Source organism: Vombatus ursinus, unplaced genomic scaffold (assembly GCF_900497805.2).
Source record: "Vombatus ursinus unplaced genomic scaffold, bare-nosed wombat genome assembly UNPS02014830.1, whole genome shotgun sequence".
NCBI lineage: Eukaryota > Metazoa > Chordata > Mammalia > Diprotodontia > Vombatidae > Vombatus > Vombatus ursinus.
Window position 1 is genome coordinate 43,425,769 of NW_020954608.1, and position 72,089 is coordinate 43,497,857.

Genomic DNA, 72,089 nt, shown 5'->3' on the forward strand with positions numbered 1-72,089 from the left:
TATCTAAATCCAGTTACATAAGTGTGTATGTATTACATGTGCATATATCTACCATGTAATAATATGTATAATTATATATGATAATATATTGTATGTGTATAATACATGATTATATGTGTATTCACGCTTGTGGAATATAGATTGCTAGATAGATAGATGCATATATAAGGAAACACTAGAAACTACAATGACCTCTTAATAGTCATTTTTATTCAAACAATTTTTGGTGTCTATATGAAAATATTCTCTGCTGTAATGTACCTATAGACCATGCCAATGCATGGTTGGGTCAAGATATAAATAGCTATATACTCATTACAAATTACAAAAATTTGAGGATTTTAATGAGAAAAAATGTTAAAAAGAAATAATTTCTTGTTAGACTTTCATAAGTTTGGACTCAATTATCTTTATTTCAAAATAAAGGCAGTTCTATTTTGAAACCTTATCTTGGTCCAATTTTGAGAAATATGCTTTAGTTTCAAATCATCATAATCCTTTAGCTGAGAAAGGAAGGCATTCTATTACAAAATTCCTCATTATAACTCAGTCTTATCTATAAAAATAGCCCTACACCACAGACCCTGAGCATCATAATGAAGTTTCAATATACTTACCCCGGGACTGTTTCATAAACTGTCAATATAAAAAAAGGGTATCTATGAGTCATCACTTAACTTAAGGCTCAGTACAAACTGAAAATGAATATGTAATGGGTACTGGTCTGGACTATACCAGTTACAAATGAATTTTTAAATTCTATGATGCTCACCTATGTTCTCTTTAAATGACTTCATAGGCTGAATTGTTCAATCGATTCATAATGATCCCTCTCTTCTCATAAATTTAAAAAAACAACAACTGCTAATACTCATGGCCATATTGTGTTCAAATCAACTTTTTTTTTTAAAGATAGGTACAGAAGATGACAAAACAAAGTAATAGAAAAATGAATGTATGAAGAATGACAGGGTGGGTCAGTCCTGTAAAAATAATCATAGGAATATTAAAACACAGAAAGAGCTGAACAGGTAATGAAAGAAAAGGACTACAAAAGGTTGGGGTTTTTAAAAGCCATCCTGACAAAAAGAGGAGGATTAAATAAGAACAATACCCCCATCTGGGTTGGATGAGACAATGATAATACACAAGGATAATAGACAGAGCAGCTCAACTGCATTTTGCTTCTGCTTTCTCTGTCAAAAAGAAAGATCTTTGGTGCAGGGTAAAGAAGCTCCTCCCTTCATTTAAGGAGGGCACCAACACAAGCCATCTCTTACTTTCTACCTAGCTGCACTTATTTGGAATTCTCCATAAAATCTCCCCACTCCTGGCAGGGTACCTTTTCCAACTCCACCCCTTTCAGCTTCCTCTTGTGTGTTGCCTTGCCCCCATAAGATTGTAATCATCCTTGAGGGCAGGGACTGTCTTCCTTAATTTTTTGTTTTTTGTTTTTGTATTTGTATTCCCAGAGCTTAGTACAGTGTCTGACATATTGTAAACACTTAATAAATGCTTATTGACTGACTATTGACTTGATTTCTGTGCCCAGAGCAAGAAATGAAAGGGGCATAAGGGAAAGAAATTCACATAGCCACAGGCAGATGGTAAGATGGCCTGGGGAGAGCTGACTACCAAAATATCAACTGTGATCTAAAGAAGACTAGTCTATATTCACTCCATCATTCATAAAGAAAACTGGAACCTAAGTGGGAGTTCCAAAGATGAGTGAATTCCTCAGGGACTACTGGGGGTCATGGATTCTAGAGGATAAGGGTCCAGGAGTTCAGGTTCAATGGAGAAGATGCTGATGTAGGTGAAATAAAGTGTAATCAGAGGGGCAGACAGTAAGCAATTTAGTCTTGGTAGATGACTATATAACTGGATGGGATGTGAACAAAAAGTATGGTCTGGGAGTGACTAGACCGGTTGATAAGGGGAATTCTAAAAGTAAGTTTACCAAGATTTTAGCAAAATCTTGGACAACTTGTTAAAATCATATAAGATTCCTTAAAAAGAGATGTAACCACAGAGGTAACTTAGACAACTGTCTAATGATACACCCTAGCAAATGATCTACCTTACCTATGATATACCTTAAGCAAAGCATGACAGAGAATGTATACTTATCAAAAGTTTTGCCAGTGCCGTGGAGAAGATTAAACATAGAGCCCAAATGGAAGAGGGATTCCCTATACATGGAGAAGGCCTCTAGAAAGAAGTTCTATTTGCAGATGATAATGGGTTGATTGTTTCAAGTCCTGTAATATTACAAAACCTTCAGAATGAGAGCCTTTATCACATCAAAAAGTTTTGTTCTAACTATCCACACAGGTGAAAATGAGTGAATAGTGCTTGTTTTCCAGACTTATATGCAAGTGAATAAATAGTTCATACAGCAAGTTCAACAGTATGTGTTTCTTGGATATAAAACTGTTAAGTAGCACAGGGCTACTGGGGCTTTGTCCTAGGCTGCCAAAAATTCAAGTAGAGATGGATTTCCTCAATGCAACAGTAAGCTCTGTGGTTCAAGGTCCTTTAGAAGACTGTGAGATGTGGAGCAAGTCAGTACTCTTGCCCGAAGAAACCACACCATTTCCTCCTTCCACCCTCTGAGGATTCTTATCACACTGCTCTCAGAGGTTCACCTTTCCCTACCTGCTATACTTGTATGACTGCATTCTATTGGGGTAGGCTGCCCTTATGCCACCTGGGCTGGGATCCTACCCAACATGATGCATCCAGGATTAGTGGTGATAGTGGCAAATACTGGTTTTGGGTTGTTCTGAGGTCTTTCATGCCACCCTCTCTGACTCAAATTTGCCCCAGAATTCCTTCTTACAGTAATGCTTGGACAGACACCACAGATGGACAAACAACTAGGCTCTGAGTTGAAGAGGAAGTTAGTGGCCTGGACTGCATTTTTGGTTTTAATGATCCCAAGTTTTTCCCTGAAAAGGACCATCTTTTTAACACCAATATTTTCCCAGTGATGCTATCTGGTAACAAAGCTGCAAATAGCAGTCTCTGAAGAATTTAATTGCAAGATCACTCAAAATATAATGAGATTCATTGTGAGCATGAGAATGTTGCCTCTTAGTTGCTTTGGTGTTTCAAACCTGAATGACTCTGAGGATGGTTTCCATCAACAGAAATTTTTGAGGGTTATTTAAGTTTTTTTCTTTTTAGGCAATTGCGGTTAAGTGACTTGCCCAGGGTCACACAGCTAATAAGTGTCAACTGTTTGGTCTGAGGCCAGATTTGAACTAAGGTCCTCCTGACTTCAGGGCCAGTGCTTTATCCACTGTGCCACCTAGCTGCCCTGAGGGTTAATTTTTGAGAGAAAGGTAAGTTCATGTTTGGGTACAGTATCACAGAATTTAGAGCAGGAAGAGACCTTAGAAATAATTTTCTAGACCAGTGGTGTCAAATTCAAATAGAAATGAGGGCCACCAATCTATCCACATACTGGGGTCCACATATTGACAGTTTTAAAATGCACTGTTATCTACATTTTATAGTATTTTTACAATTTTTTGTCCCAGTTAATTTTAATCTGGTTCAGGTCACACTCGGGAATGTTATGGGTTGCCTGTACACTGCTCAGGGAGTATTTGACACCTCTAATCTAGACTAACTCCCTCTAAACAGAATTTGAGTGACTTGCACAGGTAGGAGATTTGAACTCAAATCTTCAAATTCCAAATCTAATGCTATTTGTGTTACACATTGCTGTTGAATTTGAGGGGCAACAAAGACATCCTGATGTTACTATCCAGTAGGCAGTTGGGCACAGAAGTAGGGAGAGAGATTTATGGGTAGAAATATTGGTTTTGGTGACATCTACATGGTAGTGATAACTGAATCCATAGGAGTGGGTAAGATCACCAAGAGAGAAAGTGTATAGATCTTCTCTTCCTAGTGATATTATAGGCTACAATTTTGCTATATACTTCATTTGTATCCCTTAGTAACTATGATGTATACTATAAATAGAAGGTCCTTAATAAGTGCAGTAAGTCAATCCCCTATCAATGCCTCTCTATATCTGTCTTCTTAATCTGTGTTCTCCACTCAAAACTTTGGAGCCCTCTTTGATTTCTTGCATCTCCCTTGTGGCTTTTACCCAATCAGTCATCAACGTACCCAATACATTATCTATCATATAGCTTATCGCATCAATTCATATATATATACAAATCAAATCATGTTCCATGAACTATTAAAATCATAGACAATAAATGTCCAATATAACATGGTTAGTCCACCAATATCAATATTAGAAAGGAATTCCACTGAAACGTATATAGAATTCAGGATAAATATGGGACTGAAGACTCATTGCTAAAAGAAGTGCTTTAAAGGGATGCTTCTTTTTTTTTAAATATTAAAAAGATAATTTATTCAGTTCACACACTCTTTTAGAATTATATCAAGAACACCAAATGTTACCAAAATAATTCACCTATATTTCTCACCTTGCTGACATAATTTTAGAAGCTATTTCTCAAATGTTGAGATAGTGAGTCAAGAAATGGCCATTCAAATATGAAGACAAGCATAAGGAGCTTTCATTTCTAAGTTTCACAATGACTAGGGAGCATTTTAAATCTCTCACATTGGAATAGTCCATCTGTCTTACTCCTTTCGTTTTCCCTCATTAAACAAGCAAACAAAAAACACAGGCACTCTATAAGACACCTACTAAATGTCAGCTACTAAAGAGGTCTAGGATCTAATTTGCAAATGAGGAAATTACTTAAATAATCTTATTTTTTGCAACTAGGGGTTATTTTATATTTTTTATTTTTTTTACTATTAGTCAATAAACAAAGGCAGTTTGGAATGAAAGTAAATCTCTAAATATAATTATTTTATCTTAGGTACCAAATGTTATTTCTACTGTATAACAAAAATCATGGCAAAACTAAGAGATTTTGTGACTTAAAAAAACCAGAGAACAAGGGCAATTTTGTTGATACTCAATATAATGTCTTATTCTAGATATTTATAGAGATTTTAAGTATAAAAATACTCTTTACAACAGAAGCATATAAATGGACAAGAAAAAATGTTTCCTACTTCTCTCATATCTAATCTAAATGTTCAAACCTCTGAGATGTTATGTTCAGGACTCAATTACATAAAAGAGAGATTTAAGTGTACAGGTGTAACTGTAGCAAAATATGGTATGTAAAATTAGGATGAAAACCACCTTAGAGATAAGTCTAAGTTGACTCACCAGTCCATTTTCCTCTCCCCATCCCAATTACATATCCAGTTCTAAGTAAACTTAAATAAAATGTAAGCTTTTACACCAATCAAGTCTTCGAGTAAGGTCTTTGAGATTAGGGAGAGTCTTATTTCTATCTTCTAGTGAGTAGCACAATGTAACACACACAAGAAGTATTTTAGAAAGTATTTGTTGAATGAGTAAACGAATAAATAAAATCAACACTTTGTTAAATTTTTCACAGGATCATAGGTTCACAAAATTAGATTTGAAAGGCACCTTAATGGCCACCTAGCTATTAGCCATCCCTCCTCCTCTCGTTTTACAGATGAGGAAACTAAGAAGTAGAGAGATTAAATGATTTCTTAGGATCATACAACTATTAAATAGCCTGAGATAAGATTGTAATGTAGATCTTCCTGAATCAAGTCCACTACACTACACTAGTAGTGTCAAACTCAAATAGAAATGGATCACTGCAGGTCACATATTGACTTAGAAAACCACAAATTCACATCATCTACGTTGTATTGTATTTTCATTTTGTAAAACATGTTCCAGCTAGATTTTAATCTAGTTTGCACTGCATTTGGGAGTTGTGCCACTGGCTTTCATCCAGCTGGCCGTGAGTCTGATATCTCTTGCTTCACATACATCATGTTGCCTCCTAATTGTAACTGACTCTAAAATGTATGGTCAAGTGGCAATCCAAAATGCATTTCAGGAATAAGGCAATGCTTCTGTTACCCTTTCTCTCCTACAATAACGACATAGTTCTAGTAAAGTTTGTGCAATATAGTTTTATTAATTGACAGTGCAAATTTTACCAGACACACAGTCCCATAATAAATAAAACTCAAGGATCACTTGAAGCACATGAACATGCAGTCTTGTTTGGTACAATGCAAAGCTTTAACCTTCTGACAATATCGCTAATTGTGTTTAACAAAAATCTGGGAAAGACTGGAAGCTACCTTAGAGATGAATTCAAATAAATGGTAACACAGATCATTCCACTTCTACAACAGATTTTGGGCTAATGATTTCTGAAATTTTCATTTTAAAGCTATTTAACTATACCACAGAGCAAATCATATTTCTGAAACATTACAACATGAAAGTAAAACCAATAAAATAAAAACAAATTGTTCGAAGAGGGCTATAGTTTCCTCTCCTTTTTTATCATCATCATCATCATCAACATTAACATCATCATCACATTATGTTCTATTTTTGGCATGAATTCACTTTTTCCATCAGTAGGAAAATGTGTTCTGCAAACTCTCGGATGGCACCTCGGCCTCCATTGCATTTGCAAATATACCCAGAAGCCTTTTGGGCAATGGAGCAAGCATCAGCAGGAACCCCACTCATGCCAGCTTTTTTCAAGCATTCTTCATCAGAAACTTCATTTCCTAAAAAAAAATATATATATATACGCATTAAAGCAAATACTTATTAAAACACAAAAGCATTCTTTTTGGATTTAAATTTTGACTTCCAATTTAACTGATCCTTAAGTTGCTATCATTACCTATGAGGAAACATGCTAAGAGAGGTTAAGTCACTTGCCCTGGGCTGCACAGCTATTAAGTGTCTCAAGAGGAGTTTAAACACAGGTCTTTCTGACTCGAAGTCTACTGGTCTATTCATTGTGCTATACTGCATAGACAATAGGTCCACAAAATCTTGAGATTTTAGAAATGACTGAGGAGGTATTAAAATACAGTATAGGGAAAAGACTGCTGAATTTGAAGTAGTGGGTTTGTGTTCAAATTCTGCTTTTGCCACTTACCCTGTGATATTGGGTAAATCATTTCATGCCTCTGGGCCTCAGTTTCTGCACCCATAAAATGAAAGTGGTTTTTGCTCTGGGAGCACATCTACTCAAATTTAAAATTGGAATGATAAAGAGAAAGATTAGTATGGTTCATGTGTAAGGCTGGCTCAAAAATTCATGAAATCTTCCAGATTGTTGTTTTAATGAGGAGATTGTATACCAGATGACCTCCTAGGTCTGTTCCTGAGCTAAATCGCTATGATCCTTTGATCCATCTCCAACAGATGTTACCTGATGCAGAGACACTTGCCTCAGTGAGTGAGGTCAGCTGGGTGGTAGGGACTGACAAATGGGAGTTACCTGAATTTAAGCTTTCATTTCTCAATGGATAATGGAGCCTGTAGTGATAGTATGCAGAAGATATTTCAAAAGCAATTTTAATAACTTAAGATACAGTGTAACTGCAACAAGCTATGGAGGTACACACATATCTGGAGGAACAGGCCCACATTATTTTAGAAATACACGTGATAAACACCCATATGAATATAACATGGGCCAGGGAATCTTAACCTTTTTTTTGTGTTAGGCAATCCTGGTGAAACCTATGGAATTCTTAGAATAATGATTTTATTTGTATTTCTCTAATCAATAGTGATTTAGAGCATTTTTTCATATGACTATAGATGGCTTTAATTTCTTCATCTGAGAATTGCCTGTTCATATCCTTTGACCATTTATCAACTGGGGAATGACTTGTATTCTTATAAATTTGATCTAATTCTCTATATATTTTAGAAATTAATCCCTTATTAGAGACACTGGTTATAAAAATTCTTTCCCAATCTTTTACCACATCACACCTATCAGACTGGCCAACATGACAAAATAGGAAAATGATAAATGTTGGAGAAGATATGGGAAAATTGGAACACTAATGCATTGTTGGTAGAATTGTGAAATGATCCAACCATTTTAGAGAGCAATTTGGAACTATGCCCAAAAGGCTATAAAAATCTGCATACCCTTTGACCCAGCAATAGCACTTCTAGGGCTGTATCCCAAAGAGATCATACAAATGGGAAAGGCCTCACACGTACAAAAATATTTATAGCAGCTCTTTCTGTGGTGGCAAAGAATTGGAAATTGAGGGAATGCTCATCAATTGGGGAATGGCTGAACAAGTTATGGTATATGAATGTGATGGAATATTATTGTGCTATAAGAAATGATGAGCAGGAAGACTTCCGAAAAACCTGGAAAGACTTGTACGGACTGATCCTGAGTGAAGTGAGCAGAAGCAGGAGAACGTTGTACACAGTAATAGCCACATTGTACGATGTCTAACGTTGATAGACTTAGCCCTTCTAAGCAATGCAAGAATCTAAGACACCTCCAAAGTTCTCATGATGGAAAATGCTATCCACATCCAAAGAAAGAACCATGGAGTTTGAATATAGATCGAAGCATACTATTTGCTATTTTTTTCTTCCGTTTTGGTTCCTTTTTTCTGTGGTTCCTCCTACTGATTCTAATTCTTCCTTATAACATGACTAATGTGAAAATATGTTTAATAGTAATGTATATGTAGAGCCTATATCGAATTGTGAGCTGTCTTGGGGAGGGAGGGGGGAAAGGAGAGAGAAAAATTTTAAACTCAAAAGTTTATGGAAGGGATTGTTGACAAATCAAAATAAATTAATATAAAAAGGAATAATGTTTTTAAAAGCATAAAGTAAGGGGCAGCTAGGTGGAGCAGTGGATAGAGCTCTGGCCCTGGAGTCAGAAAGACCTGAGTTCAAATCTGGCCTCAGACACTTTAACACTTAACTAGCTGTGTCATCCTGGGCAAATCACTTTACCCTGATTGCCTCATCAAAAAAAGAAAAAAAAATGGAGGAATATAAAGGAAGCCAATTATATTGAAATACAGTTATCAAAATACCAAAGAGAAAGTTCACATATCTGATATTAAGAATTCCTGGACAGGAAACAAATTGAGCTCTAAATTTTCCCCAACATAATTCAATCAAATTAGTTTACAGGAAACTGTATTGAGTAAGGATGTAGGGTTCTGGTTTCCAAATGCCACAATTATCATACATAAATTTTATGTGTAGATCAGTTTTCAAAGAATTAGAATAAAATGCAGCCTGCACATTATTACTCAAGGCAAAATAAACTTTTAATCATTTAATTTAGTAATTGACTTTTTCTTCAGTGCTTGTGCAGAGGTCATTTGAAAGCCTTACTGTGCCTGCCTCACAGCTCAATTGTTATTACAGTGTAGGGATTGTAAAGCACTAATGATCAAGTTCCAGTTACTACAGTGCTAGATGAGAATTTACTCTAACCTGTTTTAATCTTTTCCACTCTGAGAATTCTCCACATTTCTAACAACTATATGAAATGTCTAAGCAGTCCTTCAAAGCCTGCCTCAATCTGGCTCCCACTTAGAGAAAACAAGAAGCTACTGCTTGGAGCACACTCTTCTTCCCTCTTCATACCATGCATCAATCTCTCCTCCTTTACTCCAGCTTCTGTTAATAAAGTGATCTTTCTTCTTCCTAAGGTCAAGGCCAACCCTTCTGCATGTGCCCTCGGTCTCAAGACTGTCATCTTCTCTGCCTGCCTGCCCCCTCAATCACCTTCTCTACCAATTTGTTCCTCCCCACTCCCTTCAGCACGTCCAAGTATTCTTCTCTAATCTAGAAAAACATTCATTAAGAATAGTCTAGATCCTTTCAAGCTGTCATCCTACATTGCTCCTCCCTTTCTCAGCCAAACACCAAAAAAACCATCTATGCTCACTGTCTCCACTTCCCCTTCCCTTACGCATTTTTCAAGTCTTCGAAATCTGGCATGAGATTTTGTTGCTTGTCTGAAACTACTCACTCCAACGTTACCAATGACTTCTTACTTGCCAAGTCTAATGGTAGTTTTTCAATCCTCATTCTTTTTGACCTCTCTGAAGCATCTGACAATGTGAACCACTCTCTCCTGCCGGTCAGTAAGTTAGGCAATGAGCATTTAATTCCGGAATAACCATTTCAGTGAGTGGGACATGTGAAAGGATTGCTTTGCTGAATTGAAAGTCCAGTCGATTATGTAACATAAATCTGAAGTGGATCAAATCAGCATCATCTTGTGATTCCCATCAGTTCTATTCAGCTCTATGTGAATAGCACTGAAGGAGACAGAGAGTGGGACACTGGGGTTTGGAAGGCGTGATTGGTAATAGGACAAAGAGTAAGGGATTCAAAAAGAAAATGTAAAGTTGAACCAATTTACAAAAGGTTCAAGATAAAGAGGAGAAGAGAGTATATCCACTGAAGGGGTGATGGAATGGGAAGGAACTGAAGGATGGAAGGATTAGTGGTCACAGTAAAGACAAACAGGGACAACAGCCATAAGGCATAAGGAAATATGGAATGGTAAAAGATTATGATCAGATAAACTTCAGAGTTCATGAACACGGAAGCAGAATACTTGTAGTTGTTAGTAAGATCAAAAGTATGACTATCTCTGCATGGAGCTGAGCTGGAGTGGAGAAACAAATCATTAAAGCTCAGTTATTGAGGAACTGGGAAGTTCTGATAGCTGAGCAAGCATCAAAATGCAAACTGAAGTTCCCTACTGCATATGAGGGCAGCAGGAGTTGGCATGGAGCCAGTCCAGGCCCTGAACTCACTGAGGAATGAAGGAGAACTTACTGAACGTCAACAGTAAATGGTCACAAGGATCTAGATTGGATGATAGATTTGGACAATGTGAACCTCAAAGGAGGAGAGGCTACTGAGTGATGGTGGTTGAAGGAAAGTCTGGAAGTGGCACTATGAAACAAGGAGCATTCTGACTCCCCTGCCATGAGCAGTCACGAGGTATGAGTGATGTATTCTTTTCTCCATTTCCTTATCTATAAAATGTACAAAATACCCATAGATTCACATGTGAAAGATGAAATCCTAACTCCATTTTATTATGAACGAATAACAAGGTACCCACCTAGATATGCCACTTCTTTCCAACATAAACCCATTTCTTTTCTCCATTCATCTACAACTGCTAGCTTATTGGATATTCCAATTTCCATCCTCAAATCCAGTTTTAAAGAAGACAGTGTCTGTTTTGAACAGGGCCTTTCAGAGATTAGCCTCACCTATGAAAAAGATGAAAACATTATAGCATTACAAGTTTAAAAAAAAAAACCAACAGAAAAATTCTTTAAAAATAATAGCTCCAGAATATAATACAAGTCAACAAAATGAAGTTATTTGACATCCTGAGATATTATTTTAAGGAAAAAGAAATAATTTTATATTTAAAATGTGATTACTGTAACGTTTTTCTGTGGTGCTTCCACAGAGTAAAAGACTTCAGGGTAAAAATGACATATAAATTATCCCATTCTGATAAATAAGGCAGCTCTAGCATCCAGAACATGGGAGGCGATAGCTCCACTGTGCTTTGTCCTGAGGAGACTCCATTTGGAGAACTTAATTCCTGTTGCCATATTTTAGGAAGGCCACTAACAACTTGAAAAGTATATAGAGGAGGGTGACCAGGATAGTGAGGGGCCTTGAAACAATGGAATGGATAACAAAAGGAATTGTGAAAGTTATCCTAGAGAAGATTTAGGTAAAACATGGTAACTATCTTCCTGTGTATAAATAATTTTCATATGTTAGAAGACTTAGATTTTGGTTGGCCCTAAAGGACAGATGAGTAGAAGCTGCAAAGAGGCAGATTTAGGCTCAATATAAGGAAAAATTCCCTAATCATTGGGGCTATCAAAAATGGAACGGGCTGCCTTTGAGAGCCTACTAGTCAGGAATTTTGTAGAGGGTATTTCTTTACAGGTAAGAGTTAGACAAGATGGCTTTTGTAGTCTCTTCCATATTTTGAGATTCTATTACAAAAATTTTAATCTCAGGATTCTCTCCCTCAATTTTCTGTAAAACTAAATAAAAATAAATGTATGTATACGTAATAAATATAATATAATTCAGTGGGTAAATACCTCAATATTACTTTTCTTTAATAAACTGATCCCAATTGAATCTCTAACATCATAAGATATTATTTCTTCTTGGTTTCCTGATACATAAATGTGACCATTGGTGAGACATCCATCAATATTGCAAACTAGGAGCTTTATTTCCTTAAGCTTCTCTTTGCCAAAATAGCCATATCTGAAAGAAATCAAATCCAAATTTGACAAGGTCCTTTTGAATCCAAATATAATACTCTCACGTTTAAAAGCACCTTACATAGATCAACTCATTTGAGCCTCACAATAACAACCTTGAGGGAGGTATTATAGCTAATATTATCCCCAGATGAGAAAACTGAGGTTCAATGTATGCCTTTCCCTTGGTCAAGCAGCTAATGCTAAGCAAGGATTCCAATACATGTCTTCATGACTCCGAATCCAGCACTTACTAACTCTTACAAACAGCCTCATCCTAACTAGTTGTCACCTGTAAATTTAATAAGCATGTTACCTACTTAGTTTTTCAAGTCACTGGTTGTATTAAAGACTATCATATATAGACACACACATAAATGTATAAATTCTCATATGCTATTGTGGACAAGATCAAGGTAGGCTAAAATGGTGTTACTTTATGGAACGTTACTAACTATAATGAATAGCCTACATTCTACAAGTCATTCAGAAATTGCCATCTGGACACTGTGTTGTAATGTTTTAACAATCATAGAATTTGGTTTATTTGTTAAACATAAATATATTCAGCTCTAATTAAATGCTCTTACCTCAATACTCTTTGTTCTGCAATAGGCCAATCAATATCAACATCAATATCTACACTGTGTTCAGCTCGCATTTCATAGTAGGCCATCTTCCCACCCTATAAAAAAAAATAACATCAAAAGTATTCTGTCTCAGCAACAAATACAGTTGTTCCTGTCCCAGCAAAAAGTTTTTTTTTAATTAATATTATTTATTTTTTCCAATGCCTCCCTTTGAAAAATTTCAAAAAGAAACCCAAAAAACCCACTTTATAATGTATTTGCATACTATAATAAAATAAATACTCACATTGGCCAGGGCCAAAAATGAATGTCTCATTTTACATTTTAAGGCCATCACCTTTCTGGCAGGAGGTGGGTAGCTATATCTCATTTTCAGTCAGTCAGTCAATAAACATTTATTAAGTACTTGCCATGTGCCAGGCACTGTGCTAAGCACAGGGAATAGAAAGAAAGGCAAAACACAGTCCCTGCTTTTAAGGAGCTCACAGATTAATGGGGAAGATAGCATGCAAACAACTATGTACAAACAAGCTATATACATGATAAACTGGAGATAATCAACAAAAGGAAGGCACTAGAATTAAGGGAGAAATGGGAAAGAATTCTCAAAAATCCAATGAGATTTTAGCTGGAACTTGGAGGGAGCCAGGGAAGTCAGGAGGCAGTGATGAGGGGGCAGAGCATTCCAGGCAGGAGAGACAGCCAGCAAAAATGAATGAAGTCTGGAGACAGAATGTCTTGTTTGAGAAACAGCAAGAAAGCCAATGTTACTGGAGTACATGAAGGCTGGGAGTGGGGAAAGGCTTAAGAAGAATGGAAAGGTGGGGCAGATTATGAAGGGTTTTGGATGCCAAATAGAGGACTTTCTATCTGATACAAAAGGTGACAGGATGCCACAGGACTTTATTGAATAAAGGAGGGTTACATGATCATACCTTAGCTTTGGAAAGATGACTCTGACAGCTGAATAGAGCATGGATGGGAGTGAGGAGAGATTTGTGCCAGGGAGACCAACCAGCAGGCTATTCTAACTGTCCAGGTGTGAGATGATGAGGGCCTGCACCAGGGTGGTGGCAGTGTCAGAGGAGAGAAGGTGGCACATTTGAAAGATATTACAAGGATAAAATTGACAGGCCTTGGAACAGATTGGCTATGGGGGATGAGAGAGAATGAGGAGTCAAGGATAATACCTAGTTTGTAAGCCTGCATGACTGAGAGGATGGTGGTACTCTCAACACTAATAGAGAAGTTAAGAATAGAGGAGAGTTTGGGCGAAAAGATACCATTACATTGATCAGAGTTCTAAAGTTTTGCAAAGTTCTTCACTATAATGTGTCAATGTTTTCCTAACTCTGCTCACTTTACTCTGCATCAATTCATAGAAGTCTTCCTAGTTTCCTTTGAAGCTGTCCATTTCACCATTTGAAATAGTAATATTCTGCTATATGCCTATACCAGAATTTGTTTAGTCATTCTCCGATAAGTTAGCACCCCCAAAGTTTTCTGTTTACTGTTATAAATATTTTTATACCTAGCAGTGGTACAACTGGGTCAAAAAGTACGCATAATTTAGTGACTTTCTAGAAAATGGTTTATTACAATGCATGCAACTTTTTTACAAGTTACTTTTAAAAAGAATTTCTAGAGAACTACAAAAATGCAAGACATTACTAACATAAACCAATGAATTTTTAAACCAAATAATTTGGAGGGCCTTTTTCTTCCTTTATCAAAAAAAAAAAAACATACTAAGAAGCTTAGAATATTTCCAAATATTGTTGATGACAAAATTCTCATTTTTTTCCTTTAAAGTGAAATTCTGCTTTAATATTTAAATAATTATAAATAATATTCTCTCCCCCTAATATTATGGCCAAAAGGACAGGTAGATAAATACTATCAAGAAGCAATCTCTAAGGCAGCCTAGGGAGAGAAAAAGACACCCAGAACCCTACAGATCTCTCTTTTTCCTACTACTCTCCAACTCAGGGGCAGTTTAAGAGTCCCTATGATTTTTGTCCCAGTTATGACACAAGAGAAAATGGAGGACAAGAAAACTTAGAGTACTATTGAACCTTATCTATTTTATTTGTGAAAATTCATACAGAACAAATAGAAGAATTAATATTTAGCCCTAATTTAAAACTCCCAGTCAAGGAAGCACCTTTGTGTGTGTGTGGGGGTGGGGGAGTGTGGGGGTTTTATTATCATTAAAACTTGTTGATGTCAATGGGAAGGGATTATGATTTCCTACCTTAGCAATTATGTGAATGACAAGGATTATTTTCTACAAAGATGGACTTCTACTTTCACAATTAATAGTCAGTCTGTAAGTCCTTGTGTCTCATTCCTACTGGGCAGAGAAATATTGTTTTCTTCCATATCTCAGAATATGGTTTATGGACCATGTCTCAGATGGGAGCTTGTAAGAAGAGTCTGTACCTGATCAGTATGATTTTTCCTAAATATCTGATCTTTTGTATAAAATTTGTAGACCGGTAAGAAGATGAAAAACTTGTTTTCTTCCCAAACATAGTGTTTTAGATAAACTAATGGTGATATGATGGAACTCTGTGGTTTTCAAGTTTTCTTTTCAGGATAGCTTTCATAACAAAGGGGCAATTACTAAATAGTAATGCTAAAAGTGAACAGTAACTAAAAAATGGTGCAAAAATGTTAGTATTTTTAATAGAACAATATGAATGTTGCAACAATCATTTTATATTTGAGGATATATCTGTCTGAAAATCATTATATGCAGAATATCTTTACATATAGCACACCATACATATACTAAAGTATAGTATGCATAGAGAATATGTATTCTAGTAATCAGCACCAGAGGATGAACATGAAGGGCAATGCCTCATACAAAGCAGTTTATCAGTGATGGTCTGGCCCCCTAACATTGACATTTGATATAATTTAGCAACTCTGCTTCTCTTGTCATTTTTCAGGAATTAAGACACAAACATAACTAAAACAGGGTGTACTTCTTTAGAGGGTCTTTGTCAAATGACTATACAGACCTGTAAGTAGCCCATTTCTATCAAATGTCTTTTAGCAAAATAAAAGGAGCCATTTTCATATAATTCTCCATCCCAGTCTTGCCGACGAGGGCGTTTGGCTGGATTCAAATTCAGAGGCTCTGTCACATCACTTACTGCAAGTAAAAGACTACAATCAATTCAAAATGGCTGCATATCTACTAACAACACATCCCAATATCCCCATCTTTGCTAGCAAGAATGATTCTATTGGAATAATTCTGGACAAGATACCTTTTGTAAAAACATGAACAATCATAAAAAAAGTAATATAATAAAATCTCAAATTAACTAAATTGCTTAAGGGAATGGATGTTATGGTTAAATTTGTTGTTGTTATTGCCAAATGAGAATTGGCCATAAAAATCTAGAAAATCTTCCTATAACATATTAGTACATTGTTGAAGGACCTTCTAGTTCCCAGTAATTGCTGGATGATCCATATTGCAGAGCAAGAAACCCCTAGCTCAAGTTCACATCCCTGGAAGAGTCTAGACTGTGGTATCAAACTCAAAGTTTAGTTTGTAGTTGAATTTAATTTTTAATCAGATGGTGATAGTAAGAGAAAATATTTGTAAAGTACTATGCAAACCTTAAAAGTACAATATAAATGTTAAATTGTGAGAAAAGTACTTCTGCAGCTATCTGATTCAATTCTATAGTAATTACTAAACTCCAATACTCAAAAGTTACTAAACTCAATAGAAATGGAGACCACTAATCTGTACATAAGGATGCCTGTGGGTCACATGTTGATTTGGTAATGTTAGCTATGCTTTACTGTATTTTTTATTTATTTTGTTCACTATTTCTCAATTACATTTTAATCTGATTTGGAGTGTTGTAAGATGCTGGCTGCATGTTTGACATCTCTGGTCTACAGGGCCCCTGTAATAACCCTGGGTTATAACCTCAGGTATGCCAAAGACAATATGCTCCAGGTAGGGCACATGCTACAACTATGAGATGCCTCTCCTGCCCAGTTTCCCCAGCATACTCTAATTATTCATATACTAGAATAATTTAGTATGTTAAAAGTAGATGAAAATATTATATTTCATTCGATGTTTGTGTGCACCACAGTATCACAGGATACATTTGGATGGAGAGTTTCTTTTAACAAAGCATTACTGAATGGTATGTATACAAATAAATAAAATTAATCCGATGGTGATGTTATAAGATATCATTTGTAAAGTGCTCTGCAAACCTTAAAAATGCTCTATAAATAGTAGCTATTATGATTATTCAGTAATTGTTGGGAAAACAGTTCTGCAGCTATCTGATTCAACCCTACAGAGAATACTAAAATTTTAAAAAATTGATTTAAAAAATACCACATCCTCTGAAACGTTTCATTGCTCTTAAACCGTAAGCGTTCAACTACTTCAACTTCCCCAGATTGGTCAATGTCAGTATTACATAGTATAAAAACAGTATCATATTCTGCATACTTTTAATCTAATGATTAGTTCTTCTTTTTATTAGTTAGGTTCCTCCTACCAAATACTCAGGTTTAAATAAGAGTATGTCTACTTTGCCTGCTTCTTTGCAGAGGCAGAGGTCTATGGGTATGTAAAATTGCATACAGTGTTACATGTTTTCTGATTAGCTTTGCTGAACTTTTTTTCCCTTTTGTTTTTACTCTGTAATAAGGGATTACTCTTTGGGAAGGGATGCAGAGAGGAATAAATTGAGAAATGTGACATAAAAACAGGCATTATCAATAAAATTTCATTAAAAAATATACATTTTTAAAGAGTGTGGGGGGCAGATAGGTAGCACAGTGGACAGAGCACTGGCCCTGGATTCAGGAGGACCTGAGTTCAAAACCAGCCTCAGACACATAACACTTACTAGCTGTGTGACCCCAGGCAAGTCACTTGACCCCCACTGCCCCACCAAAAAAAAAAGAAAGAAAGAAAAAAAAAAGAGTATGTCTGATCTGGAGAGGTCTTCTAAAGGAGAAACGACTGTAGAGATAATTTTGCCATTTATTATTAGAAAAGGGCTCTCTGAGTTTAGCAGTCTCACCAGCAGAAAAGAACCTATAAATGTAGCACTTCATGTACCAAAATAATTTTAGTAGTTTGAACTGGTCAAGATGGAAGAAAAAGCACAAGAGAGTAAAAAAATTCCTCAGTGCCCAAGGCTCCTGATCCTTCCAGCTCAGTCTGTCTGTATTAATTCTGACATCTTACAGAAAGATTAGTCAATCTTAAAAGTTTAAATAAATATTGTCTGTCCCCCCGCCCCCTGTCCCCCATCCATTACCCTCTGCCCAAAAATTCCTACTTCACTTTAAAATACCTTTCTGGATTTGTCATACAGAAATATATTCAATCCCTCTTTAAACCTACTTATATTTTACCATCTTTTTGGTACAATCTAACATTTTAACACGTTAAGTCTTACTTCCTAAAACTCATCTTTCAAGTTTTAAGGGGAGGACAATTCTAGGCTTTGGTAAATATCCCCATAGCGTGTCCTTCATTATTTTATTAGCTTTCATTTTACTGAAACGTTATTCTCAGTCTTTTTCTAGACTGAAGAGTCCAAACATTTGATTTATTTTTATCTAATTTGCCAAGAACTAGAATACTAAGGTCTGGAATATTTCAAATATTTACCTAGTGTTATCTGACCTAATGCTTCTGACTTACGTGTTTTTGAAAATAATTTTAAGTATTTCCTTAGTCAGATTAGTACAAAAGCTAAATCAAAGGCTCTTGGTCCAGACGTATAGCCTATGATCATGGACCACTGGAATGCAAGGGATCCATTTTATTAAGTAATTCCATGTAATAAATAAACATAATTTTCACTGAATAAATAACGTACGTATTACTGTTCTGATGCCTCTCTATATACATGCTTTAAAAATCAAAATATGAATTTTTAAAAAACTATTAATGAATTCACTGCAGCTTTTCTATTTTGTAGTCAATGGATATTAATCATACAATTAATATCATATGGAATCAAAATTTTTTTACATTAAAAATGAGTGCTTTTACTTGAAAAGGTTCAGAACTGCTAGTCTAAATATATTATTTGGTACTATCACCTCACTGTTAATAATAAGATCAGAGTTTTATAAATAGAAATCATACTCCATAAACTACTATACCATTTCTACCTTGTTATTGTTTCCATAATTCACATTAAGTATTATATATTCACTTTCACTTCACATAACACAGCTAGGGAAGAAAACATTTGAACCTTGCTGTAATCATTTAAGACTAGAAAGAATGAAAATGTAAGGTTACCTCCTTTCTGAATTTCACTCCACCGAAATTGATGTCGCCTCACAACAGAGAAAACTGAATCATATCCATCTTCTCGGATCATTTCTGCCACTTTCTGAAGGTCAGAAGGATGTAAACATGGAGAAGTAGCCTGAATATTTCCTACAATATCAACCTCTTAAGAAGACAAAAAATGAAGAAAACATGTGTCATAATGATTTCAGCAAAAGAAAACTGAGTGCCAATGAAGAGATTTCTCTAACATATTTAATTCATTTAAAGTAAATCAGGTTATCAAATAATTAAATACAGCAAAATCCCATCCCAACAACAATGAAATGAACTTGCTTTTTGAAAAATAAACAAGTAATTAAATACATACCATTATGATAACTTAGAAACTCTGATATGGCATCTAAAGAAGTGGAACTGTCTTTTGAAACTTCTGAACTTCTTCGATGAACTTGTGCTCCACATTGCTTGGCAACTTTCTCAATTTCATCATGATCCGTAGAAACCCATATGCTATATATACATAAAAAACACAACCCCCCCAAATCATTAGAGAACTTAGCTATCAAAGTAAATAGCTTCAAAAGTTTGTAAAGTTACTATAAGATTAGTGAAATTGATGAAAGGTAAAAATAAACACTATAATTTGGAATTTAGTTTTATAATGCTAAATAATAGCAATTCAACAAAGAACATTCAAATTATGAAATAATGAAATAAATATTGCACAACAGGAATTTATTGAAGAATAGATGCAGAGAAAAAAGTGTTTTCTGTTATTTGCAGTGGGAACTTGTAATACCATGGCTCTGAAAGAATATTGTGTGCCCTATTAACATCTTAAAATTAGATGTGAAACTACTTAAGCTAATCTGAAAGCATCACTGAACATGGCTAGCTAGTTAGTTGATATGGCCAAACTGACTGTCAAAACACATTCATATTTAAGACTGCCCCAAAAGGTCACATAAGGAAGCCTCATTTTTTTTTATAATTATTTATTTTTAGTTTTCAACATTCACTTCCAAAAGCTTTTGAACTTTAAATTTTCTCCATCTCCCTCCCTTCCCTCTTCCCCAAGACAGTGTGCAATCTGATACAGACTCTACATATACATTCTTATTAAACATATTTTCACATTAGTCACGTTGTAAAGAAGAATTAGAACAAAGGGGAAGAACCACGAGAAAGAAGAAACAAAACAAAAAAAAAAAAAGAGAGCAAATAGTATGCTTCAATCTGCATTCAAACTCCATAGTTCTTTCTCTGGATGTGGATAGCATTTTCCATCATGAGTCTTTTGGAGTTGTCTTAAATCCTTGTATTGTTGAGAATAGCTAAGTCTATCAAAGTCAGTCATCACACACTGTGGCTGTTACTGTGTACAGTGTTCTCCTGGTTCTGCTCACTTAACTCCCTTAACTTCTCCTCCAAGAATCTGGATGCTGTACCACTTGGTGCATATATGTTTAGTAATGATATTACTTTAGTGTCTAAGGTGCCTTTTAGCAGGACATAGTTTCCTTCCTTATCTCTTTCAATTAGATTTTTGCTTTTCCTTTGTCTGAGATCAGGATTGCTACCTTTGCTTTTTTTATGCTTCACTTGAAGCACAATATATCCTACTCCAGCCTTTTACCTTTACCCTGTATGTATCCCTCCGTTTCAAATGTGTTTCTTGTAAACAACATACTGTAGGATTATGGTTTTTAATCCATTCTGCTATCCACTTCTGGTTTATGGGAGAGTTCATTCCATTTACATTCACAGTTATGATTACTGTGTTTTTCTCTCCATCCTATTTCCCCGTTTATGCTTCTTCTGTCTCCTTTCCCTTCTCAAAAGTCTTCCTTCTTCAGTCTTCCCTCCTTCTATCAGCGCTCTCCCTTTTCTTTCCCTTTTCCCTTACTACTTCTTCCCCTCCCTTCTAATCACCCCCTCCCTTTTCTGTCTCCTTTCCTCTTGTACTGTCTATACGGCAAGTTAGATTTCTATACCCAAGTATGTTACTCCCTCCTTGAGCCAAATCCTGTGAGAGTAAGGTTCAAATAATGCTTATCTCCCTCCGTTCTTTCCTTCTACTGTAATGTTTTTGTGCCTCTTCATGTGTTGTAATTTACCCTTTTCTGCATCCTCCTTTCCTCTTGTCCCATTACAATCCCTTTTCACCCCTTAATTAGGTTTTTTATCATCACATCAAAGTCAATTTATACCTACACCCTCTGATTATGTATATCCCTTTTAAATGTCTGTAATAAAGATACACTTCTCAAGAGTTACAAGTATCATCTTCCCACTTAGGGACATAAAGAGTTTGCCTCTCTGTGATTACTTCCATATGCTCCCCCAATGGGGGAGACATGAAAACAAATAGATACAAAGCCAGCTATATACCAGATAGATACAAAATGATTAAAAGGGAAAGCAGTAGAATTAAGAGGGGCAAGATAAGGCTTCCTGTAGGATGGATTTTGGTTGGGACTTAAAAGAAGCCAGGGAGGTCATTAGTTATGGTGTAGGAGAGACAGGATTTCCAGTCAGAGAAAATGCCCTGAGCCAAGAGATAGTGTCTTGTTTGTGTAACAGCCAGAAAGAAGGCCAATGTGACTGCATCAAAGAATACATGGTGGGGAGTAAGATGTATGAAGCCTGGAAAGGTAGGAGGGAGCAAAGTTATGAAGGTTATTGCATTTTTTTATTTGTTCCTAGAGACAATAGGGAGCCACTGGAGCGTGGCTGAGTGAGGGAGCATACTGAGTGTGTATGTAGGGGGTAGGGAGGGAGAGGGATAACATGATTGGACCTGCCTTTTAGGAAAATCACTTTAGCGGCTGTACTGACAAACAGCTGATTCAGGAATGACTCTCACATCAATAACTAGCTGCTTTCTGCCAATGGAACAATAGTAAAACTAAAACTAGCAATTTACTCCTAATTGTTTTTCCACTGTTTATTGAATTTGGCAGTAGCTTCACTGACTTTAAACTCTCATTTTTTATTCCACTAAGGGCTCAGTTCTACAACTGTGGTCAAGAGGCAAACAAAGAGCAGTCAGGAGACCTGATGTTCCAGCCTTGGCTATGCCACTCATTTTCTGTGTGAACTTCAGATAACTCACTTACCTCTCAGTACCTGGATTTCTTCATTTGTAAACCAAGGGTGTTTATGGAATGCTAGCTTTAGAGCTGGGACTGACCTTAAAAGTTATCTAGTCCAGCCTCCTCACCTTATGAATGAGGAAGTTAGGGAACAAAGAGGTTAGTGACCTGCCCAAGGCATGAACCCATGATCTAGAAGGTTCCTTCCAGGCCAAATAGTCCATAATTCTAAGTCACCTGACACAATTTCTATCTCCTTTGTGGATTTCTTCAGTTCTTTATTAGAAATGTAGACTGTCACCTATAAAATAGTTGGTCTTTATTTTACCAAAAGTCTTTAAAATGTGATATTCTGATCTAATTTTTCCAAATCCCAGGAAGGGACTGGTAGAAGGCTACATACTATGCCTTATGGAGTGAGTACAGTAAAATCTCTTTATTACTGTAATATTGCCTTAAGAGACATACCAGTTTTATGAAACCAGTAAACACTGATTGAGTATTTGACTGGGTGTGAGCACTATGCAAGACAAAAAATAACAGTCTCTGCCAAGAACTTATCACCTAGTTGTAGGCAATGAAATGAAAATGACTGGTACAGTCATTAATGAATTTTCTAAGTTGTTTATGCTTTTAAATGCATTTTGCCATAGCTTATAGATTAATACAGGAAAAGAGAAAAACTAGTCTGCTTTCTTTCCCATCCTTTATTTATATTTCCATTAAAATTTCTAGACTCCCTTTTTTGTTTTCGCGGAAAAACTGCTTAAAAGGAGTCTGGTCCCAACCCAGGCCATAAAAATCGTATTTTATTGCATTATGGTTCATAAGATCATAGAACTAAAATTGGATGACTTTAGAAATAATACTGTCCAATCCTTTCATTTTACAAATGAGGAAGTTAAGGCCCAAAGAGGTAAAATAACTTGTTCAAGGTCATCCAAAAAGTAAGTGGCAGATTCAGAACTAAAATCCAATCCCACTGGCTCTAACTCTTCCCATTGATGTCTCTATAGTGCCATAGTAGGACAGTCTTATTATTGATGAGTAATAATGAACTTTTGTCTTTTAAACATATTTGAATTTAGTCTAATATCTGCTTTAAGAATTAGACATTTTTGAGACTTTAAAAATTTAAAACATTTTAGAAATGGTCAAACGGTAGCTGTCATTGGATAAACAAGGAAAACATCTTAAGGTAATAAAAAGGCATATTAAGTCTGGGATATTAAGGTGAAAAATAAGAATAATAATGAACTCCTTAATGCTCCAGGCAATTCTTTAAGACTTTAAATTTACAGAAGCAACTAGATGGGCACCATGGATAGAGCATTGGCCCTGGATTCAGAAGGACCTGAGTTCAAATCTGCTCTTAGACACTTGACTCTTCCAGCTGTATGACCCTGGGCAAGTCACTTAACCCCATTACCTAGCCAAAAAACAAAACAAAGCAAACAAAAAAAACACAACTTTAAATTTACAGCAGGTGTCAATCAACACTGGCAAACTCTCCACCAATGAAGTCACAGATCCAGCTTTCCCCAAAGGAATATATGCCATATTAATAATTAGTTAAATTAATTAAATAATTAGTTAAAAATTAATTAAAATTTTTTTAAAAAAGGAGAAATGTAAAAGTAGCCCAACCATTTTATTTAATATTAGGAAGACTGCATAGATGATTTTTAAGGTTCTTCCTAATTGTAAAATTGCGAGTCTAGGTACAACGGAAATTTGACATCTAAGAATACCTGAATATTCTGTGACTGGTACTTTGCCAAATCACAGGCTCACAGAACGTCAGAGCAAGAAGGGCCATCAGAGGCCATCTAGTCCCTGTGTATCTCCAAAAGAATCCCCTCTACAATATAGTTAACATGTCCTCATCTAGCTTTTGCCTGAAGATCTCTAGGGAAGGTGAGCTCAACCACTCAGCTTATGGATCATTCTGATTGTCAGGAAGGTTCTGATGAACTTAAATTTGTCCCTGTGCAACTTCTAGTCACTGTTCCTAGTTCTATGTTTTGGGGCCAAATAAAACAAGTCTAATCCCTGCCTCATGTGACAGCCCTTCACATACTTGAAGACAAGTATCCTATCTCTTTCCCTCCATATCCAATTCTTCTCTTCTACTGAACATACACCTCCATTTCTTTCAGTTAATTCTCCTATGGTCCATAGTCTCCTCCAACTATTTAGTGATCCAGTGACATTGGCCTCACTACTCCTTGAACACAATACTCTGTCTCTAGACTTTGTGTCTCTATATCAACTGACCCTCATGCCTGGAGTGCTTTCTCTCCTCACTTCTTTCAAGATTTCTGCTCACATCTCACCTTCTCTAAAAGGTGTTTCTCAGCCTCTCTCCACCCTCCACAATTATTTGTGTCTTTACTCTAAGATTAGCCCCAAGTTGGTGTCTTTGCTTTTTTTTTTAAAAATTTTTTATCAATTTATTTTTAGTTTTCAACAATTACTTCCACAAGCTTTTGAGTTTTAAATTTTTCTCCCACTCTCTCCCTACCTCCTTCTTCAAGATGGCATGCAATCAGATATAGGCTCTACATATATATTCCTATTAAACATATTTTCACATTAGTCAAGTTGTAAGGAAGAATCAGAACCAATATGAGGAACCACAAGAAAAAGGAAAAAAAAAAGCAAATAGTATGCTTCAATCTGCATTCAAACTCCATAGTTCTTTCTCTGGATGTGGATAGCATTTTCCATCATGAGTCTTTTGGAGATGTCTTAGATCCTTGCATTGCTGAGAAGAGACTAAGTCTATCAAAGTTAGTCATTGTACAACGTAGCTGTTACTGTGTACACTGTTCTCCTGCTTCTGCTCACTTCACTCAGCATCAGTCCATACAAGTCTTTCCAGGTTTTTCGAAGTCTTCCTGCTCATCATTTCTTATAGCATAATAGCATTCCATTACATTCATATACCACAACTTGTTCAGCCATTCCCCAATTGATGAGCATTCCCTCAATTTCCAATTTTTTGCCACCACAGAAAGAGCTGCTATAAATATTTTTGTACGTGTGGGTCCTTTCCCATTTGTATGATCCCTTTGGGATATAACCCTAGAAGTGCTATTGCTGGGTCAAAGGGTATGTACATTTTTATAGCCCTTTGGGCATAGTTCCAAATTGGTCTCCAAAATGGCTGGATCATTTCACAACTCCACCAACAATGCATTAGTGTTCCAATTTTCCCACATCTTTTCCAATATTTATCATTTTCCCGTTTTGTCATGTTGGCTAATCTGATAGGTATGATGTGGTATCTCAGAGTTGTTTTGATTTGCATTTCTCTAATCAATAGTGATTTAGAGCATTTTTTCATATGACTATAGATAGCTTTCTTCATCTGAAAACTGCCTGTTCATATCCTTTGACCATTTATCAATTGGGGAATGACTTGTATTCTTATAAATTTGACTTAGTTCTCTATATATTTTAGAAATGAGGCCCCTATCAGGCCCCTATTACACTGGTTGTAAAAATTCTTTCCCACTTTTCTGCTTCCCTCCTAATCTTGGTTGCATTGGCTTTGTTTGTGCAAAAAACTTTTCAATTTAATGTAATCAAAATTAACCATTTTGCATTTCATTATGTTCTCTATCTCTTATTTGGTCATAAATTCTTCTGTTCTACATAAATCTGGCAGGCAAACTATTTTGTGAGAACAAGGGTTCTCCACAAATCTGAGAGGTAAACTATAAGCTTACTTATAGATCAGCCTTTCTATCTAAATTGTGAACCCATTTCGACTTTATTTTGCTATATGGTATAAGATTTTGTTCTATGCCTAGTTTCTGCCATACTCTTTTCCAGTTTTCCCAGCAGTTTTTGTTAAGTAGTGAGTTCTTATCCCAGAAGCTGGGGTCTTCGGGTTTATCAAATAGTAAATTACTATAGTCACTGACTACTGTGTCTTGCATACCTAACCTATTCCACTGATCTACCACTCTATTTCTTAGTTTTGATGATTGCTGCTTTATAATACAATTTAAGATCTGGAACAGCTAGGCCACCTTCCCTATTTGTTCTTCCAAATGAATCTTATTATTTTTTCTAGCTCTATAAAATAATTTTCAGTAGTTTGATTGAACCTTGCTTGCTGGCACTGAATAAGGAAATTAGCTTAGGTAAAATTGTCATTTTTATTATATTAGCTTGGCCTACCCATGAGCAACTGATATTTTTCCAATTATTTTGATCTGACTTTGTGTGAAAAGTGTTTTGTAATTGTGTTCATATAGTTCCTGAGTTTGTTTCGGCAAGTAGACTCCTAAATATTTTATGATGTAATGTCTACATTGGTGTCTTTGCTTTTGATCCTTCCCCTCTCTAATCCATCCTCTATGCAGCTGCCAAAATGATTTTTCTAAATCAGAGATTTCACCATGCTACTCCCTGGCTCAAGAATCTTGCTGCCTTTCCATTGCTTCTAGGATTAAATATAAACCCCTCATCAGGCATTTAAAGCTCCTTACAGTCTGGCTCCTCCCTATTTTACCACATTTATTTTATATTGCTGCCCCTTACGCATTCTATAGTTTAGCCAAACTGGTCTACATATTGTGCCCCAAATATGACAGCTCATCTTCTATCTCTGTGCTTTTGTACAAATTGTCCCTCATGCCTGGAATGCTCTACCTCCTACCTCCTAGAATCCTTAGCTCAAATGCCATCTCCCACAAGAGAACTTTTGTGATTCCTCCAGTTATCAGTGATTTCTCCTATCTCCTATAATATCTTTGAATCCCTCTTCATTTCTGTGTCTTAGCTCCTTAGCTTCTTTAAGGGCCCAAGAGAGGTGCCACATCTGTGGGAGGCCTCTCCTGATTTCCTGAGTGGTTAATCCTTTTTTTCCTCCTTAATGATCAAGCACTGACTTCTCTGCATAAATGTATTCCTCCAGTAGAATGAAAGTACCTACATAGCAGGGATTGATTTTTGTTTTGTGTTTGTAGGGACTAGCATAATGCCTTGCATGCAGTAGGAATTTAACAAGTGTGTGCTGAATTGCATTTTACTTTATCCCATAAACATGTATCTGATGATAACTGACAACATAAGTCAAAATGAAATCAATTATAAAATAGAAATGTTATTCAGAACTCAAAGTCATCAACACAGCTTTAACAATGAACACAAATTATAAAAGCAAGGTTCTGAGTACAGGCCCAGAGTTGACACTATGTGTGTCAACTAAGGATTGGCCCAGCTAAAATTAGAGGGTCATCACCATTTTGGCCACTAGTTGATTAATTTTTCAGCCACAGCAACTTTCAAAGACAGTCAAGATTCTGTAATAGGTGGAGGGAGAGTACACTCTGACAACATCACAAAGCCTTGAAGTACATGTTGACATGTAGACAATACTAATGTTGGGAAGACTAATTGGTAGATCAATTAAATTTTTTTTTTTACCCAGACCTGGGATTTCATCAGTACTGGGAATGCTGATTCCTTGGTCCTTTCTAAAACTTCCATCTACCAATGTAAATCTGTGACTCAGAAAGATGCCAAGGGCATTGAAAAGTGACTTGCCTAGGATCACATAGCCGATATGTGTTAGATTTCCTGACTCTGAGGCTCTCCCTCAATCTATTGCATGCTTTCTCTAGGGAATTAGTCTTTTATTTTTCTTCATTTTTCTGCTCCAATCATTTGTTTATTAGAAATTAATTCTTCTGCCTTCTTCATAGTCATTAGTGCTGACTGGTAAATAATAACATGCTTGAATTTCTCCAACTATGTCAGGCTCATTTAACTCATCTAAAGGAGATAGGCAACGATAACATTTTCATGGATTGCTGCCTGTAAACAAAGGCTTTAGGCAACAAGTGGTTATCAAATACAAATATAAACAATGCTCTGTTAACATCACAGTTCTAGGAAGGGATTTGGCAGTGTAACTGATGTCCTTCCTAGTCAGTAAATCTTGAGATGAGGAGCCAAGAGATGAAGGGATAAAGATGAAACACCCTTATGTACTTCCAATCTAGTCAGGTCATCTTTCTTCTGGCTGGAATTTTTAAAGCCTGCTCCTTAACACCTTCTGAGGACTAGTGGCAAAAACACAACTTTTGGATTCCCAAGTTTTATGGCAGATCTGAGAGTTCTTTGGGGAGTGCTGTTCCTTAATAAGGGAGAGGTTTATTTTGAATTGAGGGGGTTCAACCCTATTAACAATAGTCAGTCCATTCACATGACTTGTTGCTGCCCCCTTTTCTAAGAACTACTGGTCTGGGCTACAACTGAATACTGCAGGGATGAATCTTAATGTCCTCTCCCCACCCTCCAGTATTTAGAAAGTAATGTGACATCCATTGATAATGATAATATTGCCAAGGATAGTGAAGAAGCAAAGCCCTTAACAACAGAGGGATGACTTTGAGATTGATTTTTCAAAGAAACCTACCAGAACTTAAAGACCTATAATTTCATCAGGGTATATGAAAACTCCTTGAAGATTATCTCGGGCAACTCACCTGTAACTTATGAGTTTTAGAGAGCTGCCAATCAGCACTGAGAGATTAAATGATTTGCTTAGGGTTGCACATCTAGGATGTGTCAGAGGTTGGATTTGAGCCCTACTAAGGTTAAGAAACTATTATATTTAGTACATTCTGTTTTGAGCCAGGGATGTACATATAGCATTTCAGAAAGATTTATGTTAGAAATAGCGAAAAAAAAAAAAAAAGCTTTAGGACTTCAAGGAGTAAGCTTCAATAATCTGAAAAATTAACTTTCATAAAAAAACCCATTCCATTAAAATGCAGAACAAATTAGGTATTATCAGAGTTACATTCTTCTATTGTTTCAATGTCAACTCTACTACATATCAGGTCTGTGGCCTTGGGAAAAATCATTTGCCTGGAATTCAATTTCCTCATCTGCAAAATGAGGCAGTAAGATTATATGTTCTTTTAGGTTTTTTCTAGCTCTAATATTATTCATCAGAATGGTGAAGGGCCTTGCAATCATTCCATATAAGGATAAAACGAGGAATAATTAGCCTGAAAAAGAGGAAATTGAAGAGAAAAATAGGGGAAAGGTGCCCTGATAGTCATCTTCAAATATTTGTAAGCTATCATTTGGAAGGGAAATTGGATCTGCTCAGATAACTAGGAAAAATGGGTTAAAGTGAGGCAGCTTTTAGGCTTAACATAAGGAAAAAATTTCCTAAAAGAGCTGTCCAAAAGTGAAATGGACTGTCTTAGGAAGAAGCGGTTTGCTTTTCACTTGCTGTCTTTAAACAAAGTACTGATTATTTTTCAGTGACTTATCAGGTAGGATGTTGAGATTCTTCTTCAGGAAGGTAGCTGAAAAATGGTTCTGAAACCCCTTCCTACTCTGAGACTCTGTAATACTTCATTTACCCCCATCTGTAGCTATAAAGAAGAAGCCACAGACATTCCCTTATCTCTCCAGTTCATACTTCAAACGCCTTTATATCTTCTAGTGTCAGCTCCTATTTCTGCTTGGCTCTATCCATAACTTCCTTTAGAGAACTGTTGTTTTGAGAGGACCAAACAACTCAAAACACTGGCAAAGGAAAAAACATACACACTCTCCTTTCAAACATAGAACTTCCAGTGCTTAATTGGTTGAATAAAAGTTGCTAGGTTCTTTCTCAAGTAGGGTTAGGCAGCTGTCAATGGCAAGTGGCTACAGCAATAACTTGGGCTACAGCAATAACAACTTGTGCTATGATTCATTCATTCAAAAACAATTTATTAAGTCTTTACTGTGTGTGGAGCACTATGGGAGGCATTGGTGAACACACAAAGTTTACATAAGATAGGATATCAGTCCTCATAGAGTTTACAATCTAGTAAGGGCATGACACAAATAAAGGTGAATATAATATATATTACATGATTAAGAGGAATTTAAGTTGGGTTTTAAGTGGTAGGAATTCAACAGGAAAGACACTCTAAGCTTAGAGGGCAGTGTGAGGAAGAAGCAGAGGCAAGAGATCACAGGGTGTATATGGAGTGCAGAGAATAGTCCAACTAGGCTGGTATGCAGAGTTCATGGAAGGGAGTAATATGAAATAAGTCTGGAAAGGTAGGGTGAGCCAGACTGGCTGACTCTGAATGCCAAGCAAAGTAATCCAAGCTTTACTCGGCTTACAGTCACTAAAAGTTATTGAACAGAGGAGTGACATAATTTATACATAAGAAAGGTTATTTTGGCAATAATACAAAGTATGGATTTGGAGGGTGTGAGACAGAGAGGTGGAAAGATCGGTTAGTAATGTATTAGTAACAGTTGAGGAGAGTAGTAAGGAGGTCCAGAAATAGGGTGGGAGCAGTGGGAAGAAAGAAGAGGGCTGAATGTCAAAGATATTGCAGAGATGGAATCAATTGGTAATTGAATGGCACTGAGAGGTTTAGGAGGGGAAAGAGTCAATTACTAGGCCTAGGTTTCAAATATGGGAGGCTAAGTAAATATTGGCACCACAGAGAGAAATAGTGAAGTGAGAAAAAACATGTTTTTGGGAGGGAGGAGTGAGATGACAAGCTCAATTTTAAACATGTAGAGTTTAAGCTGAGATATACAAGTGGAAATGTTCTACATGTAGTTAGGTTTTCTCAGTCTGGAGTTCAGAAAGAAGGTCAGGGCTGGAGATACCAATTTGGGAACCACTGGCATAGAGGTGGTAATTGAGGGTATGGAAAGAACTGAAATTGACAAGGGAGAGAGTGAAGATAGGTGGGAAAGTGCTACATTTATGAAGCCTGTAAAATGGTTTCCTCACAACAATCCTGTTAGTGGGTAAAGCAAATGTTGTTGTTCAACATTTCTCAACTCTCTGTGACTCCATGGACCATATTCTCCATGGGGTTTTCTTGGTAAAGATTGTGGGGTGGTTTGTCATTTCCTTCTCCAGTGTATTAAGGTAAACAGAGGTTAAATGACTTGCCCAAGGTCACACTGCTAGCAAGTGTCCAAGGCCGGATTTGAACTCAGGTTTTCCTGAGTCCAGACCCAGCACTCTTTCCATTGAGCCACCTGGCTGCCCCAAAGCAAATATTACTTCCCCCATTTTCTGGATGAGGAAACTGAGACTGACACAGGTGAGAGGTGGGGTTCAAACTCACATCTTTTGGTTCCAAATTTAATGCTCTCCACTCTTCTCAAAGCTTTTAGAGAGAGCTAAGACTGGATACTTCAGGCAAAGAGAAGGTGAAAAAGGCATGATGAGAGAGGCAGGAAAACCAAGAGACTGGTGCTTCTGAAGCTAACAGAGGAAAAAGTATAAGGGAAAACACAACAGTGTCAAAAATTACTGACTGAAAAAGCCACTGGATTTGATTTTTAGATCACAGGTGACCTCCGAAGGAGTAATTTTTTTAATTTTTAAATAAATTTTTTATTGATATCTTTTAGATTTAGAATACCTACATTTTCCTATATATCTCTTCCTTTTCCTCTCCCCAGGCATACCTCTTATTACAAAGAATAAATAAGAGAGGGAAGAATGCAGTGGCAAAACTAACCAACATATCAGAGTCTGACATTTAATGCAGTGTGACACACTCATAGTTGACCACCTTCACAAAAGAGTAGAGGAAGGAGCCTTAAGTGGTGCGTGGTCATATTGGAAAGGGTTGAGGACAGACGAGGTAGTGAGGAAATAGAAGCATTAGATACAGAAAACTTTTTCAAGAGAATATAGGTCAAAGGAATTTTTTTTTGAGGTGAAGGTTGAAGAGACCTGAGCATATCTGTAGGTAAACAAATTATAGACCACAATATAGATTTAGAGCTGGAAGGGACCCTACAGGTCACTTAGTTCAACTCCCTCATTTTATAGATGAGAGAACCGAGGCCCAAAGAGGTTACATGACTTGCCCAAGGTTACACAGAACTAAAGGGTGGGGTACAGCCAGGATTTGAACTCAGGTCCTCTAACTTGGAATTGAGCACCTTCCCTCCACAACAGCAAGTTGCTTCCCCTGAGAAATGGGGAATGCTGGAATAATATACGGGAGAAGATGGGAATAAATGGGATAATAGTGCAAAGTAGAAGAGTAAGAATACCTCTTATTCTGTGAACAATTGGCAAAAGGAGGAAATGGGTCATGATACTGAGAAGTTCTGAATAATGGAAGAAGGGGGCTTAGGAAATGTGGACTGCTTCAATTACAGTAAAGTTGTAGACAAGATCACAGGTACAGCAGTGAATAAGCGTGGAACGTGAAATCAGATAAGACCTAGATTCAAATCCTATCCATCTCTGCCAGTGGCTAGAAATTTGACCAGACACCTCAAGCTCTGCAACACTGTTTCCTCATCTATAAAATGGGACATCTACAGTACCTATCTCATATGTTGCTTTAAAGCTCAAATGAGATAATACATGTGAAGTACAAAGCACTTAATTTTCAGAAATGAGATATGGTGTCAATAAGAGTAGACAGGACTACAGAACAGCAGAAATCAGTATGTACTAATAGCCTCAGCTGTTGTGTCTCAGCTCTGCTACCAACTAGTGATATGTCCTTAGATAAATTATTTCATCTTTTGGGACCTCAGCTTCCTCATCTGCAAAATGTGGTTTGGACTAAATGCTATCTAAGGCTCCTTCCAGTTCTAAAATTCCATAATTTACAGATGTCACATTCACACATACACACACCCAAAATTCCCTTTATAATATACCCAACCCAAGTCATCCAATCTTTTCTTGACAAAAAGGAAACTACTACATTTTAAAATATTCTGTTCCACTTTTGGATGGGCCCTAATTTAAAGCAAGTTTTGCCTGTTACCCATTCTGTGTGCAGTTTTACAAAAACATTTGAAGTCATAGTTTTTTTTTCCCCTAGTGTTTTTCTTGGATTTTTTTTTCTTCTGTGAATGAATTTATGTGCATTCCTATTCTCTCTATATAATTTATTGTCTCTATTAGGGATAGAGACTGGGCCTGTGTTTCATTAGTTTAGGGAGTTGCTGGGTGAGGAAATTCCTCTGCCAAGAGGACCTTTATAAACCACTTGAATTCATTTAATGAACAAACACTTTACAAGCACCAACTCGGAAGTGTCAGATACAGAGTCAGGCGTAGAATACAAACATACTACTAAAAAGCTGGAAAAGAGATAGTGACTGGGCCTATGACTACAACAGTATATAGATCTCCTGATGAACTTCCTGTACAAATGTTGCTGGGTACCTTCTCTGCCATTTATATTCTTCGGGAGTTGCCTAGAGCATTGAAAAAATCAAGTGGCTTGCCCAAGGTCACATTATCAGTGTGTGTCAGAGGATGTGAGCACAGGCCCTTTGGACTCCTCTTCTCTCTCTATACTACCTCACTAGGTGATCTTATCAGCTTCCATTAATTTAATTATCATCTCTCTACTGATGATTCTCAAATCTATCTATCCTGCCCTAATCTCCGTGCTGACCTTCAGTCTCAAATCTCCAACTGCCTTTCAACATCTCAAAATGGATGTCCAGTAGGTATCTTAAAATCAACATATCCAAAACAGAAATCATTATCTTGCCCTCCAAATCTTCCTAGTTTCCTTATTACTGTTGAGGGCACCACCATCCTCCAGGTCACCCAGGCTCACAAACTATGAGTCAACCTTGATTCCTCTTACCCCTCTATAACCTGTTATGAAGGCCTTTTGACACCTCTCAAATATACTCCCGTCTTTCCTCTGTCACCACCCTAGTGCAGCCCCTCTATCACTTCATACTTGAATTACTTTGATAGCTTGCTGGTTGGTTTCCCTGCCTCAAGTCTCTTTCCACTCCAATCCTTCCTCCATTCAGCCATCAGTGACTTTCCTAAATAGAAGGTCTGACCATGCTATCTCACCCCTCCTCACTTCAATAAACTCCACTGGCTCCCTTTTATCTCCAGGATCAAATATACTGTCTTTTGGCATTCAAAGACCTTCATAATCTAGCCACCAAATACCTAGAAAGATATTATCACTCTTATACCTTACACTTTTCCACATACTTTACAATCCAGTAACACTAGATTTCAAGAGAAAAATACTTCATCTCTCCCTTCTAGGCATTTTCTTCAACTACTCCCCACTCCCACACACACCTGGAATGCTCTTCCTCCTAATTTCTGCCTCTTGGCTTCCTTCAAGACTCTGGTAAATCCCACTTTCCTCAAGAAACCTTTCCTACTCCTCCTTAACTTTAGTGCCATCCCTCTGATATTATCTCCCTTTTATTTCCGCATATCGCTTGTTTGCACACAATTGTTTTGCACGTCTCCTCCATTAGACTGTGAGTTCCTTGACAGCAGGGAGTGTTTGCTGTCTTTCTTTGTATACTGGGCCCTTAGCACAGTGTCTGGCACATAGTAGGCATTTAATAATGAATGCTTATTGACTGACTGACCAACAGCTCTCAATCCACTACACCAGGCCACCTCTTCACTAAAAAACTGAAATAATGCAATTCCCACAGCAAAACATTTACATGTAATTTAGCCACTATCTGAGGTTATAGCAATTCACTTCATAATTACTAAGAAATTTCCTCCTTTTCCCTTAGTCATCTATGAGAGTCTATCTCCTTGAAGAGCTGGCAGAAACATCTTTTACAAAGGGCCCAGCAATTGGAACTTGCATTCTAGTTGCATCAAGGGCAAGCATTGGCCGTTCTCTGAACATGGCAATGTTCAAATTTAAATGATGAGATCATTTACAAGAATATTACAATAAAACTATCAAGACTGTGTACTATAAATATTCCGTATCTTTCACCTTTGTATAAACATTGGCTGCACTATAGATAGTGCTGACTCACTGGAAGAGGACTAGTAAGGTTGTTTGAAATTGGGAATTAAATGAAGCCTGGATGATCTCACATTTCACCCATTCCTGAACCCCCTTTGTCACCCTTTTCAGTTAGCAACGAGACATTTTCTATGGGGTTTAATTAACTCTTGTCGGACCTCTAAACAGACCACCAATTGCCTCAGGTAGCATTTGGCACATAGTAAGCCTTATTAAACGCCATTCGTTCATTCATTCGTTCATTCATTCATTCATTCATTGCATCATTGTGAGTGGGGCAAGGAAAGGGGGAAGCAGTGGGACAAGCAACCAATTTCCCCATTTTATAGGTGGGACAATAAAGGGGAAGGCCTGAGAATTGCCCCACGTTATCCGAAGGGGCTAAAACCCTCTTCTCCAGGGAGCCGGGCTCCCCGAATACCAAACCCTTTCCACGCCCACGCGTGAGGGCTCTGTCAGAGGGAGGAAGCTGGCCCCCGCGCCCCTTCCCCGTCAGCCTGGGCCCCCTCTGCGCATGCACACCTCTGAAAGACCCCGGCGTCCTGAGCTGCGCGCAGCACCCAGCCGATGAGCGGGACCCCCGCCAGGTGCTTGATGTTCTTCAGGGGGATGCCTTTGCTGCCTCCTCTCGCGAGAATCAAGGCCGCCATATGCGGCGTCTTCTCCCCACCTTTGCCCACGCCATTGCGGGCGTTGCGCTGCAGCTTCGGGGGTCTACCCCGGGGCGGCCGACCTCGAGGGGAGGAAGTGGCGGCTGCCTTCTCGGAGGAGTCCATCTTCAGCCCTCCCCTCCTCTTTCTCCTCCGCCGCCGCCGCCGCCGCCGCCGGGGCTCCGCCACATCCGGGATCGCTTCCTTTGCCACCTCAGCACAGCCTGGGCTCCGTCCCCCGCCCAGCCCGCGGGAGGCCGCGCGGGGAATGCTGGGAGTTGTAGTTCTGGCTGCGCTTTGCTGACCACGAGGCTCTTGGGCTACCCTGGACTCTGGACTTTTGTGGACTGGGCGGGGCGGAGGATGGACTAAACATGGTTGTTTTGCTTTGTTTTGTTTTTTTAAAGTCAGGAAGTAGAACCAGGAAGGTGATGCCCGAAAGACAATGGCATTTAGTGAAAGAACCTGACTCTTTCCTTCCTTGTGACTTTCTTTCCTTGGGCAAGTCCCTTCCTGCCCTGCCTCTCCCCCCCCCCCAGGTTTTCCTTATCTGTGAAATATCTCCAGGTGTTTTAATCCAATCATCAATCAGTAATCCTTTACCACTCCTTTATCCTATCCTATCCTATCCTTTATCTATTATGGGCCGGGTGATGCCGGGATACAAAGACAAAAAGAGAAGTCCCTCTCATTAAAGGTTTTTTCAGTCTGGCCTCTGAACTGAAGTCAGAAAGAGTCAAGAGATCATAGGATTTAGTGAAAGAATCTGCCTTGAAACACAGGCTCAGTTGCCTTCCTTGTGACCTGGGCAAGTCATTTATTGGGCCCCAGCATTTTCTCCACTGTGAAAATAAGGCGTTTCACTCAATCATCAGTAAATCAACAATTATTTTTTAATGGCCTATTATGTGCTGGGTGCTGCCGTCGTACCAAGACAAAAAGAAAATAAAATAGTACCTCCCCAGGAAGGATTTACAATCAAGCCTAAGATGGGGCAGTGGATAGGGACTGTGAATTTGGAGCTTGGAAGAGCGAATCTAGTCTCTAAATCTGCCTGCTTCAGTTTCCCCTTTTTGTAAAGTGTTTTGCAAAACTTAAAGCAGTACACAAAAGCTATTTTCATTATGAATTAGGATGTACATATAAAAAATAAATACCAAAGGGACATAAGATAACGAGGGGGAGAGGAAAGAAAGGGCATTAGCAGCTGAGGGGTTAAGGAGAGGCTTCACGTAGAAGAGGGAGCTTGAGCAAAGCCTTGATGGAAACTAGGAATTCTTAGAAGAGGTTGAGTTCCAAGTCTGGAATAGGATAGCCAGGGTAATGGCACAGAGACAGGAGATGCCGTACTATAGATGCATAACAGAAGGCAAATTTGGCTGGATCATGGTGGATGGGCAGGAAGGGGAGTAGTCACACCTAGGTCCCTGGCACATATTCCCATATACCTCTTCATTCTTTGGGGACAGTGGGCTCAAACTTAAAGTCAGTCAGTCAATAAGCATTTATTAAGGGCCTATTATGTTCCAGGCACTGTGGTAAAAACTGAGAATTCAAAGAAAGGCAAAAGACAGTACCTGCTCTTAAGGATTCCACACTCTAATGGTTCGAGGCCAGCAAAGGAATTTATATTTGGTCCTAGAGATAACTGGTGTTTATTATATATAAGGAAATGACAAAGGTGTGCCTGAGGTTTAGCAAAATCATTTTGACAGAGGTGTGGGGGATAGATTGTAGTACAGAAACCACTGAGGTCAGGACACCAGTTAGAAGGCTATCACAGTAGTTTAGTGTATCAGTTGTTGTTCATCCATCTCAGAGAGGATTGGTTAATGTCTTAACTTAAGCATGAATCAGACTTAGGTGAAGCAGAGTTGCACAAAGTCTTCAGCCTCTTTCCCTTCTAGAATCATCTAAGTCTAGAGAAATAAAAGTCAAGACAACTGGAGATGTCCCAGGATTCAATGTGTCACAGTGGATAGAATGCTGGGCCTAAAGTCAGGAAGACTTATCTACTTGAGTTTAAATCTGGTCTCAGACATTTCCTAACTGTGTGACCCTGGGCAAGTCACAACCCTGTTTGCCTTGGTTCTTCATCTGTAAAATGAACTGGAGAAGGAAATGGCAAATTACTCCAGTATCTTTGCCAAGAAAATCTCAAATGGGGTTATAAAGAGTCAGACATGACTGAAAAGCAACCAAACAGAGATTTAACATGGTGCCCAGTTGTCATCTGAGTTTATTGAGAGCCTTTCTTGAGGCTATCAGTGTGAATGGAGAGAAGAAAACAAATAGAGATATTATAAAGGGAGATTATTTCTAAGGCCCCTTCTTGCACTCTGATTTTGTTTATAGTTTTGTTGTAAACATATAATGTTTTATTTTAAAATATGCTTGTTTACATACATGTCTTATCACCATTACTAATTCATAAGCTGTTTAAAGTCAGGGATCATTCAATTCAATTCAGTACAATTATTTATCATTGTTTCTGCCAGGTGCTGAGAATATTGCCTTGAGTGCTTTTATGATAGGATTTTAGGATTTAAAAGTAGGAGGAAATTTAGAAATCACTTAGTTTATTATCCTCATTTTACAGATGAGTATACTGAAACCTAAAGAGATTAAGTATTTGAAAGGTGCTTATTGAATGAATTTCATTACAGAAAGGGAAGATATAATAAGAGCATAAGGGGAATATGTTACACAGTCATAGAATCAGAGAATTAGAAGGGAGCTTAGAGATTACATAGGCCTAAACTGTCATTTAACAATTGAAGAAAACAGGGGCCCAAGGAAGGTAAGTTAATTTTCTTTGCATACAAGGTAACAGAGCTTGTATTTAAAAACATTTTCTTTCTCCAAATTCAAATCTTTTGATTCTCACTCTACAATGCTACCTTTTCTGCTTTTAAAACAAAACAAAATTTCAGACTATGCTGAAAACTATAGGGGGGGTGGCCATTTTTTTTAACCAATGAGGAAACTGGGCTCCAGGGAAGTAAAGTGACTTCTCCTAAATAATACCCCTAGCCAGCAGCAGAACTAGAACGAAAACCAATGTCACCTATATCTGAAGCCAGGCCAGAATTCTTTCTACAATTTCATTTATTTATTAATGGTTTTATAAGCACCCATTATTTCAATTATCATCTCTATGAAGATGAATCTCTTCTAGCCCTAACATTTCCCCATGACCTCTAGTCTCTCATCTACAATTGTCTTTTAGATATCTTGAACAGGATATTCCTGGAAATCTTAAATTTAACCTATCCACAACTGAACTCATTATTTTTTCCCCCTAGACACTCTACTCTTCCCAACTTTCCATTATTATTGAGGGTAGCACCATCCTTTTAATCACTCAGGCTTGCAACCTAGGTGTTATCCTCAACTCCTCTCTCTCCCTCTCCCTCTCCCTCTCTCTGTCTCTGTCTCTCTGTCTGTCTCTGTCTCTCTGTCTCTCTCTCTCACCCCTGGAATACAATCAGTTGCCAATTCTGTCATTGAAACATCTTTTATATGTGTCCTGTTCTTTCTTATGACACTGCTACCACCCTGGTGGTAGCATCTCACCTCGTCATCTCACACTTGGACTAGTGGAACGGCATGCTGGTTGGTTTCTCTGCCTTGGATCTCCCCACTCCAATCCATCTAATTAACCATTAACATGATCTTCCTGAAATGCAGGTCTGACCATATCACCTCCCTATTCAATAAATTCCAGAGCTTCTCAATCACCTCTCAGATCAAATATAAAATTCTCTATTTCTCTTTCAAAGCCTTTAATAACCTGGCCACTTCAGGCTTCTTACACCTTGCTCCCTTTCCTGTACTCTACAAGCCAGTGAACCTGGCAGTTACTCAAATGTACCACTCCACTTCTCAATCCAGAGCATTTTTACTGCCTGTCCTTGAGGCCTGGAACACTCCCTGTCCTCATCTCTGCCTCCTGGCTTCCCTGGCTTCCTCTAAATCTCAGCTTGAGTGCCACCTTTTTCATGAAGCCTTTTCCAGTCCTTAGTCTTAGTGTCTTCCATCTGAGATTACCCATATTGGTTTTCCAATATGCAATATGATTGTGAGCTCTTTGAGAGGAGAGAATGATTTCTGTTTTTGTACTCCCAGCTCTTAGCACAGCACCTGGCACATAGTAGGTGTTTAATAAATTCTAGTTGAGTGACCAGTACCCTTAAAACTGTTTCTTTTACACTTAAAATTACTCATATTTTTTAAAATAAATATTTCTCTTGACTATTTATAACATTAAACTGTTCTGACATAAGTGAGGCATCATTCCACATGATTAACAAAGAGATTGAGGTTGTTGAATTCACACTACAAATCATTTTCTCTCCAAAATTTTCTGAAACCCCATCTATAAGCTGTTTCTTCATACATGTTTTCAATAATTTATATTAAACCAAAGTTCTTTCCCCACTCTATTAGGTATCAGAATGTTCTTCCACAACAGAAGCAATACCTTATTACATCTTTTGATAATAATTACAAATTTCTTCCTTTAAAGCAAAAGTCCTCTCCTTTTTCTTTTTAACTCTTAACTGTTCCTTATGAAAAGAATCTTTTCATAAAGAGACAAGGTACCTTTCATTTTCCATTTCCGTACTAATTGAGCTCTGGAAGAGCTCTACCTATAATCATAGTAGCAATTTTATTGTCAGATATGTAACTATGCTACTGTGCTCGTGAGAGAGCCTAGATTTATTTCAATGTAAGTAAGGTCTTACCCCTGTCAGACATATAGGATGCGTCTTAGCAGTGCCAAAATTGCCCAACTATTACATTCTCCAGTCACCTGACTATAAGTAATAAGCTTATATGCCGATGTTAACTTTAAATTTCTCTGGCAGTTAGGTGGCACAGTAGAGACAGTGCTTGACCTGGAGACAGGAAAACCTAAGTTCAAATCTAAGCTCAGATACTAGCTGTATGATCCTGGGCAAGTCACTTAACCCTATTTGCCTCAATTTCCTCATCTGTAAAATGAACTGGAGAAGGAAGTGGCAAATCACTCTAGCATCTTTGTCAAGAAAACTTCAGTTGGGTCATGAAGAGTTGGACCGGACTGAAACTACTGAATAACAACAATAGCACCTACCTCATAGGGCTGTTGTGAGATCAAATGAGATATTAATTGCAAAGTCCTTAACACAGTGCCTGGTACATAGTAAATGCTATATAAATGCTAGACTTCTCTGTCCTCAAAGTAAGACAACTTGCCACTTGAAGACGAGATTCATCCAAATTTTCTAAGTGACCTTGTGAACCTTATTATTTCATAGTCAAGCTACATAACCCAGCTTGGGAAGATATTAAAAATTTTTCCTCTGGCACCTGGCATATTGTGAGGAGCCTGCTTAGCCTGATATTACAGAAGCAGTTACAGTGTGAGTAACCTAATGCCATATTCTTTTTATTTTGATTTGAAAATTACACTAATGCTATTTCCACTATTTCCTGATTGATGTTAACAATCCATTGATACTAATAATTTCAGCAATCTTCCTGGGAATAGACTATGTTTGAAAAGTTCATTTTAAAGTCATTTGTCAAGAACTTAGAACATATTTTTTACTAGAAATAATGGCTAGGTTCCCATAATAGCCCATGAAAGTTTCTGGCTGTCAGTAGCCAAGATCAGTACTCTGTTTCAAGGGACATCATAGCCTATGGAAAGTTGTTTTATTTATATGGATGTTCATAAATAGGAGAGTATCTATAAGCACTTAATTTTTTTTAAAAAGCTTTCATATGAATCTCATTTAAAAATTCTCATAACAATCACAGAAATTTCTCAATTTTTTGACAAACAGGTTGGTTGTTGTCCTTCATTCTCCAAGAGGCCCAAAAAGACACTGTTATGTTACTGGCAAGTTACAGTGTGTCCAACTGTGGCTGAACAGACCAACACGAGCTTGGAATGCTCTACCACAGGTCAGACACAAATAGGCCATGTGAGCATTCTGGGAGAATTCTCTACATTTGTGCATCTCGAGTTTCTTTTGAGCTACTTCAATTCTGCCTTGCTCATATAGCACAGCACCTTCACTGATGTGGGCAAGCACGCCATGCTGAGCGGTCCTATGCCAGTGTCTCCCATGTCACACAATCAATTCCAAAGTTCTTAAGAGAGACCTTGAGAGGGTCCTTGTAATGCTTTTTCTGACCACCATGTGAGCACTTGCCCTGTTTAAGTTCTCCATAAAATAGTCTTTTTGGCAAACGTAGGTTTGGCATTTGAACAACATGGCCAGCCCATTGGAGTTGTGCTCTCTGTAATAGAGTTTGAATGCTTGGCATTTTAGTTCAGGAAAAGACCTCAGTGTCTGGTATCTTATCCTACCAGGTGATCTTCAGAATCTTTTTAAGACAATTCAAGTGCATGTGATTCAGTTTCCTGGAATGGCACTGGTATACTGTCCAGGTTTCACAGGCATACAACAATGGGGTCAGCACAACAGCTCTGTAGACCTTCAGTTCGGTAGTCAGTCTAATACTTCTTCTCTCTCACACTTTCCTTCGTAGCCTCCCAAACACTGAGCTAGCTCTTGCAATGTATGTATCAACCTCATGATCATTGTGTACTTCAAGGTGACACAGCGGCCACACCCCCATAAAAGACAAACAGGCACAGAACAGCTAAATGGTTATGTTGGGATTGCTAGTTTGTGGTAGGACTAATATTGGATCCTAGCTGTCTCACTCCTTCTGCTGTTTAGATATTACTACTATACATTTGGTTTATATCCAACAGAATATAGCTTTCAACTTTGTGATCTAATGGGTTTTTATTCCATTCATCTAGTTGGAGTTGCCATTATCTTGCCATTAATTTTACAAGGGACTGGGTCCACCTAGTGGCCAACAGATATTTCAGCAACCATTTTCTCATACAAAGACTACTCTCTGTTGGTGTTTTTGTTTTGTTTTGTTCAGTCATTTCAGTTGTGACCGACTTTTTGTGACCACGTTTGGCATTTCCTTGGCAAAGATACTAGAGTGGTTTAGCCATTTCCTTCTCCAGCCTATTTTATAGATGAAGAACTGAGGCAAGCAGGGTTGAGTGACTGGCCCAGGTAATAAGTGTCTTGAGGCCAGATGAGTCAGCCTGACTTCAGGCCTGGTTCTCTCTCCACTGCGCCACCTAGCTGCCCTCTGTGAGCATTACTTTCTCCCTGAAAAACTTAGATTTTTTTCTTACTTGTTCTAATGTCCAGCTTTAGGAGAGGCTTCTATCAACATCTTGTTGGCAGATCTGAAAGTCTGTTCTAAAATAAACATGGTTAAAATAATGTTCATAGGAGTCTCACAGTCGACAGACTCAGCACTTCATTGAAATCTAGGTTCCAGGTTATTCAAGAGTATTCTTTGGCTACAGAGAAAAACTGAATCCATTTTGTCACTATAGTAGTAGTGTTAAGTTTGGAAGAGTTTGAGTCCTGAATTACCCTTGGGTTGGGAATGAGACTGGGGCAGAGAGGAGTAGAAATACACTGTACTCTTTTAGAAATGAAGCTGTGGTTGTTTTCATTGATTTAGAATACATTCATTTCCTGGTGAAGTGACTGTCATTTTGAATATTATTTTAAATAGTTTTAGGATTTGAGTTTATGGATAAGTAAGAGATAGATAGCCAAGTTAGGTGTAAAATGGGTAATTTTGATTACATTAAACTAAAAAGTTTAGTGCAAATAAAACAAATATAACCAAGATCAGAAGGAAAGCAGAAAATTGGGAAAACTTTTTATAGACAGTTTCTCAGATAAAGGTCTCATCTCTCAAATATATAAAGAACTTTGTCAAATCTATAAGAATATAAGTCATTCCCCAATTGATCAATGGTCAGAGATATGAACAGGTAGTTTTCCAATGAAGAAATCAAAACAATTTATAGTCATATAAAATTATTATTGATTAAAGAAATGCAAGAGTCCTGGACTTAGATCAAGGTTTTTTAACATTGTGTGTATGTGTGATGGGCCTGTAGACTTTCTGAGAGTAATGTTTTTAAATGTATCAAATAAAATGGAAAAGATTACACAGAAATCCAATATATTGAAATAGTTACCAAAATATTTTATAAAAAAATTCATGGACCCAAGATTAGGAAACCCTGACTTAAAAGCAAAACTAAGTTCAAGTCTTTAGTTTCAATATCTATAAAATGATGATATCGACAGTGTCTACAGAATTATGAGATAAACTGAGTTTTATTCTGCATTTCTCTAATTATTAGCTATTTTCAGCATCTTCTTATGACTATTGATACTTTAAATGTTTTGCCTTTAAAACTGCCTGTTCAGTTTTGTTTTGTTTTTGAAAAAAAAAATAAAATAGATGTCCTTAGCAAGTTGGATTTTATTTTTTTTTTAGGCAGTTGAGGTTAAGTGACTTGCCCACAGTCACACAACTAGTAAGTGTCAAGTGTCTGGTATGAGACTGGATTTGAACTCAGGTCCTCCTGACTCCAGGGCCAGTGCTCTATCCACTGAGCAACCAACCTTCCCAGCAAGTTAGATTTAATAAGAAGGAAACAAACCAAATTACCAGTATCAAAAATGAAAAGGAGAATTTACGATGAATGAAGAAGAAATAAAAGTAATTATTAGGAGCTATTTCATTCAACTATATACCAACAAAATTGACAATCTAAATAAAATAGATGAATACTTACAAACTATGAAGTGCCCATATTAAGAAAATAGGAAATAGAGTATTTAGATAATTCTATCTTAGAAAAAGAAATTGAATAAAACATAAACTAACTCCCAAAGCAAAAAACAAAAACATCAAGACCAGATGGATTTGCAAGCAAATTCTACAAAACATTTAAAGAGCAATTATTTCCAATGCTACACAAACTATCAAATTCCTTTTGTGACATAAATATGGATCTTGATATTTAAAACAGACAGAATCAAAATTAAAACAAATCAGAGAAAGTGAAGGAGTTCTCCTATTGGGGGTGAAAGTAACAGCTCAACTGAGACAGTACCAGATATCACCCAAGAGGAAGTTCCCTAAAGTCTCTAGTGTAGCAAGCTGGTTTTGTGATCATTAAGGAGTTTTGAAACACCTATACAACCTGGTCACTCCCTTCCCTTGAGTCAAGAGGGTATCTGTTAACCCCTCTCATAGGAGAAGAGAGTTTCACCCTTTACCCCTCACCTTTGATTTTGCCCTCCCCGACCTGGGGAAAGGAAGGAGGGGGGAGGGGCAACAGCTACGACGTGGGTTCCCCTGGCAATGGCCTTGGGCTCTAGGGCAACCTTTGCCTGGAAGCATCACCCAGTTCAGTACATCCTGCTCAAGGTAAAGAAGCTGGCCTCCAAACTTGGGTAAGCCACGCTCTTTTAAAGTTGTAGTTTTAACTGTTAATGATGAGATGTTGATTCTCTGTGTAAAGTAATTTGGAAGTGCATTTAACAAAACTGAAGTCACCTGATTGGTAATGGGTTTGTTTCATGTTTCAAATTGGTGAACTTTCTGTATCAGTTATGTCAAGCAACTTTTCATAATTTGGTTACCACTAAAATAATTTAGCTATTGTTATTGTTTTAGTGTGTAAACTAGTCAAAAAGTTTGTTTGGGTTACGTATGGCTTGCTGAGAATTTGCAAGTACATAGAAATCTCTAATGATTGGCTTTTTACACCAGGACAAATTTAAATTTGAGATATAAATCCTGGAAAAGTTTTTCCTAAGCTGTGATTAGTAAAACTTGCTGTTTGAGGTTAAAACTCACAGGATTTTATTTTGAGTTGTCTGATGGGTCATAATCCATCGATAATCAATAATCCACCATCTGAGAGAAATGCCACAAGCTACTCAGAGAAGGTGATACTGGTGGGAAGTCAGCATTGGGAAAAGCTGAGAGGACAATTTTAGCCTCAGTCTAAGGTGGGATCCTCCTGGCTCAGTTTCCCCATTATATTGCTTTGAAAGGGAATGTTATCCACTTGGCTATTCCTGAGTCTGACTATGAGGTGGATTTGATACTGCATGGTTGGAAAACTGAATTATTTGAATGCAAAGAGAGCTAAGGATGTTTTATCCTCTCAAAGTTGGGCCCTAAATCTAGTCCCTGCTTTATATCTGGGCCCTGCAGTCTTTTCTGTAAGATTTGTGTCTTCCAGACTACAGGCCATTCACCTACAGTTGGTAACAAACAGCAGGAGTACCAGTCAATGTCCCCACATTGTTCCCTGGATGCAGCCTGTGCTTGGTTCCAGTCAACCTCCTCTTTGGGACCCCCTCGAGACAGGGACAGCTCTATGACCCTTGCCAGCCGGAAGCAGTTTCAGAAGCCAGCGGGAAGCAGTTTCAGAAGCTGAGACCTTCGCCCCATACTCTAAAAGAATTTGGTTCCCATTTATTTGAGAGGGGAATGATGGGGTTGGGATCTGGGTCCCAGAAAGGGAAAACCCTAGACTTTCCCACATGGCCAAATCTCTGGTTTTCGCCAGAGGCTCTAGTCCCATCAACTGGCCTTTCATTGTGGCTACACCCAATCTCCCCTCCATTGTCCCTGTGGCCTCTGGCCATTTCCCTCACTTAATCCTAGCTAGGCTCCATTGTCCAGGTCCCACGAGTTCTGTTCATCTCAGCTTACTGGCCACTCCCATCCAGATCTGCTTAGGCCTCTCCTCCTGTCACCCCAAACTACTTGGCCACTCCTAGATCCCTCCCACAGGTTTTCTGTATATAAGGTCCATCTTGTCTCCATTAAGATGCTAGAATTCTTATAATCTAGCCACTGCTCTGATTCTTATAATCTAGCCACTGCTCAGATTCTTATTATCTAGCCAATAGTTTACTAATGTTCAGGCTCCTTAAGAGACTGTGCAATATGACGGATGTTCTAATAAGCCTTGCCTTTGGCTGAAAAAAGACAAAGAAAAAGAAAAAGAAAAAGAAAAAGAAATTGTCAATCTTTTCTTTTGAAGGTAGAAGTCAGAATAACCCAAAGAGACTGAACTGTCCTAAGAGACTCAATTTTTCTTCTCTTCTCTTGCTAACTCCTGCCCTCATTTAAGCACTTATTTCCATCTTCAGCAATGAAAAGAGAATCCCATAGTAATGGACTTTGGGGCTCAGGTTACATAATACAATATATTTATAGTGTAAATGGAAGATAATCGCAGAAGTAAATTGGGAAAGAAAATGGGAAAGTCTTCTGCAGAATGTGAGATTTGAGCTGAGTCCTGAAGGAAGCCAGGAAAACTAGGAGGCAGAGGTGAGGAGAGAGAGCATTCACAGCACAGGGGACAGCCAGTAAAAAGGCACAGAGTTGATAAACTTGAGTGTTGAATAAGAAACAATAAGTAAGCTAGTATAACTAGGTCATATGGTGTGTGGAAGGGAAAGAAGTATAAAAAGATTGGAGAGATAGGAAGGGTTGGATTATGAAGGATTTTTAAGGCCAAACACAGGATTTTATATCTGATCCTGGAGATAATAGTGAGGCACTGGAATTTATTGAGTAGTAGAATGACATGATGAGACTATGATTTTGGGAAATCACTTTGGCGGTTAGTGGAAGTTAAATTGGAGTGAGGTGAGGTTTGAGGCAAGGAGACAAGGTTTTTACAATAATCCAGGTGAGAGGTGATGAGAGCCTGTATAAGGGAGGTGGCTTTGAAAGTAGAGAGAAGGGGACATATAAGATGTTGTGAAAGGAAAATGACAAGATATGACAACAGATTGGATATGTGGGGTAAATGTGGGTGATGATGAGTTAAGGATGACACCTAAGTTGTGAGTCTGAGTGACTGGGAGAATGCTGATACCCTGCATAGTAACAGAAAATTTGGGAAGGAAAAGGGTAGATTTTGGGGAGAAGGTTGAGTTCTGTTTAGGGTATATTGAGTTTGAAATAGTTATGGGACATGCAGTTTAAGGTGTGTGAGAGGAGGTTGGTGATGTGGGACTAGATCTCAGGAGAGAGATTTGTTGTTTTTCAGTTGTTCATTCATGTCTGAATCTTCATGAATCCATGGACCACAGCGTGCCAGGCTCTTCTATCTTCCACTATCTCTCCAAGTCTAAGTTCATGTTCATTGTTTCCAGATACTCTATCCATTTCATCTTCTGCTGTTTTCCTTTTTATTTCAATCTTTCCTGACATCAGGATATTTTTCAATGAGTCCCATCTTCTTATGAGGCCAAAGTATTTAATCTTTAGCTGCACTATTTGTCCTTAACAGTGAATAGCCTGAATCAATTTCTTTAGCTATGGACTGATTTGATCTCCTTACTGTCCAAGGGACTCTTAAAAGTCTTCTCCAGCACCACAATTCAAAAGTGTTGATTCTGCAGCACTCAGCTTTCCTTATAGTCCATCTCTTACAGACATACATCACTACTGGAAAAACCATGTATTTGAGTAAACGGACCTTTGTTGGCAAGGTCATGTCTCTGCTTTTTAGTATGCTGTCGTTTAGTTTGCCATAGTGCTCCTTCCAAGGAACAAGTGTCTTTTAATTTCGTGGCTACAGTTGCTGTCTGCAATGATCTTTGAGCCCAAGAAGATAAAATTTCATATTACTTCCATTTCTTCTCCCTCTATTTTCCAGGAAGTGATGGGACAAGTTGCCAAGATCTTGGTTGTTGGGTTTTTTTTTTGATATTAGGTTTCAAGACAATTTTTACACTCTCCTCTTTCACTCTCATCAAGAGGCTTCTTAATTTCTCTTCACTTTCTGCTATCAGAGTGGTATCATCTGCACATCTGAGATTGTTGATATTTTTCCCAGGGATTTTAATTCCAGTTTTTGATTCATCCAGCCTGGCATTTCACATGATGTACTCTGAGTATAAATTAAATAAATAAGATGACGATATACATCTTTGTTGTATTCCTTTTCCAATCTTAAACCAATCAGTTGTTCCATGTTCAGTTCTAACTGTTGTTTCTTGGCCTGCATACAGGTTCTACAGGAGACAATTAAGATGATCTGGTACTCCCATCTCTTTGAGAAATTGTCACATTTTGTTGTGATCCACAAAGTCAAAATTTTAGTGTAGTCAATGAAGCAGAAGCAGATGGATCACTGCTTTGTTGTGGAAGAGGGGCTTGTGTAGTTCCATGAAGCTATTAGCTATGCCATACAGGGTTACCTAAGATGGACAGGTTATAGTAGAGAGTTCTGACAAAAAGTGATCCACTGGAGAAGGAAATAGCAAACCACTCCAGTGATTTTGCCAAGAAAATCCCATAGAGGAGAGAGATTAGGGCTGGGTATATAGGTCTAGCAATCATTTGCATAGAGATGATAGTTGAACCTATGGGAACTGATGAAATCACTAAGTGACAAACTATAAAGGAAAAAAAAGGGGGCCCAGGAGTGAGCCTTGTGGGACACTCATAGTTAGTGAGTATGACTAGGATAAACATCTAGTAAAGAATATTGAAGAGTAGTCTAAAAGGTAGGAAGACCAGGGGAGAACAGTGTCACAAAAGTTAGAAAAGAGAGAATGTCCAGGAAATTGTGATTGTCAGTGTTAGAGTTTTCAGTGATGGAATGAGAAAAATCTATTAGATTTAGCAGTTGAAAGTTCATTGGTAACTAGAGAAAGCAATTTCAGTTAGAATTCAGATTACAAAGGGTTTAGAAACTAATGAGAAGAGATAGAGTGGAGTAACCTAGTGTAAATGGCTCTCTCATGGACTCTAGACAAGAAGAGAAGAGATAGCTAGAGGGGGGATTATAGTACTGGCAATCTGCTGGAGAAGGGCTTTGTCTTAGCAAGAAGGGCCACCTCTTAATGCAAGAGGAGTAAAGGAGATTGTGGGGAAAGTTGTCTGAGTGATTTGAGAAGAGGAAGAAAGGAGAAGAGGGAGCTCATGGCAAATGACCCTAATTTTGGAGGATGATTATGAAGCAAGTATCTGAGCTGAGAGGATGAGCAGATGCTTTGGGTGCCTAGAGGAGGAATAAAAAGGTTTGGAATGGCTACTGTGGTATTAGGATAGCAAACAATTTAGAGAGGTATGAAAAGGCTGTTTTGCCACAGTAAGTGCCCAATTGAGATTATGTAATATAATTTTGTAGTGGATCCAATAAGCCTCATTTTATGATTTCTTCCAGCAGCAAATGAAAAGGAGTGAATGAGATAGATAGGGGAATAATTCATGGCAGAGAGATGTGGCAGAGTATTATCATTGACAAGCAAGGCAGCAGGGAATTCAAGGATAGTGTAGAGTTGAACTGATTACCAAAGGGTGAAGATAGAGAAGGAAATCTTGCCCCTACTATATGCAACTAGGTAAATGGTCATTGAAAGTCCTCATAATTCAAACCTAAGTCTATTTGGTTGTAGCAGGTGGGACCAAAATAACCTTCATAAACACTCCAAAGTTGCCACCTTGTTTACAGTATTACTTTCCCATCCCCCCTCCCCAGTCTCTTGCAAACATTACTTTGACAACATCTATTTTAGAGCATACTTTTGCATTTTCCACCACGGGTTGACAAAAACCCCTGATAATCTTAAGTATCAGCTCCAGTAAGACCAATTCCAGAAAAGTGATTTAATGCGTCAGAAAATAGTTGCTGAAACATCTATCAGCCACTAGGTGGCCCCCTTCCCTTATAAGATCAATATTGGCAATAAAACTAGATAATGTCATTGTGGTTGTGTGGTTTGTCTTTCGTTCTCAAAGAGGACCATGACATCAGAGAGACGATGGCATGACTTGCAATTGAATTTGATTTGAGAGAGGGAGAGCTGTGCAAAGTCACCAGCCTCACTTTCTTCTCCAGAGCCATCTGGGTCCAGTGGCCAGATGTCAATCAGGATGACTGGAGATGGTCCAGGATGCAGTGGAGAACCTTGGCCTTTTTAAGCTGAGGTCTCTTCAAGTTCTCACTTTGATGATCAAAAGTAGGAAATTACATTTATTTAAATATAAAAACAATGTATGGTAATATATGATCTAGTGGAAGGAGTAGGAGATTTGGTTTCTCAAATTGGTTCTCCCACAAACTTGCAGATTATGATATATAGTTAAAAGGACAAGTAGAATAAGTGGTCTATCGGTATATAGACCTTAGGAAGACACAGCAGATGGACAGTGAACTGAATAGGAATAAGAATGTATGTTGGTTTGGATTTGGGAAATTATATAGTGCTTTTAAAGGATTTCAAGCTCCCTGAAAGAAAAAAAAAACCCTCTTCTTTTTTTATATACCAATATTCTTCTGATGATATATAGAATATGAGACTCTAAAAAATTAAAATTTGGAGGTAACCGAAGAGCAACAGAAGATCTATTTTGTCTATAAATAAGATGTATCATGTTACCAATGAAGAAATATTCATATAACAATGTAAAAAGAAACAAAAAATGTGTGTGACCTGAAAATGAGGTTGGCTAGTCATATAGCAGAAGTGAGAGATAATAAATGGACAGTCTGGGAGCCTTATTGATATACACTTGATGTCAACAAACCTGAAGAGAACTCCCAGCACCATGATGGGTAGATATTCTGTGGCAGACTTATAGAACATGAACAACACCCGTCACACACAATGAGAAGATTTAAATGGAATGCCATCTACATCTACTGGGGTTGGTAGCCACATCACTGTGATCACAGATCACAGATTCAGTTCAATAAGCGTTTATTAAGCATTTATGTGTTAGGCACTGCAATACAAGTATAAGCAAAATGAAAGATAGTCCCTACCCTCAAGAAGCATACATTCTAATGGGGGAAGGCACATAATGGGGGAAGCTGAAAATCGAGGTGAGGTAGCTGCACAGAAGTTGGTAGAGAAAGAAGTTCAGAGATTCAGGAGTGGATCCTAAAGAAGAATGAAGGAATGAACATATATGCTTTGAGTACTTGCTTAAAATGGAAGCTCTGAGAACAGTTGACCAGAGGAAAAGGCCACATCTGCAGAATTTTTCTAGTGTGAGAAGGTTGCTTGGGAATGATAATAGAGGCATCTTTCAGGGTGAGAAGACCATGGGGTGGGGATGTTTCAGATTTCTAAGTCTGAAGATGAAATCACTGATTCATTTCCAGTGAGAAATGCATGAAACATTTTTTTTTTTACCCTGTAGTGGTTATTAGTGTATACTAAACCAAGTTAGCTAATCCTCTTTGTGAAACAATATAAAAGACATTCTATGAGATAACCGTCTGGGCTCAGGAGTGTAGTCAGTGTTGTGGATTTTTTTTTCTCTCTTTGAAGTTAACTTGCCCCAAATGGGTATCCACCTGTCATCAGGTTTAACAAGTTGACCCACAAGACAAGATGAAAATAGAGCAGATCAACTGTAGAAGCTTACATATCTGAATTGTTGAGGATGAGATATGAGAAAATTCACGTGGTTCAGATGTCCCAGGACAATTTGTTCCATCCCTAACTTGTTTCCTATTGCATTCACCCTTAATGGCCTTGGCTTCCAGTCCCATAGTAAAAACAAACAAACAAAAAGAAAAACAAAAGATATATATTACCCAGTTTGGAATAAGTAAGATCCATATATTCACATCATATTTTAAATTGAACCCATTCTTCCTCTCATGAAGAAGGAATTGACTCAGACTGTATTTTTTTTTTTTATTTTGTAAGGTGTCTGTACCAAAGAATTCATTACCCAGTGGCTAACCTGCTGCTGCTGAACTTCTCTGCTATTTAGTTCTGTAACAGCAGTCTCACTTTTGTTTTTGGCCAGGATGATACTCAAAGACTTTCCAGCCTATTAGAACCCTCCCAGATCTTCTGCTGGCACATCTTTCAACACTTGGGGGGCACTTCTACATTATAATGAGGCATCAGAGTAGGTCACATCTTTTTGAATAGAGTAATCAAACTAGGACAAGGTCAGTTCTGTTATTTTAATCCCTTACAACCAGTTTAAGTTTCTTCAACTCCAAGTCGTTTGTTTGATGGAGTTTTTTGAGGTCTCAACAACATAATATTTGTTCTCTCCTAATGCTTCCCATAAAAACCATCCTCTCTTTTGATCCAGTTCTGAATGGGAAAATACTACGAACAAATCACTGGAAAAATTCCTATTTCTGCCTTTGCTCCCTAGTTGATGACCTAAAAAACAACGCCTTGACAGAAAGCACATGTACACACTGTATTTCATTTTCAAAATTAAAATGAATGACCTTGTTCACAAGTTAGCTACAAGGAAACAAAGCTTTGGATACTCTTGATGAGTAGACAGAGTTCACATCCTCCCATGTTACCTTTGTAACTATACCCACTGGGAAATGTGTTCCTTCTTTTGGTACTTAGGCAATAGCTAAGAGTCACAGAAAGTTCCTTCTTCTCTCATGCCCCAGTGCTTATTAGAGTGACTTCTAGGCCAGGGGATGTTTTGCATCACTTTTATCTTAAGGTCATATGTCTTGAGACAGCTGGGGAGTGTTAATGACAAGGCCACAGTACTCAGGTCTGCACATACAGTTTCTTCATTTCATAACAAGGGAAACATCTTAAGATGTGGTTCTCACCAAAAAATCATTGAAAGGAGACTCAAAAGACTTGGAGTCACCCTGAGGGCTATTTTTCAATTTGGCTCTGACCCAAGGGCTGAAAAATATGGAACTGTTTACTACATATTCCTTTCATTAAAAAAGGAAATTATACCTATATGCAATGAAATCTTATTATATCTTTCCCACATTCAATTCTTTCCCACATATATTGTTTAAATTTGAAAAATCCTGTCAAAGATCCCATGGGAACAATACTTCCCACATGAACTGATTACGTGCTTAAAACATACTCCATTCAATTCTCCAGGGGCAAGAGTAGGACAATCCCAGATGTCATTTTGTGTCATTATATGGAGGAGGAAAGGAGAAAAATAGTTCCCCTAACCCCAGTGAATTAGGAAAATGACAGTATCACTGGTACTATTGCTGACATTGTACCTAGAACCATCTTTGTGTAATCACCAAGGTCTGGCAATATGTGGAGCAGATTAAGGGGAAACTCATCAAAGAACAAAGATACAAAGGAATGAAACAAGCAACATGTATTTATCTTGAAGTCGATTTGCCTCTGTTAATCTCTAACAGTATCTTGTGCTTTAAAAGGTTCATGGATGTTCTGTCTTCTTGATCATTCTTTCTTCTGGACAAGGGAAGATTGTGGCATAGGGGTAGTAGTGGTAGGGTCCATGGAGACTGGTCTTCTTTCTGAGTTCAGAAGGACTCCATAAACAACATTTTCTGGAAAGTTGTTTAATCTGTCAAGCTCCTCAAAATGATGCTTGATAGAGAGATTTAAAAAATGAGAGTAATGATGATTCCTTGGTCTCTGAACAATGATGTGTAGACTTTCTTGTATATTTTATGATTAGACCCAAAACACATACATAGAGAAACTGTGAACACCATGGCAGAGTGGACAAACCGTTGGCCTGGGAGTCAAGAGACCTGGGTTCTAATTCAAGTTCTGCCACTAATTGCACAGTTGTGGGCAAATTATTTCATCTTTCTGGGACTCAATCTCGTCAGCTACAAATAATGAGGTTGGACTAGACAATGTCTGAAGTCTATTTTAGCCCTAAACATTTAGGAGTTTCATAAATAATGTTTGAGGTTATATTTTCCCTCTTAAAGAAAGGTTCCCCCACTTTGTAACTGATTAGCAAAATATAATTGCATTTCCATAAGCAAAAGAAAACATTTAAAAACAAATTTGAATTTCACCATGAGACAAGAATTTAGTCAAAAATTTTACCTTTTGTTATTCAGTCATGTCCAATTCTCTGTGACCCCATTTGGGGTTTTCTTGGCAAAGATATTGGAGTGGATTGACATTTTCTTCTCCAGTTCATTTTACAGATGAGGAACCGAGGCAAACAGTTAAATGACTCGCCCAGAGTCACAATAGCTAGTAAGTGTCTGAGGCTGGATTTGAACTCAGGAAGATGAGTCTTTCTAGACTATCTACTGCACCACCCAGCTGTTCTTAGGAATCAGAGGAAAGATAGTTTTTAAAATACGAAAATCTTAGAATAGTCTATCTAACCTTTTATTTGAAGAAAGTGTGTATATCTATATCTATATACACATACAAAAACACATACATGTATGTGTGAATGTGTGTGCATGTAGAACAGGGATTGGGACCGTTTCATGGAACATTTATGGAACTGAGCTGACTGGGCCACTTCCAGCACTGCCTCAGTGCTAAAGAACCTGGGGCTTTGGGATGATTAAAAAATCCCCTTGGTTCACAGGTCTATTTGATGGCTAGAGGAATGCTGCGTAAAAGACAATTGGCCACTGACCCAAGGAGAGTGCCTATTCAGCAGCGTTTAAAGGTAGAGACTTTAAAGGTGAAGACAATTTTAAAGATAGAGACATTCTCAATCTCTTTTCTTTCCGGAATATTTGGCACAGAACTTTTTCTCTGGGACTTCCTCTGAAGGGTGAGACAATGAGGACCCTGTCCCTGACACCTATGGTAGCAGACTTGCATATGGAAGATGAATCATGTGGGAGAGGACATTTCCAGCCCTTTGGCCCCTCATTGAGATCTCTTGTTATACATATATACATACATACATACATACATGCACATATATATGTGTATATATATATATATATATACATGAATGACTCATTGTGAATGATTTGTGTATGTTATTTTATTGATGGCATTAATGTTCCACTAACATTTTATCCTGATTCTTTCTCAGGGAATAGAGGTGACCCTGGGTTCTTAAAAGCAATGCCTGTGGAATTTAAGATTTAGTGCTTTAAATGGATGCACTTTAAATACAAGACTATCAATGCTGTGTATTTGTCATCTAACTATCCCTACTAAAATCTGGAGAGCCTAATCACCAGAAAATTGGCTACAAGGCAATGGATTTTTAAATTAGTATTTTATGAAACCTGCCTTCTAAAACATTGAAAGGTTGTAATTTGTGTTAATGCAGGGGATAACCATAAGGATGAAATTACATATCCTTGAAATCTATGCATTAACATAATATAAAACAGAAGGCCAAATAATCATTATTTATTATTTTCAGAAAGACCACCCTTGCTATAACTGAATGGAGGTGCACCTATCTGAATATGTCCCTGGCAACTCTGGTTGATGTTTTCACTAAGATTGATCTAACAAAATGCTTCTCAGACTGAGCCAAGCATAGCCAGTGGTGATGTAATACATAGTTCCAAAGTTAAGATGGGAAGGAAAGATGAATAGGGAAAAAGAGAAGGGGAGGGTGGTGTGAATGAATGAATGAATCAAAAGGTATTTATTAAGTGGCTACTATTTGCCAGGCACTGTGCTAAGTGATGGGTATACAAAATCAAAACAGAGATGGTCCCTGCCCTAAAAGAGTTTAGATATTAACAGGGAACATAAACCATACAGTAGAGTTAGGGTCAGGCAAAGGAATTCTGTTCTGGGGAGTCACAGGAATTGTGAGATGAGCCATAATGCAGTTTATTGTCACAAACTTTCTAGCAGCAATAGTAGAATTTATATGATTGCTATTCCCAGAACAAGAGGTGGAAGGTGGGATGGTAAGGGTAGGAGGTTATTAACTACAGGGTAAGAAAACTCCTGCTAGCCAAGGCTCCATTAGCTTTAGTTATCAAAGCTCTTTCCCTTTCTCTGCTGTATTCTGGCAGCTCCATGAGACTAGGAAGACAGTTTAAACTGGTTATTGCCAGGGAGAAGGGAGTTTATACGAGTTCTCCTGCTTCTTTGTTAATGATAGTGAAGCCATACGTCAGCATTTTAGAAATCATTTGGTTCGTGGAAAAATCTGGATTTGTGACTACTAGACCTTGAATAAGATAACTAGCAAGGACTATTTACCATTCTACAAGTTCAAGATAGCCTAGAATGTTTGCTAGACAGCTGATGGTTCTCAGTGTTGGACCTGTTCAATAAGTACTCCTAGATCCCCATGGCAGAGAAAGATGTGAAGATTATACAAAATTCCACTGTGCTTATTGATTATTAGTTATGAAAAATCATGTGATATGGTAAAAGAAAACATCACCTTAAATGTTCTTCCCTAACAGTATAACTTCTAAGCATTTTTTAAAATTAAAGTTTAATTTTTAATTTTTTTTTGCAATTAATAAGCATTTAATTTTTGTTCCATCTCATTTTCCCCTCCCCCATAAAAACAATAACAACAAAAATTAAAGCCTTATAACAAATATACATGGTCAAGCAATGGAGATACATTTGTTTAATCTGACTGAGTACCTTTGCTTTCCTTCTGTGGTCTGATTTTTTTAAACAATAAACTTTTTGAGTTAACAAAAATCAGTTTTATCTCCTACCCTTCCACCACTCCACTGGGGACAAAAGAAAAACATAAATCTTGTAACAAATATGCATTTCCTTGAAAGATGTAACAACAGAGATAACCTTGTTCTGCCACCTCTGAGTATGAGCAGCAGGTGAGGAGTAAGATAGAGAAATATATGTGCACCAGAAGAGCTCACAGCTCTGATAGGGGAGATCCAGTGAAGATTACAAAGTAAAAAGAGATTCCCCATAGATGCTGGGTCCTCCAGAGACTCTGTTTACACATGACATTGTATTGATTGTACCCATTCCTGGAACACTGAAGAGCCTCCTGAATTTAATGCATAGTCACCATAAAGAGTTTGGTCAAACTATCCAAACAGGAAAAAAACCCAACAAACCAATAGATGAAGAATACTCATTGTTCAATCCACAATATACAGTTGGATGAAAACCTCTAGAACCTGTCCATCAGTGTATGTGAACAAACCTTGAAAATGGAAACTTAGTTGGGCCTAGAGTTAAAAAGAAGCTGGAGAATGATTATTGCCAAGGTTAACTGCAAAGTTCCTTTAATATCATTAAACTTCTTCCTGAAATAAAGGCTACAGGGCAAAAGGGGAGGGAATCATACCAGAAGAATGACAGTGCAATGGGAGAGAGACAGATGTTAATGGGAAACAGCATGGAAAGGTGTTCCCCCCCACTCCCCTCCCTACAACTGATCCTAGCTCCATTGGCAAGCTTGTGGCTTGGATAGACAAGCTGTACACTGATTAAAGGCTCCATTGCCACTCAGAGCTCAACATAACATAGAATTTTAGACAAAAAGACATTGCCATTAGACATGGCACTATAGGAGATAGCCTCTCATTTTGGGGCAAAAGCAATGGGATAATCTAGACCACTGAAATTAGGGTATTTTCTGAGTTACCTAATAAGAATTGAGGAATGAGGGGCAGGAACTTGGGAAATTTAACCCCCATTGTGCCACAGCAAGCCAGTGGTTGGGCTAGGAGGTAATATCTACTCTCTGGGTTAGTTGAATTTAAGCATACATACGTGCTGGGGACTGGGGCCATAACAGTCAAACCACTGACTTACAAAGATCTATCTGTTTAATAGCTTTTTTTGGGAGGTGTGATATATGACCAAGTCATGGAACAATACAAAATAAAAGTTGAGGATCACCAAAAAGGTAATAGCAGATGTGTGCAGGTTACAACACATTATAAATAAGGAATTGAATAAAAGAAACAGTGTAAAAGGTTTCCCTCAAATAAACATATGATAGAGAAAGAAAAGAAAATATTAGACATAGGGTAAGTGTGAGGTATGACTGATGATCAGCCTATTTGTGCCATTGGTACCCTCTTGATGAAAAGAGGTGATTGCATTGTTTTTATGTATCATTAATTTTACTATTTTTCAATTAATAAGCATTTATTTTCTCTCCATATCACCTACCTCCCAGTGAAAGACAAAGAAAAACAAGATCCTTGTAACATACATAGTCAAGTAAAATGAATTCCTGCATCAGCCATGTCCCAAAATGTACATCTCATTTTGTGCCTTGAATCTATCACTTCTTATTCAAGGGGTGGCTAATAAGTATTTCTGGTGTTTTGGAATGTGGCTGATAATTGCTATGATTTAAATTCTTAAGACTTTCAAGGTTGGTTTTTTTTTACAAATGTTATATAAATTGTTCTCATGCTCCAACCCACCTCTCTCTGTATCAGTTCATAGAGGTCTTCCCTCATTTCCCATCAGACTGTACTCCTCTGGACTTCTCTACCATGCCTCAGAAACCTCTTCATCCTCAAAGATTACTTTAGTCTTAGAACCTACACCTAGGAAGTGCCCTCTGCTTCTGGAACCCCTCCCTCCCATTAGAGGGCTCCTCCCAGAACCTCCATTTAAAGGAGTGTGCACAAGGCAGGCAGACATTTCTTCATTTTCCACAGGGCTGTACTTCTCTGGATTTCTCTAACATCCCCTTCCTCTTCTCTCCAGCTTTCCCTTTTAAAATTCCTCTTATGTGTTATTTTTCCATTAGGATGTTGTTTGCACAAAACCTTAAAGAAACTTTTTTTGTCTATTTAAGCTTCTATGATTCTCTCTGTCCCTTATTTGGTCATGAATTTTTCTCTTATCCATATATTTCAAAGGCAATTTCTTCTTTACTACTCTTGTTTATGATGTGAATTTTTATATCTAAGTCATATATTTATTTTGTGCTTATTGTGGCATATGGTGTGAGGTGTTGATCTAAACCTATTTTCTTCCATATACCATTCTAGTTTTCCCAACAATTTTCATCAAATAGTAAGATCTTATCCAAATAGTTGTGGTCTTTGGACTTATTGAACACTAAATTATTGTGTTTGCTTCTGTGTGTTGTATAGCTAATCTGTTGTACTGATCAACCTCTCTCTATTTTTTTTAACCAGTACAAAGTCATTTTGCCAATTAATGCTTTGTAGTAGAGTTTGAGATCTGGCCTCTTTCTCTTCATTTTTTTTTTCCTTTGATTTCCCTTGAGTTTCTTGACATATTGTTCCAATAGATGAGTTTCATTAGAATTTTATCACTATAAAGTAATCTTTTGGTGTCTTAATTGGCATGATGGGTTGGGATCCACATCCCTGGAGAGAGTACCCATATTGCTGAGATCACAGATCCATTTGAAAATCTGAATATTTAGCATCCAACTTATTACAGTATAATTTCAGAGGTAATTTTTACCATATTCAGTGATCATTTAAAGGTCTAATTCATTCAGAGAGTAAAGAATTAACCATAGGAAAAATTTCATAGAGCCACAAGTATGTCAATCTAGTATGGTGGTATTTTTCTAACCCCAAAGAGGATTAAAACTCTTTCCCACAGTTGTTTTGTCTTTGCTCATTCTTCCTTCCAAACAGATTGTCATTCGTTAGCATCTGTTTTAAGCAACATGATCATTCCCAAGAGAGCAAACTCTGATGAGCTTTTCATCTGGAGAATGTAATGGAAAGATATAAATTAAAGAAAACAAACCACCTTGATGATAAATAATGAATTGAAAAAGAAATGACCTTTGGTCAGTGGATTTGGTGTAACAGTACCTATAACTATTCTGGCATCTCCAGAGAATGATCCCTAGGAATAACATTTCAAATTCTTGGAACAAACCCCAACCAACCATCTATTATGCCTTGGGGTTACCTTGAAGATTTTTGAGAGGTAGCATTAGCCATGACTCTGCTGCTATTTCCTACATGACTTTGGACAAGTCTCCTCACCTCTCTGGGCCTCAGTTTCCTTGTGTATAAAATGAGCAGGTTTGGGGCAGCTAGGTGGCATAGTGGATAGAGCACTGGCCCTGAAGTCAGGAGGACCTGAGTTCAAATCCATCCTCAGACCATGACACTTACTAGCTGTATGACCCCGGGCAAGTCACTTAACCCCAATTGCCTTTAAAAAAAAAAAACAAATAAAATGAGCAGGTTGGACCAAATGTCTTCCAAAGTTTCTTCCGGTTTTAAATCTATGATACTATGATCCTTTTATTCCATGACATAGGTTTATCTTGAATTAATAGATGACCCTCAGCAAAATGGGTTAAGAAAAGTAGCTCTCCTTCAGGGATCCTTGTAGAGGGATAGACCTGAGATACTGAGCTTTTAGAACGGAATCCTCATGAATGTGAGCATTGGGAAGAAACTAAAAAACAAAAACAAAAAAAATTTATAGCAAGTCGCATATCTGAACCTGGATTCTTTTTAAGTCAGTATAGTTTTTCAGAAGCCCTGATCCACCCACCCACACTTGTGACTATTAAAAAATTCCAAGAGACATAGTTTCTGGGTAATTTAATAATTTTATTAATAATTCCAGCACATTTATTAATGAAAGGATTGTCATTTGGCCTTCTTTCTTAGGTCAAAGACTCCTCATGGTGGTGGGCTCATCGTTTATATACCCTTTGAAGAGTAAGCGTTCCTGAGGGGTACCAATCAACTCTGATTGGTTTACACAATGGGAGATGGCCTGTACTAAAATAGAGTCTTGGGGTACAAACTTGGATCATCCAAATCTTGCTCAAAGAGACTTGGCAATTTTCATGTCATCTGTCTGACAAAAGGAAGAATCAACACTTCCTGGACCTGTCTGAGCAAACACAATGAACAAGGATGTACCTATTAGCCCAAACTTAGAACTTCTTTTACTGTCTGATTGGATCTTGGCCTGGGTAAACCTTTAAGAGAGATTTCCCACGCTAGTTGATTTCTGGATGAGGAAGTAGAAAAGGGGAAAAATCTTAGTCCTGATATAACACTTGGCCCTTTGTTAGAAGACGATGCTGGATATGGGCAAGCTATTGAAGCCAAGTAGGAGCTAGAATTATTCAAGAGAGAGGAATAGTTGTTCTGTGATGTATCGATTTAAAGCTACTGTTCCTACCGTATCATCCTAATAAATGCCTTTCTTTGAGTTAATTGTGTCTACTGGCTGACTTTTAAGGGATATTAGGAGTGTGGGGCCACAGGTTAACTTAGAACCTGCGAGTAATAGGTGCTTTCCAGAAAAGTAGTCTACATAGGGTATACATTTACAAGGCTTTACTCAGGAATGAATTTAGTCAAAATAGGTATTGGATACAAATTTGATATTTTCGTAAGCTTTCCATATGTAACAAAACTCTATAAATATCCCTTATTGAGCCAGAAGACCTCTTAGGTAGATATTCTGTTGCTTGTTGGAGTTAATCTTTAACTTTTGGCCTCTTAAATCCCCAGTATTGAAATGGAAGAGGACCAAGGAAAGAAGGAAGGAAACAAACATTTATCAAGTGTCTACTACTAGTACTTTATAAATATTCTCTTATTCAATTCTCACAAGAACCCTGAGAAATAAATACTATTTTTAATCCCTATTTTGTAGTTGAGGAAACTGAGGCAAACAGAGTTTAAGTCATACAGGGTCATAAAGCTAGTAATTGTCTAAGGCTGGATTTGAATTCAGCTATTCCTCATTCCAGGCTCAGCACTCTATTCAGTGTGCTACCTTGCTGCCTATAGGTGCTTGAGTGATTATCTATGCCTATGAAAACTGATCATTTAACACCAAGACTTGTTCAAAGTTATAGTTTTATTCATAGGTTGGATGTCAGGACACATTAATTGGAAACTGAGAGAATTACTCCTAGTTAGCCATGCTCTCTGCCACAGTCTATTTTAAATTTGGGAAACCTACATAAGAAGAGGATTGAGTGACAAGAATTAGTGGCCTTAGGTACATGATTATAAGATAGATGGTTCTCTATAACTGGGCACAGAAAGACATCTAAAACATCTCACTCACTAAATTTGGACTACTTGCTTCTCATAGAAGGAGAAACTAAATATGTGACTGATTTTCCAACTTGCAGGTTGTCATAGTCCTGTAGAGAAAAGCATTTTGTGAGTTTGTGTTGAAGGAAGGGAAAGGGATACTCTTTTGTATGGTAATAGACATAAACTTGCTTCCCTCTTGTTTTCTACCAGTTGCGTAGGGACCTTTGGGTACTTAGCATTCTTTCATGGTTCTTAATCTAACTTTTGTCTTCTTTTGGCATCTCTCATGGATACACAGAAAAGTGTCAAATCATGAGGCAGTACATAAACAATTTTAAGTATAGTTGGAGCCTTTGGGAAGGCTCTAGTAGGACATGCTGAAAGAGATTTCTCTTCTACTGTGTATTTGGGGAAGTTGTGTCCCCTGAAACACAAGGGAGATTTGTTCTCATATTTAATTCAGCAGAAAAGAAAATCAGTTTTGTGCAGTTTTGTAAGCTGAAAATTTTATAACTTCTTATATATATGTAAGACAGGGAAAGATTTGTTTGGGGATGGTTGGAATGGAAGGAAGAGAAAGATATAGAAGAGATGATTGAGGAAGTATTGTTCAGTGGAAAGCATGAACTGGAGAGAGGAAAGACTTGGCATAAAATCCTGAGACTGAGGCTTACCAGTCATGTGATCTTTATGGGCAGTCACTTAAATCCTCTACCTCATTTTCATCATTGGGGTTTTTCAATTCAGTAAATTTTAATTAAGCACTTACTATGTTCCAGGAACTGTACTAGGTGCTTGGGATAGATACAAAGATAAAATTTAAAGCTGACAGTGCTCTAATAGAGCTTAAATTCCATTGGGAAGAAACAATATATACAGAGATGATTATGCAAAGTCATTTTTATAGATCATAGCTGAACTAGAAGGGAGCTTATAGGTGATCTAGTCCAACTCTTACTTTACAGATGAAGAATCTGAGGCTCAGAGTAAAGAAGTGCCTTTGTGGTCACAGAGGTACTAAGTGGTAGAAGCATCATTCAAACCTAATGACAAATCCAGTGCACTTTCCAATGTCCAATGCTTGGTGTGTGTGTGTGTGTGTGTGTAGAAAGAAACACTTAAATGGGGGAATGAAGAAAGGTTTCCTGTAGGTAATGGTCTTTAAGTTGAGTCTTGCATGTAGCCAATTATTCTGAGAAATGATGCTGAGGAGGGAAGCATTTCAGCCATGAGGCATAAAAAACAATGGGGGCAGAAGATTGAATGTCATATATAAGTTCAATAGTTTCAGCCATAACTGATTCTTCGTGACCCCACTTGGGGTTTTTTCAGCAAAGATACTGGAATGGTTTTCCATTTCCTTGTCCAGCTCATTTTACAGATGAGGAAACTGAAGCAAACAGGGTTGAATGACTTGCCCAGGGTCACACAGCTAGTAAGAGTCTTAGGCAGGATTTGAACTCAGGTTTTCCTGACTCCAGGCCTGGCACTCTATTCACTGCACCAACTAGCTGCCCCTAATGTCATGTATAGGAAACATCAAGTTGACCAGTTTGACTACCAGGCAGAGGACATGAATGGGAGCGATATGAAATTAGTTTGAAAATATAAGTTGAATCCAGATTGGAAAGGGCTTAAAATGTCAAAGATAGGAGCTTATATTTTATCCAAGATGCAATGGAAAGACCCTGGAGTTTTTGAAGCAGAGTCAGAGCTGTGCTTTAGGAATAAAGGGACTGGATGAGATTGCTTCTGAAGTCCCTTATGGCTCCAGATCTTTGATCTTATGAGTTCTATTTTGGACATGTTGACTTTAAGATGCCTCAGGGACATTCAGAAAGACTTGCCCAGGAGGCAGTTGTTGACATAGAACTAAAGACCAGGCCAGAATATGTAGAATTAGAAATGATCTGCATAGAACTGAAAGCTGAACCCAAGGGAGCTAGTGAGATCATCAAGGGAAAGATTGTAAAGAGAGAAGAGATGAGAACCCAGACCAAATGTGGGCCTACTTATTAGGGATGGGATATGGATGATGATCCTGCAAAGGAGGAGATGGAATAATCAGACAGAGCATAAGAGAGCCTGGAGAGAACATCATCAGGAAGAATCATGGAGGACAGAGAATCCAGAAGTTGATAACAAAAATGCTGTCAGGAAGAATGAGGACTAATAAAAAAAAATGGATTTAACAATTGGAGAGTAGTTTTAATTGAATAAAGCTAGGTGGCACAGTGGATGGAGTGCTTGAAGACCTGAGTTCAAATTTGGCTTCAGACACTACTATGTGACCCTGGGAAATCATTTAGCCTCTGTCTGCCTCAGTTTCCTCAACTGTAAAATGGGGATAATCATAGCACCTACCTCCTAGTATTATTGTGAGGATAAAACAAGATGATATATGTGAAGAGCTTAGTGCAGTCCTTGTCACATAGTAAGTACTTATTCCATCCCCTCCCCCTGATAAAGTCAAATACCAAATTGCAAAGGTAAGAAGTGAGCAGTGGATGAGAAAGCAGAGTCAGTGTGATGAAGCAGAACACACCCAGGAGAGTGCACGTTCAGCTGAGTTGAATTTCTCTTGGCCCACTTTTGAGTATACATATAAGCAGGGCTGAAGGATTTTGGGATTATGCTCCAAGATGTTGGTCCTCATGATGGCAGCAGGGGAAAGAAGCTTTTGTCATTTGGTAAAGGATATGGACAACACTGTGATTAGGTACTTTATCAAAGAAGATTGGGCATTGAAGCAGAATGAGTGGTCCATTCATTAGATTTTAAGAGGAGACTGCACTCTAGTATTCTTTCTCTTTCCATCTGTGAGTTTCTCTCTTGGGCTTCCTGTGGATGAGGAGTGGGGGGAGGCTTCCCTTACCCTGAACTCACTCCATTCACTAGCACTTATGGCAGATATTCACACATGGCGATGAGCATGTGTTATATAAGTGAATATGAGCCTAGACCATGAGTTTTATGCCGTTTCCCTGACCATAAGTGACCAAATAGTGATCTAGAAATGGATGTTTCAGCCTTGGAGGCATTTTCATGCATTTGAGAGACTGGGTGTCCCTGGTCCTTCAGTCAGAGCTAAATGGAAGAAAAAACAGGTTGTCATTTTTTTTTTTTAAAACTGTGTCTTTCTTTCAAGAAGTCCAGGAGGATTCCAAGTCATTCCCTGGCTTGCTGAGAATTATGGACCTTGATAAAGTTGTGTAGCCAAATAAGAGATGACGGGAATGCGAAATGATTGTTTAGTAGTCCTACTAAGTGTCTCATATCTTAATGTTTTAAGTATCAACCTTTTGGGAGAGTATAATAGAAGTTATAGGTTGCTATTTTATGTTTTAAATCTTTGTCACCGTGCACTTATGAGGCCTTTGTTTTTATGCATTTGTTTTGTGTGGCAGAAATAAATAACTTTCCTACATCAACCTGTTTTACAATGTACACTAAGTATCCTTCTAATTCCTCTTGGTAGAAGAACACCTCCTAATTCAGGGAAGTAAATTTGACGTTATAGTTATTACTAAGATAAAACTCATGCCTAGAGGGAGTCGCACTATATAATAAGAGGAAATACTCATATAAGGAAATCCAGGAACCAGAGGTAGAAAGCATGATGGAGAGTATTTGGATGAAGATCAAAGGAGTGAGAAACAAGTGATTTTGTTATTGGAGTATGCTATAGAGCACACCAAAAGAGGAAATAATGAGGCTTTTGTGAAACAGATACTAGAGTGATGGAGGACTTCAGTTAAATACATACATGCTGGAGCTCTCTTTCTGTTGAACCAGAATAGTTAACAACTTTTTAATCTATTTTAGTGAAAACTTTATTCTTCAAAAGGTGGAGGAACCAACAAGGACAAATTCTATTTAGAATCTGATTCTCACTAACTAGTTGCTGGGGTACAAATTATGGAAACTCAATGGGAAAATGATCATTCTGCCTTAGAGTTTGTGGTACAGAAGGAAAGGAAATCGAGGTATAGACTAAATGTACTCTGTATTTTGGGAAGGTAGATTTTACTGTGTTCTGAGGAAAGATAGATGGGATCCTTTGGAATAAAATGCTTTAGACTAAGTTGTCTCAGAGAGTATGAAGTTACCTAAGAGTGAAATTCTGAAGACACAAAATGAAGTAATTCCAGTGAGAAAGAAAAGTGGAATTTTTCTTTAGAGACCAGAGAACTAACTAATCAATGTAGATTAAAAAATAAAAGAGCAGCTCTGTGCAATTTAAAATTTTTATTAGTGATTTGGATAAAGACAAAGATGGTATGCTTATCAGATATGTGGATGATGGAAAGCTGGGCATGATATCTAACACATTAGATGATGGAGTCAGGATCTAAAAGAATCTTGACTGGCTAATGCATTAGGCTGAATTAAAAAAAATGAAATCCAACAGGGATAAATATAGTTTTGAATTTGAGTACAAAAAAGTCAATTTTGCAAGTGGAAAATTAGGGAGGCATAGCCAGCAAGTAGTTCTGAAAAAGGTCTGTGTTTTTTTTGTGGACTGCAAATTTAATATTAGTAAGCAGTATGATGTATCAGCAAACAAATCTACTAGAAGGAAGCAAGCACTTATAAAATACCTACTATGTTCCGGGCACTTATTTTATTTCTTTATTCTATGACAAATGCTTTTTATTATCTTATTTGATTCTTGAAACAACCCTGGGAAGTAGATGCTATTATTATTCCTATTTTACTCCCATTGAAGAAATGGAGGCACACAGGGGTTAAGTGACTTGCCCAGGGTCACACACCTAGTAAGTATCTGAGGCTGGATTTGAATTCAGATCTTGCTGACTCCAGTCCCAGCACTCTATATCCACTGTGTCAACTAGCTGCCTCCATGATTTTGGATTGAATCAAGAGGGGTTCAGTTTTTAGCAAGGGAGGTGATAGTTTTGTTGCACTCTGCTCTCATCAGGAGTAGAGTATTGTGTTTAGTTCTAGTTACCACTTTTTTTAATACTATTTTCTTTTTTTCCCAATTACTCATCAAGACAATTTTTAGTATTCATTTTAACAAGATTTTGAGTTTCAAATTTTTTTCCCTCCCTCCCCCCCATGCCCTCTTCCTAAAAGGGTAGGCAATTTGATATAGGTTATACACATACTTTCATGTAAAACATATTTCCATATTAGTCACAGTTGCAGAAGAAGAAACAGATCAAAAACAAAAAAAAACACAAAAAAGAATAAAGTAAGTGAAAAAGTATGCTTCGATCTGCATTAAGAGTACATCAGTTCTTTATCTGGATGTGGATAGCATTTTCCTTCATGAGTCCTTTGTCTTTGTCTTGGATCATTGTATTGCTGAGAAAAGCTGAGTCATTCACAGTTGATCATCACACAATGTTGCAAATTCTGTGTACAATGTCCTCCTGGTTCTGTTCACTTCCTTTAGCATCAGTTTATGTAAGTCTTTCCAGGTTTTTCTGAAATTTGCCTGTTCATCATTTCTTATTGAACAATAGTATTCCATTACATTCATATACCACAGCTTGTTCAGGCATTCCCCAATTGATGGGCATCCCTTCAATTTCCAATATTTTGCCACCTCAAAAATGGCTGCTATAAATATTTTTTGTACATGTAGGTCTTTTCCCTTTTTTATGATCTTTTTGAGATACAGACATAGTAGTAGTATTGCTGGATCAAAGAGTAGGCACAGTTTGGTGCATAGTTTCAAAATTAGAACTTTGGCCATAGTTCCAAATTGCTCTTCAGAATGGTTGGATCAGTTCACAACTCCACCAATAATGCATCAGTGTCTCAATTTTCCCACATCTCTAACATTTATCATTTTCCTTTTTTTTGGGTCATATTAGCCAATCTGATAGGTGTGGGGTGGTACCTCAGAGTTGTTATAATTTGCATTTCCCTAATTGAAAGTGATTTAAGGGGCAGCTAGGTGGCACAGTGGATAGAACACTGGCCCTGAAGTCAGGAGGACCTGAGTTCAAATCCGGCCTCAGACCAAACTTGACACTTACTAGGTGTGTGACCCTGGGCAAGTCACTTAACCCCAATTGCCTAAAAAAAAGTGATTTAGAACACTTCTTCATATGCCTACAGATAGCTTTGATTTCATCTGCCTTCATATCCTTTGATTTTGTCAACTGCCTCTTTATATCCTTTGGCCATTTATTAACTGTGGAATAACTTGTATTCTTATAAATTTGACTCAGTATCTTTGAGAAATGAAGCCTTTATCAAAGACACTTGCTGTAAAGGTTGTTTCCCAGCTTTTTACTCTCCTTCTAATTTTGGTTGCATTGGTTTTATTTGTGCAAAAGCTTTTTAATTTAATATTAACAAAATTATCTATTTTACATTTCATAATGCTCTCTATCTCTTGCTTTGTCATGAACCTGTAATTCACTTAACTTCTCCTTTGAGAATTTGGATGCTGTACCCCTTGATGCATATATGTTTAGTATTAATACTTCATTGTCTAAGGTACCTTTTACCAAGATGTAGTTTCTTTCCTTATCTCTTTTAATTAAGTCTGTTTTTGCTTTTGCTTTGTCTGATACCAGAATTGCTACCCCTGCTTTTTTTTTTACATCAGCTAAGTATAATAGATTTTGTTCCAGCCCCCTATCTTAACTCTGTGTGTGTCTCTCTGCTTCAAGTGTGTTTCATGTAAACAATATATTATAGGATTCTGGTTTTTGATCCAATCCACTATCTACTTCCACTTTAGGGGGGAGTTCAGCCTATTCACATTCACAGTTGTAATTAGTAACTGTATATTTTCCTCCATACTATTTTTCCTCCTGTTTGTCCTCTCCTTTCACTCTTTCCCTCCTCACCAGTGTTTTGATTCTGTCTACAACCTCCCCTGGTCTGCCCTCTTTTCTGTCAGTCCCCTACCCTCCTTCACTTAATGTTCTCCTCTCCTACTTTCCTGTTGGGTAAAACAGATTCCTATATTTAACTGATTCTGTATATTATTCTATCTTTGTGTCAATACTAATGAGAATAAGGTTCAAGCAATGCCTATTGCCACCCTCCCATCTTTTCCTCCACTATAATATGTTTTTCACATCTCTTCATGTGAAATAATTTACCCCATTCTACTTCTCCCTTCCTTCAGTACCCAGTGCACTCTTTTTCTCATCCTTTAATTATTTTTTATGTCATTCCCTCAAATTCACCTTATACCTATACCCTTTGTCTATGTATATCCTTCTAAAGCTATACCATTAGTGGTATTACAAGAATTACAAGTATCATCTTCCCATGTAGGGATGCAAATACTTCAATTCCATTGAATCCCTTATGTTTTCTTTTCCCTTTTTATCTTTTTATGTTTCTCTTAGGTCTTGATATTGGAGATCAAATTTTTTGTTCAATTCTGGTCTTCTCCTTATGAAAGCTTGAAATGCTCCTATTTCACTGAATGACTATTTTTCCCCTTTTAAGTATTATGTTTAATTTTGCCAGGTAGATGATTCTTGGTTGTAGTCCTAGCTCCTTTGCCTTCCAGAATATTATGTTCCATGTCCTCCTGTCTTTCAGTGTTGCAGCTGTTAAGTCCTGTGTAATCATGATTGTGGCTCATCAGTATTTGACTTATTTCTTTCTGGCCAGTTGCAGTATTTTTTTTTCTTTTACCTGATAGTTCTGTAATTTGGCTATAATGTTCCTTGGAGTTTTTAGTTTGGGATCTCTTTCCTGAGGGGATAGGTTATTCTTTCAGTATGTATTTTGCCCTCTGGTTCTAGGATATCAGGGCAGTTTTCTTTGATAATTTCTTGAAAGATGCTGTCCAGATCCTCCTTTTGATTATGGCTTTTAGGTAGTCTAATGTTTCTGACATTGTCTCTTCTGGATCTATTTGCTAGGTCAGCTGTTTTTCCAATGAGGTATTTTACATTTTCTTCTATTTTTTCATTCTTTTGATTTTGTTTGATTGATTCTTATGTCTCATAAAATCATTAGTTTCCAGTTGCCCAATAATACTTTTTAAGGAGTTGTTTATTTCAGTGGATTTTTGTATCTCCTTTTCCATTTGGCCAATTCTACCTTTTAAGCCATTTTTTCAAGCTGTTGACTCTTTTCTCGTAATTCTCTTGCATCACTCTCATGTCTTTTCCCAATTTCTCTTCTACCTCTCTTATATGATTTTTAAGCTCCTTTTTGAGCTCTTCCATGAGTTCTTTCTGAGCTTGAGACCTCTTCCTGTTTCCCTTTAGGGTTTTGTCCATAGATATTTTGACATTGTTGTCCTCTTCTGAGTTTGTGTCTTGATCTTCCCTGTCACCATAATAACATTCTATGGTCAGATTATTATTTTTTTTTACTCATCTTTTTTGACCTTTTTTCCTTTATTTTAAATTTTATCTCTGCTTCTGGAGTTTCTTATGTTTCTTATGCCAGTGGCTGTAAGCCCTGGATATTTACCTGTTGTTGTATTGATGTTGCCCTGAGGCCTATAGGGGACCCTTGTATCTGGTGCTGCACTGAAGAGTGCTAGTGCTACTGGAGGCTATAAGGATGTGGCAGCTTACCTGGTGCTGAGTTGGAGTCCTAGAGGTGGTGTCTGGCTTGTGCTGAGGCCAGGTGGGGGTGTTTCTGTGTCTCCCTGGGCTTACAGTGAAGTATGTGGATGTCTGGCCACTGGTGGCTGCTTTTTTACCAGGCATTATGCTGAAGCATTTGGAGGTCTGGCCACTGGAGGCTGCCTGTTTGCCCTGGGCCAAGCTGAAGCACATGGTGGTTCTCAGAACTGGAGTCTGTCTGTTCCTCTGGCTATGCTGAGGCATGTGGGGGCTGTTGGTGTTGGCTATTGCCTGTTCTACTGAACTGGGGCTCAGGATCTCCTGCTGGTTTGCTGAGGTGGAGCTTGCTGGGATGCTTCCTGTCCTGGACTGTGCTCCCTCTTTACCTGAGTGAGACAGACCTTTCTTGTCAATCTGCCAAATTTCTTGAGCTAAAAGATTGTTTCACCCCATCTTTTTACTGGTTCTGCTGTTCCAGGATTTGTTTTGGGGTACTGTTTTATTGTTGTTTAGAGATGAATATGGGAGAGTTATGGTAGTTTACTGCTTACTCCACCATCTTGGCTTCTGGAAATCTGGCACCACTGTTTAAGAAGGATATTGATAACTTGAAAAGTGTGCAAAGGAAAGGATGGTGGAAGGCCCTGAGTCAATGTCAAGCAAAGATTGGTTGAAGGAACTGGAGGTGTTTAGTCTTGATTAGAGAAGACTCAGGGGGACATGATAACTGTATTCAAGTATTTGAAGAGCTAATGTATAGAACATTACTTGCTTGGTATGTTATAGTAGGAATTCCTTTCATGTGTGGATTGAACTAGATAACCTTGGAGATCTATCCAACTCAGATTTTGTGATTTGGAGGACACTCTAGACTTGAATAAAACCTAGGCTTCACTATTTCCCAGATTGGTGGGGTGTGGCAAAGACAATGACAATGACAATGAGAAAGAGCCTCTCTTTAGAGATCAGATCCACCAGTGCATGAATATGAGACCAAAACTTGGGTCCCTGGGTGGACAGAGCATTCCAGCCTCCTGGATCCTGGACTAATTTGTAATTACATTAGAAAAAGATAATGTTTATCTAGGACTTTGGCTTCAAAAAGGAGGAGAGATAAGCTTTTTTGGGGGGGATGGGGGAGATAATTGAGACTTGAGTAAGGAAGGAGTTGGAGGATAAAGATTGAAAATTGGAGTGTGAGTGTGTAAAGGGAGAATTTCCCAGAGAAAATGGGAGGAGCTAGCTTTAGTAAGAAGAAGGGTCAACTCCTTCCCAAAGATTGGAGCAAAAGAGAAGAGAATGGTGAACAA

General features: G+C 37.7%; 1 protein-coding gene and 1 non-coding gene across 2 annotated transcripts; one reads left to right on the forward strand and one right to left on the reverse strand.

The window, feature by feature from the left end:
* Positions 1-6,013: 6,013 nt before the first annotated feature.
* Positions 6,014-35,854, reverse strand: CMAS (cytidine monophosphate N-acetylneuraminic acid synthetase). The gene is made up of 8 exons (XM_027838898.1): positions 35,522-35,854; positions 19,472-19,614; positions 19,111-19,266; positions 15,821-15,954; positions 12,792-12,886; positions 12,034-12,205; positions 11,019-11,172; positions 6,014-6,648 (listed from the first exon to the last, which is right to left on the reverse strand). Exons 1-8 carry the CDS (start codon positions 35,773-35,775, stop codon positions 6,461-6,463), a joined length of 1,296 nt encoding a protein of 431 aa, XP_027694699.1. The 5' UTR covers positions 35,776-35,854; the 3' UTR covers positions 6,014-6,460.
* Positions 7,107-7,210, forward strand: LOC114025483. The gene has a single exon (XR_003567031.1). It is a non-coding gene; the product is annotated as a U6 spliceosomal RNA (small nuclear RNA).
* Positions 35,855-72,089: the final 36,235 nt, after the last annotated feature.

What these genes read in the sequence shown, in the direction of transcription:
- CMAS (XM_027838898.1), bottom strand. Translation starts at nt 35,775, where the DNA reads ATGGACTCCTCCGAGAAGGCAGCCGCCACTTCCTCCCCTCGAGGTCGG. An exon ending in TAGAAATGGGCTACTTACAG is followed by an intron (nt 12,887 to 15,820) that starts GTCTGTATAGTC and finishes TTTTTTTTATAG; the next exon opens with GGTGGGAAGATGGCCTACTA. An exon ending in GAAAGAAGTGGCATATCTAG is followed by an intron (nt 6,649 to 11,018) that starts GTGGGTACCTTG and finishes ATTTTTTTTTAG; the next exon opens with GAAATGAAGTTTCTGATGAA.